Raw genomic sequence first — 72,089 nt, 5'->3', positions numbered from 1 at the left:
ACACCTTAAGGTACACCAAATCACTCTTCGAAAGTCAACTCTCTCCTCCTATTGTCGGCATAACTCTACTGTCTATTTTTTACTGTAGTCATTATTGCCCATATGAGTTTGACTTGTTCCATCATCTCCTAAATAATCGTCAGTCTGAGTACTGGGTCTCTCTTACTCAGACAAAAGTAGGTTTATATTGATAACATAACATTAATGTTCATGTTTATGATTAAAATTTTATGTAATATTAATTTTAATATTTTATGTTCTAAAATTAAAATTTATATGGTATCAAATGTTATAATGTTAAGATTTATAAAATTAGTTTTATGTTATATCAGATGTTATATTAATTTTATGTTATTAGATTATAAGACATAAATAATAAGATTTTAAAATTTGATGTTATATTAATTAGAAATTTAACATATAATATATATTATATAATATAAAAAATAGATATAATATAAAAAAATCATATAAAAATATTTTATATATAATAAAAAAAATTATATATATGAACTGGTTTGGTTCAGTGTTATAAAAAATAAATGGGAATCGGACCGATTTTGAACCCTTTTTACCAAATTGAAGCTGGTACCGGACTGGACCAATTTTACACCGGATTGAATACATCAGTTTGGTCCAGTTCATTGGTTTTGCAGTTTTTATTTTCAGCCCTAGCTAGATGGTCCAAGCATAAATAAATTAGCTAGTGTCTTAATATACGAAAGTTGCAGGTAATAATATTAAAACACATACAAGTATCTATAATTGATATAGACAAATTGACTACAGATGAATAATTACAGTCACAAAGATTTGAAATCTGCCGCAATGAAATCAAATGTCAAAGGCATATATATATATATATATGTATATATATATTTCCTTATACTTAAAAAGAGGCTATCGATGGATGAACAGGAATGAACAATGTCTTTGTTTGACACTTCTATCTTCCACTTATGTCCCTTTATATCCAGTCGTATTATAGTTTTGCCCATTTTTTTCCTCTTTCAATATTTTCTCTTTTGTCTCGTATTCTCTTTTCTCTTCTCTCCCTCCTTCACTCTCTATTTCGCCTTCGTCGACCCCTGTCGATTCCCCAAATCGACACCAATCTCGCTTACGATTCCCCAAATCTCACCACCAATCACTCCCAGATATCACAAAGATTCTTTAGATGATTAAAAATTAAAAACAAATTAAAGAAATCGCTAAGAAATTTGGGAGATAGATACTAAAAGAATTTGGACCTGTAGTGAAATCCGGCGAGTTGCAGAGAAATCATGTTTTTTCGTTTCAGATAAGATGGAAATATCAGAAGAGAAGGTACGAGGAAGATGCACACTATTTGATGGGGTTGTAATTCCCTCTGATCATCTAATTTCCTCTGTATGTACAATGGTAAAACTCAGAGATTCATGTACAAACATGAAAAATTAGGAAATATATAAAAGCAAATATATAGCATCATCTATCTTACTGATGAAAATGAGACAATTAAAATACTGAAAAGACTATCGTCGTGGGTGGTCTCGTGGTGGCTGTTAGAGGCGGCATACGGCGGCGTCGTGGTGGTCCTATGGCGGTGGATCTAGGATCCCGTGAAGAGAGAGGGCATGAGAGGAGCCGGAGCTTCAGTTGAAGGAAAGGAGGAAGGGGAGGGGTCATCGACGAGGGAGGAGGTTGCTAGTGGTGGTGTAGTGGCGTGGGGGTAGCTAATGGCGGCGCTACAGGGAGAAACCCGTGCGTGTAGAGGGGGGCTGCGTGCTTGGGGCTAGGGAGAAGCTACGAGTGGTGGGTTCAATAAAAGTGGTCCACGGCGTGACGGTAACTCGGTGGTGGTGCTTGGTGGAGCTGGGGCTGAGCCGGGGTGGCTCAAGGGTGGAGAACTTGTGCTTCAAGACCCATTTCAGGTTGCTCACGTGCGGCTGAGGGAGGAGCTGCCAAGGGGTTTCGACGGTGGGGTTTGGTCACCATCGTGAGGGGAAGCCGGTGAGGTGGTCGGTGACGCCGCAAGGTGGCGCATGGCGGCGCTGGGCTGCTTGAGGGAAGAGATCGGGTGAGAGAAAGGGAAGACATGCGGCTACTGAAGGGGAAGGAGAGAAAGGGAGAGGGAAAGTGAGGGAGAAAAGTCTAGGGTTTGGGGTTTTAAATTCCAACACTTCATTTTGAGTTTCCATATTTGATTCAACGGTGGAGGTTTAAACACTAATTTAAACTAACTTAAAATAGATAATTAAAATATAAATATCATATCATACATAAACCATCATTAAGTAAATGATGAAATTTTGCTAAATATTTTTAAGAAAGTAAAACCATATAAATAATTAGATTTTTTAACATAATTTAAATATCATAATATTCTTAATTAAACCTTCATCTTGAATCTCCAAATTTGATCTAATAATGGATGTTAAAACATTGAAAATAAACTAACTTAAAATAGATAATTAAAATATAAAATCAACTTTAATTTATAAAATACTAATATTTCATCATTAAATAAATGATATAGTTTTGCTAAATATTTTTAAGAGAGTAAAACCATATAAATAATTAAAGTTTTTAACATAATTTAAATCTCATAATATTCTTAATTAACTAATAGATAAAATGATTTTATACAATTATAATATTTTTAGGATTTCCAAAATAATAGAGACTTACTTTAATGATGAAAGAACGTGAGAACAACATAGAAATAAAAGACTCTGTATTTTTTTCAATGCTCCCTGGATTATCGAGTAATGTGGTTGAATTCTACAATTCATATATTTTGCTAAGAAAACTATTGCTAGAATATCCAAAGTCTTTTAATTTCCATATTACTCATATTACTGTAACGTTTGGTTATCATTATAATGTTTGTTAATTTTTTTTTTTTTTACTCCAATGCATTAAATTATTGACTAATTAATTTTATTTAAAAAATCATATTATTTTTATCTTTTGTCATTATTAGTCATCGCTAATTGTTTTTTCTCCTAATTAGAAAAATGTGCATTGCCATGACTCCACCACTAGTGTGTATATATATCTTATATTCCCAGCCATAAATATTCAATATTATATGATCCAAATCATTAGAAGGCTGCCACGTGGGAGGGTGTTTCAAAGCACTTACCATTTAAGTCGGTTTGATTACACAAAATTAAATCATCTCATTTTATATAATTATTATAATTTTTTCAAACTCTCACATAAAATATAATAAACAATTTAATTTTTTCAAATCTTAAAATAAAAATAATATTATAAATTTATATTATAAAAATATTTATTCAATTTTCAACTAAACATCTCATCTCATGATCTCATCTGCCAAACAGGTCCTAAAGTGCCGACCAAACCACACCTACCAACAGCCTCAAATAAACAAACAAAATACTTCATGTTCTTAAGAGGTCTCCGGTTAGTTGCCTGTGGTTGCAGATTTTTGCGTAGAGGTATGAAAGTAATCGTGAGTCCGTTATTGGCGGTACTTGAGATCATTGGCAGACTTTTATTGTTGGTGCTGCTACACCATGCAGGTGCAGCTATATAGCACCATTTCTTTACGACCTCAAACGTGCACAAGAATAATAATATTTATATATGCATAGACGTGGGGAGCTCAACCTCGTGTCGTGTCCTTGGTTTGCTTGATGTTTATCAAACACAACGTGAGGGCTACTAATACACAAGCGCACACACAAAAAAAGTTATCATTAGCCCACCATTTCTTTGATTGATGTTGTAATTTTTCTTCTCCTGATCATTTGTTATATATTTAAGATGTTGTATGCTGCAAACGCATTGACAAGGATATAGGCATTAGGCTATTGTTGAGTTTCTGAGTCAAGCAGAGGTCTAGGCCACCGCCAGATCAGTCATGATGAGCAAGTCGATCAAGTTTAAGCCATGCGTCTTCCTAGCGCTTCTGCTTGGCATGTTCCGGTACTTGACGGCAACCACTGCGACGGGCTTCGACTACGGCGAGGCCCTTGACAAGAGCTTGCTGTTTCTTGAGGCACAAAGATCAGGTAAACTTCCTACAAATGATAAGCTAGTCGCGTGGCGGGGCGACTCGGGACTCAAAGATGGGTATTCGCAGGGGGTAAGAATTAAGAGTCTCTGCATTTCACTGCAAAAACACGTACACCAATATCACTTCAATTTTAATGCATGCGTGCCTCTTCGCATTATGATGTTGACCGTACGTATGCGCTTTAATTTGTTTTGGGGTGTATTGGGGGAGCAGGTGGACATGGTTGGAGGATATTATGATGCAGGAGATCATGTGAAATTTGGGCTGCCAATGGCTTACAGTGTGACAATGCTTTCATGGGGAGCTATACAGTTCAGGAAAGAAATTACAGAGCTAAACCAAATGGGACGCATGTTATGGGCCATTAGATGGGGTACTGATTACTTCATGAAAGCACATCCACAGCCTAATGTTCTATGGGCACAGGTAAGACTAATGTTCACAAAAACAGGGTTTGGTCACCTATTCATATATATATGTATGACTAGAGACTAGGGACCTTTAATTCTTGAAGAAATTTCTTCCCCCCCACCCCACCCTTACAAAATACAAATTGTCACAGCTAGTCACTAGATTTTAAACTGAGAAGTCATCCCAAAAGCATTAATATATGGAAAATACTTTAACCATAAAAAGATTATACAAAAGTAGACCCTCAAATTGATGTTGCTTGATGTGGTATGTCAGATTGTAAAGTTAATTTTATTATAAAATAGATCTAACGGATTCTATGAAGCCACGTCAGTTTGTAGGTTTATTTTGTGTAATTTCTTTATATCTATAATAGTTCTATATAATAACTAGAACAGGGCATTGATTAATATATATGTATTTGTGCTCATTGATTAATAACTGGAACAGGGCAAAATAATGGTTCGAGTTTGGAATTGATCCCAGAAATAGCTTACACTGTTCATCTAATATGTACATGTTCATTCGCACATATGTACAGCAACAAATTAAAGAAAAAAGAGATCACACGAGGAGCAAGTTTTAATAATTTGGTGTGTAACATTCAGGTGGGCGATGGGAACTCTGATCACTATTGTTGGGAGCGTGCTGAAGACATGACAACTCCAAGAGATGCTTACAAGATTGATGCAAATCATCCTGGTTCAGATGTTGCAGGTGAAACTGCAGCTGCCTTGGCTTCAGCTGCCATAGCTTTCAAGTCTTATAACTCTTCTTACTCCAATCTCCTCTTAGTTCACGCCAAGCAGGTTAGTCATGTATATATTTTTGGTGCCACACAAGAACAGTACAATATATCCATTTAGTGATGAAGACTAAAATATGCAATAAATAGACAAAGAAATAAATACTAGAACATAAAGAAATAAGTACACGTGGCAGCAGTTGTCAGTTTTTTTTTTTTTTCTCGGCAAGTAAGTTTTTATAGATAAATTAACGAATGTAAGACATAAGTTTAGTGAGATGAGAGTCTCTTAAAGAAATTCATGAGCCTAACTCATCTCATAAAACCGGTTCTATAAGAGATAATTGTTTATTGTTTATAAACATGTCCAAGACCTTGTCCACAGCCAATGTGAGATTATTTCTCAACACCCTCCCACGTGCATACCAATATTTTTTCTAGTCCTTGTCACAAGGTAAATAGTGTGGCCCCATTCGTTCTGTAGTAGGCTCTGATACTATGAAAAAATTCATAGACCTAACTCATCTCATAAAACCGATTTTATAAGAGAGAATTACTCATTACTTATAAACATACTTAAACCTTATACACAACTAATATAAAATTATTTCTCAACATCCCCTACTATCTTTCTAAAGTCAACACACATTTGCAGCAGTTGTCAGCTATATATGTTGCTAGCACTCCATTTCAGATAGCCATAACCTTCAAAAATAATACTATTTATATCCATGAATTATGTGGCAGCTTTTCTCGTTTGCGGACAAGTTCAGAAGCTTGTACGATGACTCTATCCCGTCTGCTAAGCAATTCTACACATCATCTGGTTATTCGGTTAGTCAAATATATAATCCCTAATTAACAGAATTAATATTCTTTTTCATGATCACCATTGATCATCTTGTCAGCTGCTTCTTGGTTTAGTATTATTCTAAATGATCATGAGCTTCTCTATATTTTGATGAAGGATGAGTTATTGTGGGCAGCTGCCTGGCTGTTTCAAGCTACCAATGATGAGTACTACCTGAAATATGTAGTGGACAATGCTGTGTACTTTGGTGGAACTGGATGGGCAGTCAAGGAATTCTCTTGGGATAATAAATATGCTGGTGTGCAAATTCTTCTTTCAAAGGTACATACAATCCAAGAACTCCATTTAATTTAGAGCTAAACTTAGGATTCGTTTATTTTTATAAATGAGATGATTTGAAATTAAAATTAAAAATTAAATAAAATATTATTAAAATATATTTTTTTAATATTATTTTTATTTTAAAATTTAAAAAAGTTAAATTATTTATTTTATTTTGTATAAAAATTATAATAATTAGATAAAATAATATAAATTATAAAAAATTATAAAAACAAACGACACCTTAACGTTCTGTTCGAAAACCAAACAGAAGTGGACTGAGTTCAATAATTTATAAGATGTTATACAGCAAAATTCTCATGACGTCGGAATGCCTTTTGTGATCTATGCAACATCCCTTTTCAATTCGTTTAATTACAATATTTGTTGGAATACTAACCTTTGACCAGTAATTAACTGAAACTTTCATGTGAATTAGGGCAGTCTGCAGACAGCTTATTAATTAAAAGTAATTGGATTTCCAACATTTTGTGCAGGTACTGTTGGAGGGAAAAGGCGGTGCATACACTAACATATTAAAGCAATACCAGGCCAAGGCGAACTACTTTGCCTGTGCTTGTCTACAAAAAAATGATGGCTACAATGTCTACAAAACTCCTGGTTCGTAACCACAAGACTAGAATATATATATATATATATATGTCTCCCTCATGAACAGTGAACAGTACTAAATTTCTAGATTATAATGTCAATAATATTAAAATAATACTACATACAATTATGAAATACACAAGTATTATTCAATCGTTTTGAAAAAAAATAAAATCTATTATTAAAAAATTATTATTTTTTCATATAAATCCTGTATTTATTTATTTTTTTTAAAATAATTATACGACGCTTACATATTTACGATTACAACTATCTTTCCTTATAATATTAATGTTGCAGTTTGAATCTTAAATGCTAATTAATATAAGGATTATTCCTTCCACGTGTTGTTCGATCAACAGGGGGATTAGTATACGTACGTGAATGGAATAACATGCAGTATGTCTCATCCGCTGCATTTCTTCTTGCTGTCTACTCTGATTATCTCTCTGCAGCAAACGCCAAGCTCACCTGTCCTGGTGGCCAACTGGTTCAACCCCAGGAGCTCCTCAATTTTGCCAAGTCACAGGTACATGACAGAAATTAAGATCAGTTATATACTTATATAAATATACAGTACACTTAGCTAGCTAGCTATATATGCTACTTCTACCGACAACCTTAATTTACTCGAATTAGTTTAATTCGTTTCTTTCAATGATCAGTTTACATTACGTTAATGGTTGTGCATGCATATATGTAGGCTGACTACATTCTTGGCAAAAATCCCAAGTCGATGAGTTACTTAGTTGGTTATGGACCAAAATATCCGACTCATGTTCACCACAGAGGTGCTTCAATTGCCTCCATATATGTTCTCCATTCAGCGGTTCAATGCGTGCAAGGTTTTGAGACATGGTACCATCGCTCTGAGAGTGACCCCAATGTTATATACGGAGGCCTAGTGGGTGGTCCTGATAAGAATGATGACTTCTCCGATGACCGCTCCTGTTATGAAGAAACCGAGCCTACACTTTCGGGCACTGCTCCTCTCGTTGGCCTCTTCTCTAAGCTTCAGGGTGCAAATGGTATTTCGGGTACGTGAGAACCATTTTAATTTAGGATCACCAAATCAACGTCCAAATACTTTAGCCACAAAGTTAAAAAGTAATACGAGAAACTAACATGATTTTACATAATTTATCAAATTGTAAAATTATTTTTATTATATATATAATAGACCTAATGGATCATATGAAACTAAGTCAGCTTATGAGATTATTTTTATATAGTTATTTTGTGACTATAGCAATTCTCATTAATTGCTTACATAAATCTACACCATCTATTAATATTTTCATAAATTTATTATTTATTTATTTATTATTGGAAACTTTTCGGTTTCTCAAGTACTTTTTCCCTCAAAACTTATCCTCTGTCTTGACATAAACTACGGTTTCTCAACCTTTTTTCTACTGATCTTATTGAAAATAAACATTTTCTCTAATTTTAAATAATTTTAAAAAAAATCATTTAGTTTCCACCTCAGGTTATTTCGATTGCGGGTTTACAAATTAGTTTAGTTAAATATAATTACTGTTATTATTCTCACGTCTGATGAGATTGATCTTGTTTACATAATTACAGGCCGTTCATACCGCACAAAACCACCGGTGCCCGGCCATCAAACAACACCAAGTGAGTAAAAGATCACGTCAAAATTAAGTACTTTTTCTCCTTTTATCCTAATTAAATATATAAATAAAAACTAAAGATATGTTTGGACATTTAGAGTATCTAAGAATTTTGTAAATAATAGTAAAATTATTTGAGTGTAAATAACTTATTGGATTTTAAAAAATGAGAGAAATTAAAAAAGTTGAACAAAAATATTATACAGTCAAAAAAATTGTTTGAATATTATAAATTTTTAATATTATTTTTTGTTTTCATGAAATTTGTAAAAATTCATGTATTAATTGATTTTTGTGTTTGAATAATAATTATGTAATAATTATATGAAAAAATTAAAAATTAAAAATTAAAAAATATTTTATATTTGAACGACATTTGAGAATAAAATTATAATAAATTTAAAAAATGTTGAGAATTATAATTTATAGCGTCCAAACATGCCTGCCCAGTCTATTTAATTGCATGCCTGATGCATGCATGTAGTGTTGGAATGGGTTGTCAAAAAACATTAGAAAATGGTTTGGAAGCATTTTCTCCGCGCTTTACTGATTTACTTCCTTTTGAACATGCAATTGAGTGCAGGTACATATGATCCCCGCAAAACATCAACTCCCGAAACAAAATCATCTGGTGAGTACTATAAACATAAATGTCACCCGAATTTATTACATAAATTAAAGAACGAGCATGTTTCTTCCCTAACAAAACATCCTAGGTACCAAAAAAACATAAAAATAGCTAGTATTTTATTAAGAAAAATTATATACACTATATTATCATTCCACTTGTATCCTATTATAGGATTATTCAACGGTGTTAAATCTGTCGAGTAATGCTATACACTATATTTTCATTCTATTTTAATCATACTAAGTAGTATGTGGCAAATTCATCACTATTAGATGATAAAAAAGTAAGTAATAAATAATCATTTAATAATGATAAATGTGTCACATCATACTTAATAGAATGGTAGTATAGTGTATAGAACTTTTCATATCTACCACATCTTATATAGTGGGATGAGTCATGTGATATATATATATATATATATATATAGGATTATTCAATAGTGATAAATATATCACATCTTACATATATAATAGGATAAAAGTGGAATGAGAATGTGGTGTATATGTAGCATTATACTTTTATTAATTTCCCTCGCATGGCCCTAACATATGTTGTCATGCATGCGTTTCTTGCATGCAGCTGCTCCTATTGAATTCCTTCACTCCATAACCAGCACATGGAGTACTGCACAAGAAACGACTCATTACAGGCACAAGGTGATAATAAAAAATACATCTTGGAAGCCAATTACAGATCTGAAGCTAGCGATTGAAGAACTCTCTGGTCCTCTCTGGGGCCTCTCTCCAACTAATAAAAAGAACATCTACGAGCTTCCTCAGTGGCAAAAGGTCTTAAACCCTGGCTCACAGTGCGTTTTTGTTTACATTCAAGGAGGTCCTCAAGCTAAGGTCTCAGTTCTAAGCTGGAAGTAATATTAATATTTTACAACTCCAAGCTGGTCCTGTATATGCATGGAGGGCGCATGAAATTAAAACATGTGAATTTTCATGAATACATACATGACATGATGATCATGGAGATATTGGACGACCTACCTTTTTTTTTGTCATAGGAATTGTTGAACGTACGGCCTGAGTTTCACCGTAAACTACTGAGAGATAAATGAATATACCATATGAATGGAAGTTCATGAAATTAATCATATATATAAGCGATTAATTACCTTTTATTAGTGCTTTTGTACTTCTAATTGCATGTGACACTGTTTCTATAACTTATAAGAGCATTCACATTCGGTACCCACAAAGCATGTTTTCCCTTATATTTTGGGAGCAAGTTTAAGGTTTTCACTCCAAACCCGCCTCCAACCAAGTTCCTAAAACGGGGATTAACTATTTGGATGCTACAGTGGTTTCTTATATTTGGGGATCCACTGTATATCCCCAAATCTGATTTCGTGTTTTTTTTTTTTTTTTGTCGTTATTGATATGTTGAAAATGTTAAATGTACTAAAAAAAAAATTATAAAAAACTTACTTCTCAGTATGTCAGTTATTGATATGCTGAAAATCATGAAATTTGAAATTAAAAATTTCAATTTCAAAAGAAAACTAACAAAATGAGTCTTGCAAGTAAAAGTGTAAGTACATGTAGTACCATTATATATCCTGCGTCTCCTTCTCTTTGACCGTAGGGTGCCCTCGTCGTTTTTTCCCTCCCTCGCATTGCAATTAGGGGTGTAACCGGTCCGGTCCAGTCCGGTTTTGGATAAAATCTAGGACCGAACCGGTATGTACCAGTTTTATATTTTTCAAAACCGATTACGCACCGGTTACCCTCCTAAACCGGTACTTCCGGTCTTACCGGTTTCCAGTCCGGTCCGGTTTTCTGATTTTTTTTAAATATAAATTTCACAATTTGTCATTAAAATTTTGTTTATAAAAAAAAAAATTTGATTTAAAAAAAATTGTTTTATACTTTTATTAATATATTAGACTATATAATAGTATTAATATTAGACTATTAGTATAGTTATAAGTTATATATTAGTATTAGTTATAAACTTTTAGTGATTTAGTATTAACATTTTATATAATAATTTATAAATTATAATAAGAAATTATTTCATATATGAATATATATGTTATATATAAAATTTCACATAAAAATTTATAATTATACATTATATATAAAACTTATATATATTAATATTTAATATATATAAAATATTTTGTATAAAACTTATATATAAAAATATTATTTTTTATTTTTTTTAATCAACCGGTCCGGTCCGGTCCAAAAAATTTCGAAACCGGAACCGGACCAGAACCGGCCGGTTTTTACATTTTAAAAACCGGTTCCGGACCTGACCGGTTCAAAATCGGTAAAATCGGTCCGGTTCGGTCCAGTTTTCCGGTTTGAATTTACACCTCTAATTGCAATCATCAATGACAACAGCCTCTCCATCAGAAATCAATGTAAGTCCTCATCCGCTCTCGGTTTCCTCTATGGCTGGATTCCCTTCTCCTCTCTCGCACATACTAATATGTTCGACTTCCTCCATGTCTGGACTTTGTGAGAATTGGGATCCTCCATGGCTGGCCACCGAGCTTCTCTATTGCATTGATTTGTTCTTGCTTGTGATGTTTTCAGATTTTTCTTACAATTTACATACATTTGCTCAGAGATTGAGATTTACTATGCACTAATTTGGGGCTATTTGGTGCACTAATCTGTGAATTGCTTGCTCGAAAAAAAATCCTAGCTTTTTACAAGCCTATGTTGTTGGATTGAGATTTGATGTTACTAGGATTTTGTCTATTTGGTGCACTAATTTGTTCTTGCTTGTACTGTTTTCAAATGTTTAGAGAAATTTACTAGTGTTGTTGGATTGAGATTTGCTATTGCTGTGATTTTGTCTATTTGGTGCACTAATATGTTCTTGTTTGTGTTGTTTTCAGATTTTTCTTGCAATTTACAAGCTTGTGCTTAGAGATTGAGATTTGCTTTTGTTGTGATCTTATCTTTTTGGTGCACTAATATGTTCTTGTTTTCTCAAAAAAATACTAGTTTTTTACAAATACTCCCATTAGTGAATTAATCTATGGATTTGATTTTTAATTAAAAACTGATAAAAACATCAATTCATAGCTTTCTTTGTTATTTCTTATTTGTTATTGCTAACTCAAAACCCTAGCTTTTTTCAAGATTGGGATTTTTGTGCACTGATCTGGTTAAGTTTTTCAGTGCTCTGTTTGCACTGAAATTGGTTTTAAGGGTGCTGTTTTTGCACTGTTTATGCTATTGTTGTGTTGTTTTTGCATGTGTAGTGCTATTTTCAAAACTATTTTTGCATGTCTAGTGCTATTCTACAATGTTATTTTTGCACTGTTGGTGTGCTGTTTTTGCACTAAAATTGGTATTCAAGGGTGCTATTTTTGCACATAAATTGATATTGGTTTGTTGTTTTTACACTGTTTGTGCTATTACTGTGCTGTTTTTGCTTGTGTAGTGGTATTGCGAAAACTGTTTTTGCACTGAATTTGCTATTTCAGTGATAAAAAAGTTGGTAGCCAGTCTAGTGAGCATGTTTTATAATTTAATTCTCCAAAGAGCATGTTTTATGCTGATTTTTATGTCCTTTATCACCTTTATTTTTATTTTCATTCTTAATTTCACCTCTGTTGAGTCCTTTACAACGTTTGGTACTGATCAATAATTATTTATCGCACCAGGAGGGGGGTTGCATGTCTATTGTAAGACTGTGATGATGGTTGCAATTTGTATTTGAGAGGAGGTTAATCCACAAGTGTTAATGGAGCTCGATCGATATGGAAGGGTAATCCTAACCCGGATGACCATCTTGCATTTTGTGATAGTTTTCACAAAAGGTAACCGGGGTTTAAGGTTTTGCAGTCATTCGACGATGGGTTCTTGGTAGCGGTGTAACCGGTCCGATTCGATCCGAATTTTGACATATTTTAGAACCGAATCGGTATATATCAGTTTTGAGATCTAAATAACTGATACCGCACCAGTCACCTCTCAACCGGTATTTCCGATTTTACCGGTTCTGGTCTAGTTCGATCTAGTTTTTCGGTATATTATATAGTATATATAATAGAGTAATGTTACATACAGTCGTGGAATGCGTAAACGCCGTGTAATCACTTTGAAAAAGAGTGGGGTCTACTATTAAAAAATTAATTTCTTTTTATATTGGTTCCATATTTATTCATTTTTTTCAAAGCGACTACATGGCGCTTGCACACTCACAACTGCAAGTATCATTTATCTATATAATATAATATATATTATATTAAATAATATAGTGATAATATATTGTAGTATATTATTATAATTGTATTATACACTATAATGATATATTATATTATACACTATAATGATATATTATAATATATAATATAATGATATATTATAGTATATTATAATATATAGTGATAATATATGGGATTTTAAAATTCATTGTTATATTAATTAGTAATTTATGATATAATACAAAATTATTTTATATATAAAAAAATATAAAAAATATTTTATACAATATAAAAAATTAAAATATATATACAAACCAGTCCGGTGTTAGAAATAGGAAAATTAGAACCGAACTGATTTTGACTTGAGAAAAATTAAACCAGTACCGAACCGAACCCAGTACCAGACCAACCCACCGATTCGCTCCGGTTCAGTTCGATGAACCTGTTTTTTGAGCCCCATGGAACACACATTTGATATGCGACACCGGATGCGAATGATCTTATTTAGCAAGATGATTTTTGCTGATTTTGCATGCTGTTTGGATTTATTTTGGTTCTTTGTTGGATTTTGTAAATTAAATTTATTGGTGTTATGTTGTGATAGAGAAGTAATGTTGCTCAATTTTTTTGGTTAGATTAACCCCCCTTGGCTGTGATGATGACAAAATCTCATGGAGACACAGGAAATTTAGTACATACCTCCATAGCATGATAACCCGGACTATCAATAAGTAGTGGCAACCGTTAGACAATGCAAATCAAATATTACCGTTATATATACGGACAAAACACATATTCTAAAAGTCAAAAATATAATCGCATTAGAAATCTCACATATTAAAAGAAATATTTTTCGTAATAATGTAATAATTTAAAAATATTTTTTATTCGAGAAAAAATTTGTATAAAGTGTTTACAAAATTAGTAGAATATTTGAGTTGAGTTGAGTTGAGTTGTGATGATAAAATATTGTTAGAATATTATTTTTAAATATTATTATTATTTTGAAATTTAAAAAAATTAAATTATTTATTATATTTTGTGTTGAAATTTGAAAAATTTATAATGATGAGTTGAGATGAGTTGAGTTTGTTTCCAAACATACCCTTAAAAATTAATTTACAACTATTTTACAATTTTATTTGAGATAACGAAGGATAGTCATGGAAAATTATAATTATTTTTTTAAGAAAGTAATATAATTATATTGATTGATTTAAAATAAATTAAAAAATAATTATAAATTAAAAAATTGTAGGCATATCATCATCCGGATTTGCTAAAGCAAGTAAGCCAGTACTAAATTCGTACCCAATTTATACAATAAATCTTTATAACTTCTTCACATTCTATACTTCACATTTTTTTAATTTTTATTATTATTTTCTTTTATCAAATATTTATTATATGAATAATGAATAGAAAATTTGAAATAATTTAAAAAATTAATTAAAAAAAATTTAAAAATTTAAAAAAATGTGAAGTGTGAAGTGTGGTAGAGATTATATATACTAAACTCGTGAATATTGACCAAACTGCTTAATTTAAGGAAAAATTCACGTGGTTGGAGTAGGTCATCGCAGGGTCAAGCCACGCGGAAGATGGGAGTATTTGCCAGCTAACAATCAAGAGTGGGCTCTACGCTCTTGGCAGGCCTGCCGGTATATTCATGGCTGTTGTGGTTGAATTTATGCTATACAAGACAATTGCAGTAGATTCTGTACAATTTTCAAGCCATCACGTGCAGGAAATATATACTTTAGTGCTTGGATTCATCAAATTTAATTTTAAATTTTGATAAAAAGTAATATTTTTTATATATCTAAATTTTTTTTATTCATAATTCTATATTGAATTAACTATTAAATTTATTAAAATAATAATATAATATTTTTTTTAACAATAATATTTTTTTTTCATATTTTATAATTACACTAATCATATATTAATTAATAATTTAATTTGATTCTTACATTATTATTACAAGATGGTTGGAGATTAAACGTGAATAAAAAATATTATTGGAGATTAAAAATGAATAAAAAATAAATTTGATGAGTAAACAGTAGCCCTTCAAATTTGAAGGAACATATTCATTTATTGTAACTCAAAGTTTCACACTTATCTCTTTAATCTAATGCAGCTCTCTTTTGATGAAATTCATCATATTTTACATTTAACAAGCTTTTGATGAAGCCAATATCAATGCACTAAAAGCAGTAGCATTGTATTATGTAAATATAAATGTAAAATATACATAATTTGACATGATTTTACATTTGTTTATTTCACTTAAAACTTATTCTTATATTGGATGATCTATATATTAATCAAAATAATAATAAAATATTATAAATTTAATGATATAATTTTTTTCAATAATAAAATGCTAATGCTGGTGGGAGGAAATAGAGAGAATAACAAAATAATTTTTTTTTTCAAAAATAATTTTTTTTTCAATAATAAAATATCTCAAAATAATAAAAAAATAATATTATAAAGGCACATGCGTGAAATGGAGAGAATTTGTTGGCAGAAGGAACAAACCGAGAGAAGAAATAGGAGGGAAGAGAGTAGGGCTGTGCAGAAAAGGTTCAGACCCGGTCCGTCCGTGAGATCCGACTCGACCCGACCCGAGAAAAGGGTTGAAGTAACTTGCGGGTCGAACCCGCTGAAACCGTCTACACCGTTCTCACTCCGCTGAAATGAAAAGCTTCTCTATGTTTTATTCTTCTTTGAATATGGATGGGGTTGTGGGTGGTTCTAAATGCGTATGAGAGACCAAAATCTTTCGCCGTCGAATCATCAAATGCAGAAACAGAATGAGCACAAAGAGTACATGAAGAAACAGTGGTTATAGGTGTAAAGCAAATGCTGAATCGAAATCGGATTCGGATTCAGGGGTCAAGGTCGAGCCGTTGGTCCACCCGAATGTTCCCGTTTCCACTTTCACACTCGACGGGTCACTCGTTGATCCAACCGGGAGAGAAGTTAGAACACGGAACGATTCATGTTGAGGTTGCCGGTGGAGGTGAGGAAACAGATAATGAACCCGAAATTGAACCAGGCCACGAGTATGGTGCTCTTGCCGAGGGAAGGGAGTTCGAGGCGGGATACAGAGCAGGCGGGGAAGGGAGTAGCAGAGGAAAGAGTCACAAGAGGATGGAGAAACCGGACCAGATGAGTAAATCGGAGCAGTGGGCATTTTTTACAAGAGCATGGTCGATGAAGTCACCGAAGGTGGCAGCTAATAATGATGGAGAGGGCACCTCATCTCAACCGGCAGGTGAGGGAACAACAAGTGACTCGTCGTCATCGAGGTCAAGGGCAAGGGTGTTTCGTTCTGCAACTGATTTGTAATTTATTCTTCGCGTGCTTCCAATCTCGGGTCGGGTCGGTCCAGCCCGATTTGATTTGTCTTGGAGCCGGGTCGGGTCGGTTCGGGCCCAAACACACACCGGGTTGGTCGGGTTGCAACCCTAGAAGAGAGTGTGTTCGGATGAAAGAAATAGTTTTTTAATATATTTGGTTGAGCTACAATAAATGTCAAATATAACAACAAAAGTTGATTTACTGTAGCTGAAAGTCATTTTGGTTTACATTTGTATAATTCAATGCAGACAATTTTTATCTTTTATTAACTAAATTATCTATTTTATTTGCATTTGCATAACTCAATGCTAATGCTCTTAGACAGGCCTGTAAATATATATACAAAGAGATGAAAAAAATAGACATAAAAAAGATTTCACAAAAATAAATTAATAAACTGACGTGATTTCATATGATATATTAAATGTAATTTTACAATCTCCTAAAACTTGAAGGTTTTGAAAGGATAAATAATAAATGAGTGTATCTTAGATTTAAAATATTAACATCCTTTTTTAGAGGGGATGGAATTTAATAAAATCAATATCCCTAAAATTGGTTAATGGAATATGAGTTTTACTACATATAATTACTTTTGCATATTTTTTACGTACTTTACTGATGTAATTGGTCAAAATAGTTATTTTATATTAAAAAATAGTGATACAATCAATCATATTAGTGAAGTATATAAAAAATACGCAAAAAATGACTGTACATAGAATTTTTTATTCTATTTATAAATAATTGATTGCTCATAAAATTACTTAAAACTGTTATCATTCACTACAGTATATGGAAGGAAATGCTATCTATATATATAAGAATATTACCGCCAGGTAAAATGGGTAGAATTATGGTCATAATACACTTTATATTATCTATTAGGAAGAAACTTACTGAAATAAGGATAGCTAGGTGAGAGAATATAAGATCCATATTTTATAATAGATCAATACTATTCTTCCTTCCGCTGAGATTTATTTATTTATTTTTATTTTGTGATTAAAAAAGTATTTTTAATGATGTTGTGATTTTTTTATTTTTTAAAAATATTTAAAAGTGTTAAAAAAAATGTGTGTAAAAAAGAACAAAAAAAAAAAACACATAAAATACATTAGCGGAAGCTCCCAGCAGTGGCTAATGGCTATAGTGTTATTCTTTATAATATTATGTGATTAATGTGATTTATTTATGGTATACATATTTATTTAATATAATATGGGTAATGATACACTTACATTTCTTTTACTACTATTTTACTATTTAATTATTATTTTTTAATTTTTCTCTTTGAATTTGGATTGTAAATATCAGGAAATTATATTCTTACATAATCTAGAAGAAAATAAATTCAATCATTCAACATAAGCATGTAATTTAACTAAAAATAAATTCAATTTTATAAAAATTGACTCAAAAAGTACAAAAAAGTCAATTTTTATAAAATTAAATTTATTTTTAATTAAATTACATAATTACATTAAGCGATTGAATTTATTTTCTTTTAGATTATGCAAGAAGATCATATTCTAGAATTTTTAATCCAGATTCAAATAGAAAAAAATGCAAAAATAATATCTGAAAAGTAAAATAAGAATAAATAAGATGTAAAGATATCATTATCTATATAATATTATGAGATGGACAAATTCAATTACTCTTGAAACCTTAACGGTTGAAGGTAATTAATCACTATCTTTTATGTATATTGATTTTTTAGGTCTTTTCATGTTTCACTTTCTTTTGGTTGGATATTTTGTGGTTGCCTAAGTATGTATTTGCAATTGATAGCATAAGAAAAGTAAGAACTTATCTAATAAATCTCTATTCGTAATAGAAAAATTCAATTACAAATCAGTGTGGATGACACGCCTAATAAAATATTTACGTGATAGTATTTGATTTGAAAAATATATTTGAAGTAATTTAGATAATACGTTCTACCCACCGACTTACAGATAGAATAACTTTTTATAATATATGTTGGAATGAAGACAATGAATAGAAGAGAGAAATGTGAGTAGAGTACAAAGTCTGAGGGCAGGTTTGGGGGTGGGATGAGATACAAAATTCTCATCTCATCTCATCATTACATATTTTTCAAATCTCTATATAAAATATAATAAACAATTTAACTTTTTCAAATCTCAATTTAATTTTTTCAAATCCCAATACAATAATAATACTAAATTTTAATATTTTAAACACTAAAACAAAATATAAAATTCTCATTTCATCCCTCAAACCTGTCCTGAGTATCCTATACATGAGTCATAGTGGAAGAATAGAAATAAAATTATATTGATATTCATTGTTGATACCCAAGTTGGCTTTTAAATAATCACAACAAATAATATATCCAGTAGTCTTTTGTCTTTGTGCATTGTGGGGGGGTTTTTTCTAAGCCAATATATATATATATATGCAATTGCTTATTGAAGGAGAACTCTATGTTTGAATCATTGTTTTTTTGTTACATAATTAATACTTTCCAAGCCTTGAGTCCCCCTTTTTATTTATTTATTTATTTGAATCTTTATTTTTTCGCTTTTTGTATGTAAGTTTCCTTTTTTTGTCGGATTGCTATTTTTATACAACAATTTCCTTTAGGAATTCAATTGTGCATATCATATGTGAAGAGCAGTCGCCAGCCATCCATACACAGGTCCACAGAACAGAGCCTAATCAAATTTCAAAGTACTGTAGTGGTTTTTTGTTTTTTTCCTCAGAGAAATGGGGTAATTAGATCAGTTTGAATTGTGATTGGTCATTGAAATTTGGATCCGTTTGATATAAATATTTTCAATCTATTTCATTTTATTATTATAATTTTTTAAATTTTTTATATAAAATATAATAAATAATTCAACAAATTTTAAAATAATAATAATATTAAAAAATAATATTTTAATAATATTTTATTTAATTTTTTTAAAATAATATTTTATCATTATCAGGATTTGTTTATTTTAAGATATAAGATGAGATGAAATTAAAATTAAAAAGTTTAATAAAATATTATTTTTATTTTAAAATTTGAAAAAGTTAAATTATTTATTTTATTTTATATTAAAAATTAAAAAAATTATAATAATAAAATAAAATGAGATAAAATATTTTTTGAAAATAAATGAATTCTAAAAAGTGGTTTGGATTTAAAAATGAGTTGAGATGGGTTGTGAATAATAGAATAAAAATTAAATTATTTATTATGTTTTATGTAAAAATTAAAAAAAATTATTTTAAAATTAAAAAAAATAAATTATTTATAATATTTTATATCAAAATTTAAAAAAATTATAATAATAAAATAAAATAAATTAAAATAGATTGAATTGGATATAGAATACAAACTAAGCCTAAAATCAGCTCTTATTTTTCCTCGAAAGTTTCATTTTGTATAGGATCAAAGGTGGCAACTTGCAGGTAGACTTCTTCACCTCTATTTAAGGGACCCAACCAATAACTTCTTCACCCCCTCAAAAGTCTCTCTCCCCCCTTCAGCAAAGCGTCCTGTCCCCATCCTCCCTTGTTGTCAAAAGTCGGCAGCCATGTCTCTTCTCTCCGATCTCATCAACCTCGACCTCACGGAGACCACTTCCAAGATCATTGCTGAGTACATATGGTACCACTTTTTTCTTGTTTCTCTCTCTTTTTTCTCTTCTAGCACACTCCCATGATGATATTAATCTAATAAGCGCAAATTTTTAATGGTTTTTTTTTTTTTTTATATAGGATCGGTGGATCTGGCTTGGACTTGAGAAGCAAAGCTAGGGTGAGAGAGCTTTTCTTCTTCTTCTTCTTTCAGCTTCTTTTTCTACTACTACTACTACTGTTGTTTGTCTTTTTTTCCTTTGGTTGACTTGACTGTATATTCCAATATCTGGGTACTACGTGTCGTTTAGACTCTGCCTGGACCAGTGACAGACCCAGCTAAGCTCCCAAAGTGGAACTACGACGGTTCGAGCACAGGCCAAGCCCCCGGAGACGACAGCGAAGTCATCATCTAGTATGGATTCACCTCCCTTCCCCAAACCCAGCAACCTTAATTGATCTTGATCAGCCCCCATGTATTTGATCTTAATTAAAGTTAGAATCTTTGATGAATCGACGGTCGTGAGTCTCGTAATCTACTAGACTGTCTTGAATCTCTTTTCTCCTAAGAATCTTTTATTTATTTCTTTCCTTTAAGAGAATATCCCATGTATCTATACTTATTTTAAATTATTATTATTTTTTTTTTTGGTGGTGGGGGTTGGGTTGGAAATTTTTTTTGTTTGACTCTGGAATCTGCCATCTGGATCCATCCAGTCCTCAGGCTATATTCAAGGATCCCTTCAGACGAGGAAACAACATCCTGGTATTACTGCTATTTATTGTTTTTTTTTTTTTTTACATGTGAATGTGTCCCTCTTTTGAATTCCAGGCTGTTATTACTATTTATCAATATTTTCTTTTACTTTTTCTTATTTTGTCACGAAAATAAAAATAGGTGATGTGCGATGCATACACACCAGCTGGCGAACCAATCCCCACCAACAAAAGATTCAATGCTTCCAAGATTTTTAGCCACCCTGACGTTGTCACCGAGGAACCCTGGTACTCTCTATATATATATATATTTTATGCTATTAAATGTTATTTTCAGTGGAATCGGGATTTTATAATCCACAGCGACTCAGAGAGAGACAGAATTCTGCAACATTTTATTTTATAATGTCAATGCCAAGATTCATCCCTTTCAAATTATTTAAACTTATTCAGATAAAAAATTATTAAAATTTTGGATTTTTTTTATTGGCACTAGGTAACTGAGAACAAAGTCTCAACTAATCCGGGTGTCCGTAGACTCTTAGTAAGGAGTTTTTCGCAAGTACACATTGGGTAATTCAATGGGAAGTTCTCCCAATTTGATGACCCCTAAAAATTATTTGCGCCCAAGAGGGTTTGAATTTTAGATCTGGAGAGAACATGTCATATGGACTGATTTGTCACATTTTAAATAGAAAGTATTTAAGTGGTTGGCTTATGCAATCGCATAATGTGTGATATGCTAATTGATATATGACTGAGATGATAAAATTTAAGATGAATAATAACTTTATTAAAAAATTATGGAGATCTTAATCAATGTATTGGAATTATCGAAATATATAACAATACTGCTATGAAAATAATAAAGGACCATGACGTGTGTATTTTTAGAGAGTCCAAAATGAAAAATACAAAGTGGTCATCTTTTGTTTTAAGTAAATACTGAGTAGTCAGTCTGGTTAACTATAAAAACAGTTAATGGCTATGATGAAGGTTCAGCTACCAAGCGGAATGATCGGAGGGGATGGATATATGGTGTTTGGTTGTGTTAGAAAATTGGTGGGCTCACTTTAGGTAAAAGTCAAGCTTTTTTTGAGTAAAAAAATGGTATTTGAATCTTTCAAAATTCTTTGTAATGTGTTTTTTAGGCATAGATCCAAATCTCATGCCTTGCTGAATCTTTAAACTTTGGCCAATGGGATGATTCCTTTACATCAGCTTCAAGTGGAATGAGATATTTTGTACGGAATATAACTATAAAATTAAGATGATATATGGGGCTACTTGATTAAAGTAATTGAGTGAGTTAGGTGTGGGGGTGGGTTGGTGGGTCTCTGTGTGATTGTAAGATCTCATTTGTTTTGCATTGGGACATGACATTTTCTGGGGCCATTCTCTACCTACCTTATGATAAATAATTTGGCAAAAATGTTTAGAAATATTGGAGTCAGACCTACTCATTTAAGGTTTGCAGACAAACAAGAAGTGGAAATTACTAGTCTAGTGGAATTTAATGATGATGATGATGATATGTAAGAGCTTAACTGGGGAGTTGTCCTCTTCTTTAAAAATAAAAAAGAGAGAAAATTGTAGAAGCTTCTATTTCATGTTTGAATGTTAGGAGTTATATTGTTTAGTCAACTTATAAGGGAGTATATTTTAACTACTTATATAAAAAAAGGGAGTATATTTTAACTAGTGTTGTCTATTAATTTACTTCTGAATTATGTCTAAACCTATCATCTGTTCATGACTAAGGTCTAGCAAAGAAAAGAGGGTTTAAGATTAATTTAATCTTAAATATTTTTTGATTTTATTAATGATATTTTGAAAAGTTTTTAATGCTTTATACACTTGGCATTCACGTGGTCTGTCAAATAATACGTGTCAAGCTTTCATTGCTATTGATGTAGCGAAATTAATGATTTATTAATAAAATTTTAACAGAAGTACTAATTTGATATTTCTTAAAATTACAGAAAGTAAAAAGTTTAATTAAAAAACACAGGGAGTAATTCAACTTTGAAACAAACCACAGAAACTATTTTTATACTAGGCCCAAGAAAACAAAGGGATTGGTATTATTAACTAGTGATAGGTATATGTTGCACTCTCATGCTATTAAGAGTTTGCATTTTGCATCTCAAATTATAGGAAAAAAAGGATATATGATATATTCAAAGTACAAAAGGTGGTATTCTAATAACAATATCGTCTATTTTACATCCATTCAATGGTTGAGATTAGATGAAGGTGCTATTAGATGGGTCAATTTTAGCAGTATAGGTTGCAAAGTATAAAACCGACAATTTAAAGATACAAAGTGTATTTAGGTGCATATTGCTTTATGAGTGCATTTATTCCTTTCTATTTAATTACTACAACTTTTTTTTTTACTGATTTTGTACTTAAGAGCTCCTCAATAATTAGGTATGGCATTGAGCAAGAGTACACTCTTCTTCAGAAGGATGTTAAATGGCCTCTTGGATGGCCAGTTGGTGGCTACCCCGGCCCTCAGGTACCTGTTGTTACTACCATTTATCATTGCTATTAGTACTTTTTTTCAGGAAAAAAAAGAATCCTTATGTTCATTAGCATTTCATAAGATCCTATGAATCAAGCAGTTTATTTCAGTTTTTTTTTTTTTGTTATCTATGTAGGGTCCCTACTATTGTGGTGTAGGGGCAGACAAGGCATTAGGTCGTGATATAGTGGACTCGCACTATAAGGCATGCCTCTATGCTGGAATTAACATCAGTGGAATCAATGGTGAAGTTATGCCTGGCCAGGTGAGCTCAGTTTAAAAGGTTTTCTATTCTTTTCCTTTCTTTCTTTTCTTTTTTTTTCCAATTCCATTGTCAACAGATCACAATTTGTTATTTGTTTTGTTGTGATTGTGATGTTCACAACCTACTTTAAAAGATTCGATCTTCACAATCTCTTTTTGGTAAATGATTGTTATGTGCTGGTGTGAAACAGTGGGAGTTTCAAGTTGGCCCTTCTGTTGGCATTTCTGCTGGTGATCAGTTATGGGTTGCTCGATACATTCTTGAGGTTTGTCCAAAAGACTAGCTCATGTATAGTTGGCATATGTTTGAACGCTGCTGTATGTGTTTTCTCTCTTTCTAATCTTTCAGTCCTCTTGATGAAACAGAGGATCACAGAAATTGCAGGGGTTGTTCTTTCATTCGACCCAAAACCAATCCAGGTTTGTTTTGCCACTATTGTGGTGACTTCTTTTTGGTCAATGAACCTTTTTGTTTCTTTATATTGGTCACTTCAGCTTGAAATTTAATTATTGATGTTCTTATCGTAGATTGCTTTTGTGTGATTCAGAGTTCTTGGAACATTGCAATTTGAAACCCCATCAAACAATTTCATAGTGTCCAAATTTATTCTGTGCTGAACACTCTCAATTCTCCTTAGATTCATAATTCTAATGAGCCAACATTTGCACTGAAGTTAGCTTATGATTTCATGAAAACATCATCCTGTTTTGTGGTGCTTGCCTAATGCAAGTTCTTTTTGGCTTTTTTTTTGTTTTCCTGACAATATCAGGGTGACTGGAACGGTGCCGGTGCTCATACTAACTACAGGTGGATGCTTATACAAATTCCGTTTTGAATTCCTTACTTCTGCAATGTGGCCATTTAGTACAAGTCAATATTATTGTAGAGCAAGTTCTGATCTTTTGGTTTGCTTTCTACTCTTAGCACCAAGTCAATGAGAAACGAAGGTGGCTTTGAGGTGATAAAAAAAGCTATTGAAAAGTTGGGTGCGCGTCACAAGGACCACATTGCTGCCTATGGAGAAGGCAATGAGAGGAGATTGACAGGCCACCATGAGACTGCTGACATCAACACTTTCTCTTGGGTAAGTTCAACATTTATATATTTGTATCTTTGTGTGTTTGCATGTAGTTTTTTGTTCTTTGCTTGTTTAGATAATTCATATATACTATGTCATTGTTTGACTAAACCTTGTTTAATCCAAAACACAGGGTGTTGCAAACAGGGGTGCGTCTGTCCGTGTTGGTCGTGACACTGAAAAAGATGGAAAAGGTTTGCATTTGTTTGAGTTTCTTACAACTCCATTTCTCTAAGCATGTTTCTTTTCCATGATGAGAAACCCCAATAAAAAAGATTAAGAATTGACGAAATTGCAATAAGGAAGGTTCCACTTAGAGTTGGAACACACCACAGATTTCCTAATAGGACTGGAAACACTACAGTACAAACTATTTGTCTCTTCTTCCCCAATTTTCTTCACACCTCCAACCTATTGAAACCGTTTACCAGAAATGCTCCTATACTAGCACCAATTGCCAACTACCATTATCAATAAAAACAATCCATTCATCATAAACTATCCATTATCAAATAGTAACTATCGACTAACAAAGAACCCACAACATGCATGAACTACCTCATCCACCACATGTGTGGCCTGCTATAGAGATGAGCCTCATTTTCAAGGTTCTTGCTTGGATAATAATTATAGAGGTGTTTAATGATATGCTCTTTCAAGTTGTCTGGATTGACCCAAAGAACATTACTCAACTTGATTTGTTGTCTTGTGGCTTCAAATGGTCTCCAACAAGTTGTTTAGGCCCCTTACCTTTCCTAACACTCAAAAGTACCAGAGTTATATCTCCTTTCCCAACAGGGATGACCGTTCTTGAGTGAAAACTTTTGCAAAAGCTCTATTTTACACTCTACGTTGCAGATGTCATTGTAGTTCTTATTTAGGAATAGTTCAATTCTCTGCCAACTTTGTTAATAATATGAGAAGAATCCTTCCATATAGAGCTGAAGGATGGTAGCTCAAGATGGCTATTGGGTCCCCTAGCCCCTGAGGATTTCTTCTCTCTTAAAATGTCATTTACCCTCTGCATCCTCTGGGTGGTAATTGGGCTTCCATTTTCAGACTGGATGCCTTTGTGCTCTTCATGCATATTTGTTCTGAGTCTTTTCCTTGTTGTATCATAGATATGACTCTGCTACCAATCTGTGGCAACCTCAATAAACAGAAATGAATTATTTTTCTTGATAGGATTCATTTGGTATTATCATTTTGGCATATCTTTCTAGTGTGTGATTGAAGGAAGCTGAGGCCTTTCCAGAGATGGGTTCATAGAATTAAATTAAAAGAAAATCATTTCGTACTACCATTGACTTATGTTCATAATAATCTTTATCGAAATTGGCAGGTTACTTTGAGGACAGGAGGCCAGCATCTAACATGGATCCATATATTGTCACTTCCATGATTGCTGAAACCACAATTCTCAGGAAGCCTTAGAAAGGTTATTGAAGATTGGGAGATAAGAGGAAGGTGGGAGGAAGAAGGCTAGTATCAAATTCATGTGAATAATTGTCTCTCTCTGTCTTGGGGGGAAAAAAAACTCTCTTTATGCTTTGGATTGGTTCAATGCTGTTGAAACTTTGGTGTGTTTTCGGGGTTTTTAGTATTGGTAAATGTTGAATTGTCTACTCTCTAGTTGTCTTTATGGTAATTTAGTTATTTGAATCTCTCCTGTATGGTTGGTCAGCTTCAAGTTTTGACCAATCTTCCACACAGATGATTTATTATGTGGTGTCACGAATGAGTGTGCAAGACATGCAAACCCTCGATACCATCAGACACCGCTAACATGGTGGGACTAGGGTGTCACTTAGACCTTGTTCTTACAATGTTGGTTCATTTATGGTACCCTTTGGATATCTACCATGACTGCACTGAATATTTGTGTGTTTCTATCTATCTCCTTTATGAGAAGGGCTGGATGAATGGGATCGTATGCATATGCAACATACGTGGCTGTGTATTGGCTAATGGTTCTTCTTGCTTTAGTGGCTCTACTGCATGCCTAACAACATGAACTGTTCTTGTTCATTTCTCTGTCTTTAATACTAATTGTTATGTGTCGGTATTCTATTTTAGGATCCTTAGGGAAACCCTCCAAGACACACATGTCCATGATAACTATCAGGATCAATGTAATGTTTTATGATATTGGCATTTGTGTTTTACAACTAATGAAAATATGAAAAATTCTATTCGCAAATTCTCTACTTTATTCATATGTCAGACTGGGAAATTTCAAATTTAACATTAAAATATTTTCCAAAACTAAATATTTTATGTAAAAATAAATATTACAAATTAAAGTCTTGATTTTATAAGATGGTTCATGGTCATCGTATTGTTGTTTTTTCAACTAGAAAAGTTATTTTGTAACATACCTTTTGATGGGACACCCTTTATGCTAATAATGCTATGCATTATTTGGATTTAGGACCCTTTTGCTTTTTTCAATAGTTTCCTTGTGATTTGAATTTTTTAGTAATAACTCATTCTGTTGCAATTTGCCTCTTAATAAAAGAAAAATTTAATTGTAAGCAATTCTACGTATTAATACGCCCATTTATTTAATATGATTGATTAGAAAGTAGATTTTATTAAAAATAATATTAATTTGAATTTAAAATATGAAGACAACAGTATTAATATGTAGATTGATATGCAAACTTGTTTATACATAACAAAACTCCTTAATAAATAGAATGGTGCTAGAGCTACAGATAAAAGCCACCAATAGATCCATTGATAGTGTTATTTTTTTTTTAAATAATTTTGTGTATATTTTTAAATATAAAAAAATATAATCCTAAAAAATAAACAAACACAAATGCAAAAAAAAAAAAAAAAAAAAAAAAAAAGGTGATCGGTACAAATGATCAGTACAGGTGTTACTATCATTTTCCTAATAAATAAATAATACGTGGACCAACCAAAGACCACCTCGTGTCACTTCATTTTCTTAAAATCTTGAGTTAAATGTTTTTTTTTTTAATGTTTTCTTAAAACACAAAGAATATATCTTTCAAATAAAAAATTAATTTTATATTATTTAGGAAAAAAAACTAAGGTCATATTTGGATAGTAAGTTGAGATAAAATGAGTTGATATGGTTTGTGAATAGTAGTAAGATTATTGAGATGAGATGAGAAGATTTTTGAAAATTTCATGTGTTTGGATTTGGAAGTGAGATGAGATAGTTTTTGGATAGGTTTGGGAGGTGGGATGAGATACAAACATCTCATCTCATTATTACACTTTTTTAAATCCTCATATAAAATATAATAAACAATTTAACTTTTTCAAATTCCAATTCAATTTTTTCAAATCTCAATACAATAATAATACTAAAATATAATATTTTAAACACTAAAATAAAACACAAAATTTTCTTCTCACCCCCCAAACCTGACTTTTTGAAGATTTGATAGATGTGGGTCTCATCAATCATTGCATAGTATTTGTAATGATTTTGTTTTATTTATAAATATATTTATAAATAAAGTAATAGTAATTAATAAATTGCTTACCCAAAATTTCAATTTTATAATATATTTCATAATAATATTATATGATGATAATATTTTTATAAATTTAAATTATTTTTAGGAAATTTCTTATAAAAACATATTTTATTAAAAGTTTAACTAATTAAAATATTGCAAGAGACGCTGGGATGCCATGAAGTTTGCGAACGATGTGGAGTGAGGGGAAGGTGTTGAAAAGAAATACTAAAAAAGTCAAAGAAGAGGAGATGGTTTTCTACAATGCTTGAAAAAGCTAACCTCGTTTTTTCTAAGTTTCTGACAAAGTATAAATACGTTGACAGTACTTTGGTGAAACATAATTTAAAATCATCTCAATAATATTAAATGGCCGTTTGGATACAAAAGCAATTGTTCGTACGATTATAATAGAGATTGTTTCATCTCACCTCTATATCTAAATTAGGTCTAAACCGCTAACCGATCCAACCATTTAACACCCTCTAGTGGATAGAACATGGCCACCCGGGGTGTTTGCGCAACTATAACAGTTGGTTGATTTTTTTTTTCAAGTTTTCTCAATAATATAAAAAATAATTTTATTAAAAAATATTTTTTTATTATTTTTAAAATATGTTTAGCAGGGATGCCGTGAGGTTGTGAACGAGGTGGAGTGAGGGGAAGGTGTTGAAAAGAAAAACTGAAAAAGTCAAAGGCGAGGAGATGGTTTTCTACAACAGTTCTTCTATACACAGCCGTCTCATGTAGATGCTGTGCAGTCGGCTGACGTGGCGTCATGCCACGTCAGCTGATAAAAAAAAATGAAAACGAAGAATACGAAAAAAGCAGATTGAAACCCAAACGAAATACCATTCCCGCTTCTACTCTGTGTGCGAGACGAAACGAAAATCTAAGGGTGCGCGAGAGAGGCTCGTCGATCCAACCAACTCCCACGAGCTAGGCGTCTTCATCGTGTGGAATGCAGAAGATTGGCCTGGGCGTCTTTGTTGGGTGGATCAACACAAGGCATTGGTGTGGGTCAAGCTCGAGCGTTGATTTGGTCAAGCCCGAGCGTTGTTTAGGTCAGCTTCGTGGGCCTACATTTTGGGTTAGCTTCTTGGGCAAGCACTTTGGGTTAGCGACGTGGGTTAGTTTCGTGGGTAAGGTTTTCGTGGGTCAGCTTCGTAGTTCATCCGGTCGCCACCAATACGTACGCTTATTTGTGCTTGAATTTGCATGTTGTGATTTAGTTATTGTTAACAAGATTTAGTTTTTGCTCACAAATAAACAATCGTGATTTAGATTTTTTTTCTTCTACATCATGTTGTGATTTAGTTATTGTGAACAAGATTTAGGTTTTGCTCATTGATATTTAGTTTATTTTTCTTCCATAGCATATTGTGATTTAGTTATTGTTAACAAGATTTAGTTTTTGCTCAGTGATAAACAAATTTGATTTAGTTTTTCTCTTTTCCCACAACATGTTCTGATTTAGTTATTGTTTACAAGATTTTTTCATTGCATAGAGTTATTAGATATGTAGAAATTTATTGGCTGAAAATTTTAACTTTCTGGTTAAATATTGTGGTTTAATTATTGTGGTTTAGTTGTTGTTAAATATATGTTTCTAGTTGGACGAACACAGGATGGCATGTAGAAAGTTGGTTTAGTTATTGCTATTGATGGGTTTGGTACATGTCTGGCATATGTAAATCTTATTTGATGCTAATTAAATTTTGCCAAGTTTTTTATTCTTGGAAGAAGTATGTAGAATATTAGTCTTCACTCTTGGTGGATTGAATTAATTTTCCTGCAAACTTATCAAAGACTGACCTTGGATATTGAACAACTTGTACAGGGCATGGGAAAAGGGGAAGAACGCCCATTTCCGCTAGCACCATCTAGCTCAAATCCTTAAAACTCAGTATGTAATTTCATAATTAAAAAACTTATTGCAACTCAATGTTTAGCATCCTAATTATTATTATTATTTTTATGTTAGGACATCTCTCAAACTGGTCTACTAAACTATCCAAATTACATGCATGGTTACTTTAGACCGGTGCCTGCATGGTCATCAGCTTTCCTGCCATATCGAGATGGCAATACAAATCCAAGCAACATTCAGGTGGTTTTTCAACTTCGTTCTTGTCTTTTAGTTATAAGTTAATTATTTTTTAAGCAGTTTAAATGTTTTCATTGTTTTGTTTTAAGCAAAACATTAGTTACCCATTTCAATATAGGATGGGACCTCTGAGGCCAATTATTGCTACAAGCTCCGTAACGAGCGCAAGAGTTGGTTAAGAAAATAGACTTGATTGTTTGGAAACTGAAGCAACATGTACTTCTGCTAGAGTTGATGAAGAAATTCTATTAGATAGACCAGATGAACGGGAAACTAACGATGGCACTATTAGTACACCATAGGTAGTGCCATCGTCGGATGGTGATGATACCATTGAGGAGCCAAAGTCGAGAATGGAGTTCTATTCGTTTGAAGATTTATTGAGCTATTATAAGCATTATGCTAAAAAATACGGGTTTGGGGTAATGACACAAAGGAGTGAGAGGTCAGAAAATCAAAGTGTCATATATGTCACCCTTGGTTGTGTAAGGGGTGGGAAGGCCCAGAATAAGAGTTCCAATGTCGTCAACCCACGTCCGACAGGAAAGACGGATTGTAAGACACGAATTAATGCCTTAAGAGTCGTGGCAAAGATGCGGTTGACAACAGTCCACAATACACATAATCACGGCCTTAGCCCATAGAAATCCTGCTTTTTTCGATGTAACATAGAAGTGAGTGAGACCGTTAAAAGAGTCCTAGACACAAAAAATTTAGCTGACATCTGACTGAATAAGAGTTACGGATCTCTTGTCGTTAGTGTAGGTGGCTTCGAGAACCTCTCATTTTGGAAAATGATTGTCATAATTTCATCAACAAAGCACGACATCTACGACTTGGTGCAGGTGGTGCTGGAGCACTTCGAGATTATTTTATGAGAATGCAGTACAAGAATAACGGATTTTTTGCATTAATGGATTTAGACGATGACGAAAGGTTAAAGAATATTTTTTGGGTAGATCCATGTAGTCGGGCATCCTACCAGTATTTTGGTGATGTGCTCATATTCGACACCACATACCTAACAAATAGGTATGGGATGCCCTTTGCACCATTTGTTGGTGTAAACCACTACTGGCAGTTGATTCTTCTGGGAGCTAGGTTGATTTCTAGTAAAGACACGGAGACCTTTACATGGCTATTTCAAACCTGATTGTAGTGTATAGACGGTATAGCTCCAAAGGTTATTATTATTGATCAAAACAGAGTAATGAAAAATGCAATTGCTATTGTCTTTTCAGAAACTCGACACAGATTATGCCTCTGACATATATTGAAGAAAGTCCCTGAGAAGCTTGGGTCATATGCTGCCTACAGAAGTGGGCTGAAAACTCGACTAATAAAATGTGTGTACGACACAAACAATTGAGGAGTTTGAGAAATGTTGGGCCGAGTTCATTAACACATATGACTTACATGAGAATGCGTGGTTGAAAAGTTTATATGCGGAGCGTGAGCATTGGGTACCGGTATTCCTAAGAGAGCAATTTTGGGCTGGAATGAGTACAACCCAGCGCAGCGAGAGTATGAACGCTTCTTTTTACGGTTATGTTCATTCAAAGACAAACTTGAAGGAATTTTTTGACCAGTTTGACAATGCGCTGAGAAAGAAAATTGAGAATGAAAATCATGCAGAATTTCAGTCATTTAGCCAAACCATTTCCTGTATATCTAGATTTTCAATTGAAAAGAAATTCCAAGAGTTGTACACTGACGCTAAATTTAGGGAAATTCAGCAGCAAGTAATAGGTGTGCTCGATTTGGATCCATCTCTACTTACATTGCATGGTGTAATGGAGAGTTATTTGGTAGAAGATGACGTTCATATTGAGGAGTTCACTAAACTAGTTACATATTCAGTGGACTTTAATGAGGAAGACTGCAATGCTAAGTGTTCATGTGGGCTATTTCAGATGAGAAGGATATTGTGTAGGTATATTTTGGCCGTATTTAAATCTAATGATATAAAATCATTGCCAGACCGGTACATTCTAGACCGATGGAGGAAATACATCAAGAGGAGATATACGTTAATCTGCAGTAGCTATGACGTATGGGATCAGAGGCCAAATGGTGATAGATATTTAATTCTATTGAATATGTGTTATGGGATGATAACTTATACGGCGGATTCTAATGAGCAATTTGCAAATCCAAAGAAGTGAATACATGAGATGAATGAATGTTATCGCGATCAGACATAACTTATCTTTGACCCAAACAGGTTCATACTGGATGAATTTTAAAGTCTATTAAAATGGTTTACTTCTTTAATAACTACTTAATTTCTATAATTATATGATGCCCTATTTAACATTTCTTTGCCCATAACAGGTTCAAATGCTGGTTTTATGACACTGGACATAACTGCAGTTGGTAGTTCACAACAAGTCAAGAGTCCACTTGTTGTCAAAGCGAAAGGAAGACCTCCATCTCTGAGGAGAGCATCTCTGATGGGCATAAAAATGGACCTAATCTTAAAGATTCTTTACAAGTTTCAGATGGATCAATTACATGGTCAAGAGCCAAGAAGATCAAGGAGGCAATGCAAAGATTGATACAATCCGCTTGGGATGAAGCTAGCAAGACTCCAACACTCAAGATGGACTTGAAAGATGAAGATTCTGTTTTGATTCATTTGATAAGTTATGGAAGAGAGCAACAACATGACTTAAAGGCTTTGGGCCCTTGAAGATTTTCAACTTGTTTAATTCATTTAAATAACTTATTTTATTAGTTTAAAATTATTGGGTTTAATTATAAGAAAGACTTAAGGGGGGCATATTCAATGGCATGTTGAGAAATTTATTATTTTGTTGAACTAGGGTTTTAAGAAGTACTGTAGCGAACTAGGGTTTCAAAGGTACTGTAGCCGAGTTACTGTAGTGACGCACTGTAACTGCGCCACTGTTCATCCAGGGGTATATTTGGAAGATGAGGATTTATTTTGGCTAGGGTTTGATTATGTTTTGCTTTAAATACTCTTTGTTGCCTCATATTAAAAAGTTTATGAAATTTGATGAATTTATTCATTGTGAGTTGAGTTTATCTCCTCTTGTTCTTAATTGAACTTTTGAACTTATCAAAGGTAAATCACAATCTTTGTAGCGTTCCTCTTTTGTAATCTGGGTTCTTGAGACGGGTTCTTCAACGGGTCTAGATTTTAATATAATCTAGATTTTTTAAACGAGTTTTCATCGGGTCTAGGTTCTCCATCCATTGACTTGATTTTGGCTTTCTTTGAGAGTTTTCAAATTGACTGTGGGTTAAAGAGATTTCATTCTCGCGGGTTCATATCAGCATCTAGGATGGAGACAGAGTTGCGGAAGGCTAAAGCCAAAAAGAAGAAAGCACAAGTCAGAGGGAAACTAAAACATGTACATGTTTTAACATTGAGAGAATTAAAAATAAATTGTGAATGTGTGTTAGATTTATAATTTAAACTTAGAAGAAAGAGTATTTTTTCTTGTTACTTTATTATTAGTGAGATGAAGGAGGTACACCAAAAGGAGATACACCAGCCATGGGCACGCACATGAATTTATTTGGCCCATCAGAAGTAGATATCACCAATCCTGGACAAGTGCAGATATTAGAAATATATATATTTATATTTCGTCTCCATCATGATTGGTAAATTGTCCTGCCTTTAATATGTCCTAAGAATTTTGTTATTTATAAACAGCCTGTTGTAGACAATTCAGCTTTTGACAATAGTAGAACCCAGCACCGAGAAACAGTGATTGGTAGTAAAGAAAGTGTAACATTTTTAAACTTTGCATAATTTAATTGTAATATTTAGATGACATTAATATTTGCATATTAATCCTAGCAGATTTTTTTGGGTTGGATGGTGCACAACCCAAAAATGTTGAATTTTAATTTTTGCAAGCTTGGCAAGTGATAGGTTTTGTAATTAATTTTGTAAGAAGAAAGCTTGGTGGTTATAGTTTTTGTAATTATTTTTGTGGGAAGAAATCTTGCAAGTGATAGGTTTTGTAATTATTTTATATTTACAAAGCTGGGAAAGTGGGTATCTCCAATTATTTTTGGAAGAACAAAGATTTTGTGATTATTTTATATTCAGAAAGCTTGGATAGTGATAGTATTTTTTGGAAGAAAGATTTTATAAGTATTTTATATTCCTAGTGATGCAATTTGGCCAAATGGTATTAAGGAATGCGTGGTTTGAGTAGGATGATAATGCATTGCCAGGTTCATTTATGTGCAAATGGTCAATCGCACCAATACGGCCACGCATAAGCGACATTGCGTGGTTTGAGTAGGATGATTAATGCATTGCCAGATCCAAAAGTTTTGGACTTTTTCCTGGTTCCCATAAGTGACATTAATCTACATTGAGAGGATTTGGGTTGGACAATTCTTGTCATAGTCTGATCAAGTAATCTGGAAGTTGATTCTACCAAGGTTGAAGAACCAAATTATATATCCACAAATGTAATATATCTAATTACTTGAAAAAATGATATATTAAGAGCAATTGCCTAAGAATAAATACTTTTTTAGTTAAAATAATATATCCACAAATATATACGACCAAATTTTTCAGATATGTACCTCAATAACCACACCATAGTCACTTGTTGAATTCCCACTTAGAACAATAATTTTAAGCTAAGAATTGGAACTATTATCTAATGGAAAGTTCAGAACAACTAGTAATAAAGCTTGTCAAACAATCACATTCTCTAGCCACAAACTCCTATACAAAAATTGGCTTCCCACAATTGCCACAACAGTATCTTTAGGATCATAACCCATCTTGACACGCATATTATCATTTTGTAATATCATTGTTGTGTCTACATCCCATGCTTCGGTAGAAGAACCCGGGATAACAATAACAAAAAAGTTCCCAACATCAAATGTGGAGTAAATCATCTGTTAAAAGCATAGAAAGAAATCATACCACTATAAATAATTTATTGCTTTAGCAGCTATTTTAAAGCTTGATAAATTAGACAATGAGCAAGTTAATAAGCTCAAAATAACTATATAGGATATTTTCTCAATGTAATATTGAGCTTCACTGGATTATGGTTTAATACGCTCATTACCTATATCTCCTGAATCAGATCTATTCATCACCAGTTGCAAAATAAACTAACATATAGGGAATATAAATGCTAAGAATGGTGTGATGTTACACAGAGGAGCTTTCAGTTGTGGATGCAATGAATCACCCCTTTCCATGTGTACTAATTGCGATGACTTGTAAGTATAAGATACTAAAGAGTGTCTACAAGGGGAAGCAGGGTAGTTTCGATGCTAAATGAAATGAAAAAGGTTGAAGTAATTAATAAGTTCTATTCTTTGAAAACAATAGGCATAACCCAAAAATGTTGATAGGAAAATGTCGAGCAAGAATGCCACAAACCTAAAGTTGTTGGCTTGACGTTGTTGTAGGAATGAAAATATCCAATAGAACACTAAAACAACCAATTGACCTACAGGCTTTGTCCAATGGTGCTTCAGTTCAACAACTCAGGAAATTTTGGAACTCAAGCTCAAACTAATCTCATCATATCCCAAATAAGCCAAGACCATAGTATATCCCACATATATATATATATATATAATATACATGCACTCCCTTATTAATTATGGTGACACCCACATAAAGTTTTTAAAAAAATATCATCTTTGGGCACTGATATGTTCACTTAGAAATGAATGGTTTTTCTTTGCAATCATACTATTGGTCGCCAGACGTTTGAGAATTTTGATTAAGATAAAAACAAATATATCTAAAGAGTCTATCCATTATCTTTGTTGGATAAAGTAAAGAACATAAACACAAGGGTGGTTTTGAAAGTTTTATTTACCATTAACAAAAAATAAAATAAAAAAGTAAAAAAGAATCCAATACCACAAAACCCCCTTAAATGTTTGAGGCATCTTTCACACAAATTTTCAACAAGATTCATAAATGACTCATATACGTATGCGTCAAGAAAACACACGCAGAAATCAGGAAAAAAAATGAAGCAATTACCTCGTCGTTACCCTTTCATTGCTTTTTAAACCAGTTAATGTTCAACACCTATGAACCAAAAGAACTTGAATTAAAGTGAATCTTGGATCTAAAAAAATTTATTAAAGCTTGAAATTAAGAAAATGTAAGCTTTTCAGTGAGGGAGATGGACCTCGACATGGGTAGAGGGCAAGGGGTGGTTGAAATTGTCGGAGAAGGAGGCCATGGTGCACATGAGTGCGAGGATGGCCACCGCGAGGGTTGGAAAAGCGTTAGCTCTGTACTCAAAGGAATGCACAGTTTCTCAGTAAATCAAAACTTCAATTTTACTGACAATATTTTGAATAAAATCTCCACATACAAAATCTCCAAGAAAATTAGGAGATTTTCTTGGGAAACTTAATAGTTGAAGGGAATTGATACATGTTTGAAGCGTGTTTGAAGAGACGATCGGAACTCTACGATCACTGGGCGACTGATTGTCTGGTTCCACGTCGGTACCTTCTTCTAAGATAAGGGTTTTAGGATGAAGCGAAAGGGGCTGGGTTAGGGTTAGGGTTTTGGGATGAAAGGAAAGGGGCTGGGTTAGGGTTATTTCTCTTCCATTTCATCTTCGAGGGAGGGAAATGGAAAGGAAATGGGAGAGAGGTCTTTGTCTTCGGGGGAGAACACAGAGGTGGAGGGAAATGGAAGGGAAACAGAGAGAGGACTTGGCGAAATGGAAGGTCTTCATCTTCAAGGGAGAGAAACACAGAGAGGGAGGGAAATGAGAGAGAGGTATTAGTCTTCTAGGGAGAGAAACACGAAGAGTCTCGGTCTCAGGAAATGGAATTTGTCTTCGAGGGAGAGAAACACAGAGAGGGAGGAGAATGGAAGGAGGGAGGGATCTGGGAAAATGCAAAGATGTTATGAAACGGTGCGTTTTTATTTTGTCCACGTCAGAGCCGTTTGTCCTGCTACTGCACCAGGCGACTGTAGCAAGCATTTTAGTTTCTACAATGCTTGAAAAAGCTAATATCGTTTTCTCCAAAATTCTGACAAAGTATAAATATGTTGACAGTACTTTGGTGAAACATAATTTAAAATCATCTTAATAATATTAAAATTACCATTTGGATACAAAAGCAACTGTTTGTACGATTAGAGTAGAGATGGTTTCATCTCACATCTTTATCCAAATTAGGCCTAAACCGCCAACTAATCCAACCATTAAACACCCTCTAGTGGATAGAACATGGCCACCTGTGGTGTTTGCACAACTATAACAGTTGATTGATTTTTTTTTTTCAAGTTTTCTCAATAATAGAAAAAAAAATTTATTAATTTTTTTATTTATTTTTAAAATATGTTTAGTTAAATTTTAAGAAAAAAAATCATTTGATACATGACAATTGACAGGTCTTTGATTGGGCCATCTGGCCTTTTTAACGGGGATTGACCAATATTGTGCAATTGTTAAAAAATCTAAACCACAAAGGAGCTATTGCTTAAAAAAAATTGAGTTTTGTCACTCATCATTTTCACACACTGCACACCACATTTAATTTAATTTTTATTTTTTTAGGTTTTATTATTTCTAAACTAATTGAATTGTTTTACTCATCATTCATATACCACATATTTGGTAAGAGAAAAAAATTAAAAAATTATGTATGATGTGTGATGTGAGGATGATAAGTAAAGTTTTTCAAAAAGATTATAGGGTCTTAATTCCAAATAGCGCATAGAAAAGGGAGTGTCCCATCATAACTTTCTTTTGTAATTCATACCCAGCATTTAGGGCTTATTTGGGAAGTGATCTCATTTCAAATATTTTTATAATGTCATTTCTAAATATCACACAAATATATAAATATAAATAATTTTCAATTTCATTTTTTTAACTTTTTTATTTAATCATGACTTAATCATTACAGTTTTTCTAAACTTCTAAACTAAACACAAAAAATAATATTACTTTTTCAAATTTTAAAATAAAAATAATATTAAAAAGTTAAATTCTAATAATATTTTAAATTTATAATATTTTTATTTAACTTTTTCTTTCTTATTTTCTAAAATTCAATAAAACATCTTAACTCAAACTATTTCACTACTGTTTACAAACCACTTCACTACTATTTATAGAATTATCATCTCATCTCACTTTTCAAAAGAACCCTTAAGCATGGGCAGGGTTGGTAGAATAAACTTACCAACGAGTAAATATTTCTGAAGTGTAAAAAAAAGATTTAAATCTTTTTGTTTTTAAAATGTTTAGGGAATTATGAATGGCAACAAAGGCACACATTGAGGGCATCCTTGGTATTTTATGACTTTTGATTATTGTGTTTTAGCCGAGACTAGATATGAAATATAAAAGATTAGATATTCAATTAATTAATTTGCATGAGTTCACCAAGGCAACAATTCCAAATACTAATAACAATTAGAGAAATGATACTTGCAGTCGTGAGTGCGCAAACGCCGTGCAGTCGCTTTAAAAAAAGTGAATAAATATGAGACCCACATGAAAATAAATTATTTTTTTAATAGTAGACCACACTATTTTTCAAAGCTACTGCACGACGCTTGCACATTTCATGACTGTATGTAGCATTACTCTAACAATTATAAGTTTATAATTTCATTCTCACGTCCATTATTAAATTTATAATTTTTGTCATGATCTCTCTCATTGCTTTTATTAATATTTAGTGCTTAATTTCCAAGAAAATCTTTTAATTTCTTATGATTTTTACAAAATATTTAAGACTCATCATAAAAGACTTATACATGTTCTTCATTTGTGTTTCAATTATGTTGCAAATGGGATTTTATGAAGTAGGAATTTCTTATATTTATTTAATGATGCATTATTATATTTTTAGGTCGAGTAATAATGGTAAATCTTTTTTAAGTTGCTAGATGATAACAAAAATTTATTTCTATTTTATGAAGTAGAAATATGTTATATATACATATATATATATATATATTAGTAATTCCGAAACTGTATACTAGTTAGTAGTTTGTGCTAGAACTGAAATACTCAATTTCAATACCTAAGCCGAAACGGTCATCAAAATAGAATTCAAAACTTTGAAGCTATCCATTTTTATCTTCCCATGGTCCTCATACTCTCCCCAAATGAAACTAGGGAGAACTTGTTGGAGCTAGTAACCAAAAAAAAAAAAGATGTACTTTGATGCAAGAAAGCATGTGTATAGACATAAATGAAAGAATATGTTTTAGAATTAGCTTGCCTTCGGTTAAAAGTAGCTTTCATTTCCATCTCATTAACTTCTTATTAGTTTTCTATAAAGCAAGAGATGAGACAGGGAGGGATATTGGCACTTGATAGGGCTTGATAACACCTTCACTTAGCAAATTTGCAAGCCATCGACTCAGAAGTTTTTCCCCAAGGATATATAGGAGGGGAGAGAGTGGATCTCCCTTATATATTAAATTGAAACCATTTTAGATGCAAAGAAATTAACCTTTGTGTGTACCAATTAAACAAATGGAAAACTTGTGCCAAGAAGCATTGTTTAATGAATCAAATCTATTTAGGTGAAAATCTAAATGAGGATAGTACTTGAAAGGTACCCACGGTTAACTCAATCAAATACTTTTGCCATGTCTATTGAAGATGAGCCAGGAACACCCTTGTTGCTAAAATACACTCATTGATGAAGTTTCATTTGGTTACGTAGTTCAGATGAGATGAGATGATATGTTTTGTTGAAAGTTGAATAAAATATTGTTATAATATAATTTTTGTTTTAGAATTTGAAAAAGTTGATTTGTTTATTATATTTTGTGCGAAAGTTTGAAAAAATTATAATGATTATATGATATAAAATAGTTTAGTTTTGTGTAACCAAACCAGCTCGTGCTAGAGAGTGATATGAACAAGTTCTTTCTAGCACATTATGTTTGATGGAAACCGACAACCCCATCTCCTATAACCAAGGGCTCCATCTAACATTTCTCAAGTTCTTCAACCCTCTTTGTTGATATACCAAGTGAACTTAGAATCCAAATGAGGAATATAATTTAAATCACTATGATCGATAAGTAAAGCATATTTAGTCCTTGTTGCAAAATCTTATAGCCAAGTTTCTAACTCCTATTGTATAATGAGATTTGTGAAACATTACACGTAGTATATATGTGGACCATGATAAAAGTTTGAGGAGCTGGTCTCCTTATTGTTTCATATGGCGCTCTTGATGAGCAATGTGATGCCACGTTATTTATTAAAAATAATATATATTCAAAATAAAAGGGTTATGAAAATATAAAAAGAGTAAAATTGAAACCCCAAGTCTTCTCTACCTTTTTGTATTTGTGTTTTTGATACAAAAAAGCTTGAGGAACTGGCCTCCTTATCATTTCATGTGGCCCTCTTTGGTGATGCTACGTCAAGAAATTCATTTAAGCAGTAAGTTTCAGATGATCAAGTAATATTATTTTAAAAGTTCATAGTTATTATATTTTTAAATCGATGTGTAGAGCACACCATCCACATAATTTAAATAGAAAAATTTGATTTGACTTGAGAATGGAGTTTTCAAAAGTTTACAAGTAATATTTGAAGTTGAAATTACTGGAAAAAAACCAGGAAAGCATTTTTCATATGAAAAGGCTCAAAACTGCAAAAAAGAGATAAATCATAGGGCAAAGTAAGGCCGGGCCAACTACAATTTTCCTTTGGGCCTAGAAGCGGACCCATCCATCCTGAAGTGAAAAGTTAAAACCCACGACAAGTCAAAACTACACTACGCATGGTGTAAGCGGTAAGTGGTAACCTCCTATTCTGGCATTCACCCTTCCCGGCGCTACACTCGTAATCCCACATCTTCTCTCTCTTTCTTACTAAACGGTCCTCCCGCACCTTCTTTACCCCCCGCCTCCCGGTTTTAGCGCTCTATTTCTCTCTTATGGCCACGGACCCAATCTAGGATTTCACAGAGCCCTGCAAACGAGGTATGTCCGTCCTCCCTCCCCCCTCTCTCTCTCTCTCTCTCTCTCTCTCTCACTCCCATTGGGCGGTGATTTATCTGAAAACGGATTGAGTTGGTATGCTTTTGTTTCTTTTCACTTTCGTTATTACTCAAAAAGTGATGTAAGCAAAGAAAGAGGCGGAAGTTTTAAGCTTTTGTGTATTGAGGATGAGAAAGCCGAGGAACAAGGAAAAGTATTTAAAGATTCAAAATGTTTATGGTAATGCTTTTGTTTTCAAACTGATTAAGCAGAAAGTAGCTCTTGGGAACAATATTGGAAACTTTTAGAATTCTTTTAAAACTCGTTGATTAGTGTTTGTGTGTGCAACATTCGTCGTTGTGTCCATCATAGAACATCAAAAAGAGGAAGAAGTAAACGAGAAAACACATGGTCGGGGTTCTGTGATTAAGAAAGGTAAGTGATGTACAAATTTAGAAAACGGATTTTGCACGAGAAACAGAAAACAAAACGTCCATTAAATGCATGTTAGCAATTCAGCATTGGATAAAAAAGAGGGGTTGAAATACTCTTAATTTTTTCCAACAAATAAATTGAAAGATAGACCTGTTGATGTTGCTAATGTTTGTTATGATTTTCTCTTTTGGGTGGGCTAAAATGAACTCCGTTTGTGGGATCCATGCCATCGCTGAAAATAGCTGGCCATATAGCTCTTGTGGTCTTTCTTGTGGCATATTTCTTGCTTTATGTGAGGAAATTTCATTTTTTTTTTATACACGCACACTGTGAATAACGGAGTTGAGCCAATCAGATATGAACAACCCCTTTTTTACTTGAACCCACTAGGTTAATGGGGTGATTTTTGCATTTTAATCATAATTTCATGAATTAACATTAAACTAATTTACGGTGTGGTGCAGTTAGTTGGAAAGAAGAGGCCGCAATGTATGCAAGGATAATAAAGTGTAGGCACCAAAGATGGGGGTTTGTGTTTCGGCCACCCAAAGATTGGAATTGGGCCAACTGCAGGGAACATGCTTATACTCACTCTTTGAGTCATACATCTTTGACAAGAAGCCACTCTTCACATAATAGTTTGATCAAAAGACATTTGTTAGATTCTGTAACATCCAGAGGTTTTGCTGCTGGTGGTATTTACAGTGGTTTGCATGGGAGGCTTTGGATGTGTTTAAAGAGTTGTCAGTTACGTGTCTATAGTTCTGAAGGTGATGGAAGGAATGCGAGCGAGGAGAAACATATCCCCATAAAAGATGGAAATAACATTGATAAGGGAAAGATACGGCGAGAAAAATCTAGCGAAGTTTTTAGGCGTTCTGATGCACATGCTCAGCTTGGGGAACAAGATCAACAAGAATGGCTTGCCAATGAGAAGCTTGCTATTGAGATTAAGAAGAAGGAATCACCTTTTTTGACCAGACGTGAGAAGTTCAAAAATGAGTTTTTGCGGAGGATTGTTCCATGGGAGAAGATATCAGTATCTTGGGAGACGTTTCCTTATTACCTTCAGTATTTACTTTTTGCTCATATCTCTAATAATGATCACATAGAATCACTAGTTTATGATATGTTTCAGTAATTTGAAGTTTTGTTTAATATTTCCTCTTTTATAGTGAAGACAACAAAAATCTTTTGGTTGAATGTGCTGCCTCTCATTTAAAACATAAGAAGCTTGCTGCTTCTTATGGTGCTCAGTTAATGTCTTCAAGTGGGAGAATATTGCTTCAGAGCGTTCCAGGTTGGTCATTGACCCTGTCCAAAATTTCAAGACAACCATGTTAAGTTTTTCTTAATAGAAGGGAGGAACTTATATTTCCACAGGCACTGAACTTTACCGAGAGAGACTAGTGAGAGCACTTGCTCGGGATCTACAAATTCCCCTACTGGTCCTTGACAGCAATGTTCTTGCTCCTTATGTAAGATGGTGACAGTTTTGATAATTTTTTCTATTCAATTTTGAACTCTTTGTTTTATCATAGATTAAGGTAGGATTTAAATATCATTTCTGTTTGATACTGGCTCAGGATTTTGGTGATGATTCTGCGTCTGAGTGTGAATCAGATAATGATGCAGAATCTGGGGAAGAGTGTACTTCAGAATCGGAAGCTGAGGATGAAAACGATATGAGCAATGAAGAAGAGTGGTCTAGCAGTGGTGAGGCAAATGCCGATGGTAGTGATAATGAGGAAGTCGATGTACAAGCAACTGCTGAAGCAGCTTTAAAGAAGCTTATTCCATACAGCCTTGAAGAATTTGAAAAGGTATTGCCTTTTTGGGGTATTGGGATTTGATATTGACTAGTGGCTACAGTTTCAGCTGCACTGATTTTTTTACTTCTCAAAAAAATATTTGGTGTAGCTGAAACTGTAACATTACATGATGGTTTAAAATTAGAGTGAATCGCATCATTGCACAATGTGTCTTTATCTAGGTGTTTTCCGTAAAAATCTTTCCCTTCCTAAGGTTTTAAGAGCTGAAAAGAGAATTGAAGATTTTTTAAGTGGTGGATTTGGTGAGCTGATTTTGAGTGTCGGCAGCAGTTTGTTGTTTTTAGAAGAAAAAAGGATCATGAGTCAAGTTTGTAGTGAATGTTTGATTCATAACTATTTGTTTTGCCTTTTTTATCCGTTAAAAAAGTAGTGATAAAATGAAGAAATTCATACTTACAAAAAAAAAAAAAAAGGAATTCGTGATGCTGTGTAAACTAAGAAGAAAGATTAATGGCATGATATTGCTATGATATATCTTTAGTGAAAATAGACATTTCATGTGCGCTGTTAATGCCTCAGTCAGTTAGTTCAAGGCAATGATCTTATATATTCTTTTCTATGTTGTTTACTCAGGCTCTTGCATGTTCTTATAATCGATAAAGTTTTGTTGAGCGACAAAAAAATGTTGCTTTGTTACAAGTGGTAGCATTTTTGTGTTCTTTTTCATGGTCTTGAAATACTTGTACTAGTATGTATGGAGTCTTACTTTAATTTATATGGACCACATACCATGATCTACATGTCATTTTGGAATTACATTTGTGGCAGAGGGTCTCTGGAGAATCTGAGAGTTGCTCAGAGTCCACAAAGTCCGAGGCTGTTGAATGTTCTGATAAATCTAGTCGCCCACTAAAGAAAGGTAATATATTTCAACTACGTAAGATCTTCATGCTAGAAATTTTTCCTTTTCCTAGTTAGTGAATCTCTTAAGCGAAACTCTTGTATACTTTATGTGTAGTGGGGGAACACCTTTCTTGGGCTTAATATTTTTTATCCTATATAAAAAACTGCTGTTGCTTTGTGTTTGACCTCTTACAGGGGTATGGTTTTCTTTAATAGCTTGTTACATATGTGGTTGATAATTCTATGTCATTTAACACATAATAAATATATATATTTAACCATAAATATATATATATATATATATATATATATATTCAGAGATATGTTAAAGGTGAGTGTTGTGAGAGTGCAAATCATCATTTTGAGCATGGATGTGGGATTTGGTACTAAGACCCAAATGAAGCCAGGTTGTTATAATTGTCATCTAGCATGATAATTTAACTTTCTTTAAATTGGAACCTTTTGTTTCCTAGGCTTGACCTGCTGAAATCTAATATGCTGTTGTTGCTCTTATTCCGTCTGCTTGTAAATACTCACAAAGAAAAAAGAAAAGAGGGAAATTAATTATAAGGAAAGAGGGAGAGTACTAGGCTTAGTTTGGATAAGATTTTGTCTCTTCAATAGCCCCTAGGGTTGGCTCAAGTGGTAAGAGACTTGGTCTTGCGGGTATGCTTCTTCCAGGTTTAAGGTTCAAACCCTTGGGTGCAAACAATTTCTAGGGGCCATTAGACTGGGGGAATTACCCCTTGAATTACCCGAGGTGAACTTGCGAGAAACTCCTTGTCGGGGGCTTATGCACCCCCGGGGTTAGTAGGGACTTTGTTTTGGGCACCCAAAGCTAATAAAAAGATTTTATTTTTCAATGAGTGGAGAGCAGACCCAATTGGCGTATAACTTTTAAGTTTCTTTAAGGTCAAAATTAATTAATTTATTCGGGTAAATTGTATCTAATATGACACATTGTAGCTCTTTGTTGTGTCATATGGTATCTTCTTATACACATGCAAACATGGTGCTCCAACATGGGGTTGAGTAGATTTGGGTTGACATGCCCGACCTCCAAACACTACTTCAAGTCATGGATTGGTGTTGTATGTGCAAAAAGAGTGAGAGTCGGTTGACCATCTACTACTTCATTGTGAGATTGCTAGGACATTGTGGAATGAAATCTTTGCTCGGGTGGGATTAGCATGGGTGATCCTGAGATAGACCTCCTCGCTTCTTGGAAAGCCATTCAGGGTAACTCTTAGATCGCCTCAATTTGGAAGATGGTTTCAATATGTTTATGGTGGTGTATTTGGAGGGAGAGGAACGAAAGAAGTTTTGAAGATCAAGTGTGGTTAATGGATGAGTTAGAAATCTATTTTTCAATACTTTGCTCCATTGGTTGATTGTTGCCTTGTCGTTTCATGAATTCCCTGTATCTTTAAACTAAGCAAGCTTAGGCGTTGCTCTTGTATATGTCCCATATACTTGGGCTTTTGCCTATACTTTTGATCAATAAAATCTTGTTTAGCAATAAAAAAAAGACTAAAACCCACTAATGTACCATAAAACAAGCTGAACAGACTCTAGATAAATCTGCCATTACACATAAAATTAATGAGTAACAATGGGACCACATCTAGTTAGGTTTGACTCATGTGTATGTCCTGTGTACATGGCTATGCCTTTTATTATAAATAGAACTTCTTGATTACCTATTGAAAAATTGTTCCTCCATCTTTTTCCAGGTGATCGGGTAAAATACACTGGGCCTTCTGTACGCATTGAATCAAATAACAGGTCATAAATTGATTCTTGTCCGTGTTTTCTCCATTATGTGCATTTAAGGTTTAATATGCTAACTTAAAATTGTGAGCTTTCACTTCAGAATACACTAGGTGTGTCTTCTATATATTGTACAGATAAGTTGTTGTCACTGAAGTACACTTCATGTTTGCTTTCTGAAACCTATTGATCATGTAAAAATAGTTGAATATTGTATGTTATTGCAAAAGTTTATTGCCTCAAGTCTTGTGTGAGTCCACAAAGTTTTGAGCTTGTCTTCTGTATATTTCTTGATTTAAATGCCATTATGTGCATTATTAAAAGCTTTTGTAAGGGTTTTTCATGATTTAGTCTGGGCTGTTTATCTGCTGTTCTATTTGTTCTGAATTAATTTTTTCTATAATTAGTAAAGCTTTATTACCAAAAATGCACAATCCTAGTACTCAGGATGTATACAAGAGGGACACCTATTCAGAAAGAGAAATTTTTTTAGTAAAATGATAAGAGTTAGGCCCATCAAAGTTTATAGCTGTGCAAAGAAAGAGGATATGAGAAATTTTTAGCTCCTTCAATGTCCGTTCATGGTCCTCAAAATTCTTATCGTTTATTTCTCTCCAATTACACCATATGAGGAAAGTAAGTACCTTCTTCCACACTGCCGCAAATTAGGGGCTGCCCCCTAACTAGGGGTGCTACCCGCAACCCCCGGACGAGGGGTGCCCCTGTGACAGTTTGGGCCCCCGTACCCCTGCATTGCCCCATTCGGACGCTGGGGGGCAGATTGGCCCCCACGACTATCCTGCCCACCGCCCACCCACAACGAATAGACAATTGGAAAACACCAAAAAAATCCAAAACAACCAAAAAACAACAACAAATCCACAACAAATCGGAAAACAGCAAAAAAAATCCAAAACAACCAAAACACAACAGGTCTGAAAAATGAAAAATGGCTGTGGTTCCACGACCATTCGTGCTTCAAGAAGGAGGATATGTAAAAATGGAGGAGGAGAAGAAGAGGATGCAGTGGCGAGAGGGGGATAGGGGGAGGGGGGGTTAGGTTTAAGTTAAACCTAACACCAAAACGACGTCGTTTACATTGTTTAATTAAAAAATAAAATAAAATCTAAGATAAAACGAAGTCATTTTGTTGGAATATATATATATATATATATATATGGGCTGGGCTGGGCGGACGAGGTAAACCTTGGGCCCATTCCGGGCCCCCCGTTGGAGAACGAGGGCCCCCGCCCCGGCTAGGTGGATGCCGGATGGGGTGAGGCGGGTTGGCGGTGCCCCACCGCCCTGCCCTACTCCTAACTTTCTCCAAGAGTAGAAAAGTTCGCTATTCTTCTTGGCATTACCCACTCTAAACCAACATGACTAAAAAACTTCTCAGTTAGTATATTCTTGATGCTTAGAATTGTTTTCGGGGTACATATAATTGGCTGCACATTGATCTTAGGAAATTTTGCGAAACATGTGGAAATAAGAGAGTGCGATCTACTAATTGGTTGGACTTGAATATTGTGACAAATGATAAGCATGCTTGTAGGAGGATTGTATCCTCTTTTGATACCCTTTGGCATGATCTCTTCACCACTGAACTCTAACTTCACCCTCGCTTGACATCTATGTGTATAATGCATCACAGGATAATATTGGGGAAGATACCAACTTCTGATGGTCCAAAAAATGCTTATACAAGTATTCGTGGCAGGTGGGTTGGTAAGTTTTCTAAATATATAGAAGAAAAAATCTTGGATGCCCCTCTCTTCTTGGCATTTTCTTGAAACTGCTATGGTTGGTTTTTATCTTTGAGGATCTAAGCTGGTTCTTTGTCTCTTCCAAGGTCTTTAGCCCGTGATGTGGAAATTCTGTCAGTTACAAATGTATTAAAAGTTCAGTGGTTCCACTGAGGTTGAATTTTGCTATAATTGTATTAGAAGTTTTAACTTTCATCCTATGTGTGTGCAAAAGGTATTAAATGGTTATATGTTCTTGTGATTTGGTTATTTTCAGTGAAGTGCCTTCCTTGGAGCCCAAAATTCATCAACTACTAATAAAAAAAACGCACTAATTGTCAAAAAACTTTACTGACAAAAAGTTATAGTAATTCCTTTTTTTTTTTTTTTTCCCTTCCCTCTATTGCTGATTTTAATCTCAGATTGGTCTTATAGTTTCTCTAACTTATTTTCAAGTTATCAAAGAGAAAAAGAGGGGTTCTTAATTTATCCAGTCTCTTCAATCAGGTTGTATTGTATAATCATGTCAATGGTTTTGGCAATAGCTGTTTTGCTAGCTGAATTTCAGGGCAACAACACCAATACAATAGAAGTGAGCAAACTAAGCATTCTTGAAGTTGCAGCTAGAAACTTTCTTAAGATTTCTTTAGTCCGTTATAGTCAAATGGTGGCATTATAATCCAACTTAGAGCTAAACTGCATATTTCTGTTTTAAGAATCTAATTAATATTATGAGAAGCAGAAGCAGATATTGATTGCTTTGTAGAAATTCTACTTATTTACGGGTTTGTGGATACATAAAACCTTGAAAAAGAAGCGGATGTTAGGTCCCGCATTTATTACATTGGCTGCCGCTTCAATATTATGGCACCATGTTAAGGGAAGGTATATCCTCGGCATTTAGCATTGCTGTTGTTGGGGATGATTCTCATGGAGTTGTTGATGGGCAACAATAGACTTTTCATGCATGTTGCTGGATGATAATGAGGCAATCCTACATATGTCATAATACATAGGAGATTTGAGTGATTTGTGAATTGAGAGCTTTCTTTACCATTTTTATTTTCCCACTGAATCATCTTTATGGTGCTTCTCGAATCATGTAGTTGATTATTCGTTAGCATGTAACTAGTTGGGTACAACCAAGATTTCAATGATGTATGGTGGGATTTAACGGCGAGATTAAGGCTCGAGTGTTGAGTTTTAGGTGAGATTAGAGTGATTATGGGATTCCCAAAACATTGAGGCTATGTTTGGTTGCCAAAGTGAGCTCAATCCATCTCAAACTAATCATTGATGGGACCCATTGCTTTTTCAACCTCCCATAGAAAAGTTGCATCCATTTCAACTTACTTCATATATTCAAACACATATTTCAACTTATTTACATTCAAACACATCTTAATGGGACCCACAAATCACTACGATTTACAAATCAACTCAGATTATCTGAGATCACCTCAACATCCAACTGCAACCTTAGTGATAGAATCAAAAGTGTTTGCATTGTCGAAGGATGGAAGCTATATGTTTATCACTGAGAGGAGCTGGAAGGTAGTGAAAGAGATGAGGCTGGGGATGTCCACGGTGCAACGGTATGCCAAAATGCTGGAGAATTGCTTGAAGGGCGAAAAAAAAAGATTTTTACACCATGGCAAGGGAGGGGAACGAAAGCTTCATTGCACAGAGGTGTTCAAATGCTCGCGGTCGCTACATGGCTTTAGTGGAGTACATTGGTGGTGGTAGACGCAACTTTATATTTATACCAGAAGAGAGGGAGGGCTAGGGATGGAGGAGGATGGCGGAGGCGTTGTGGGAGTTTGCTGAAGAGGGAGGAAATAGGAGTCGTCACAAAGGTGGGGTGTTTTTTAGGTTGTTGGCGGCGGTGAATCAACAGCAAACTTGATCATACAGGGAGGCCTTGGTGCAGAAAATGGTGCTGGTGCAGTCTCGTGAGCGGAACAAGGGTGGATAAATGGGTGTTATGGCAGCTAAGAGAGGAGACACCGTAAGACACTGACTATGGGACTAGAAAATTTCCTCATAGCTGGTACAACAAGTACTCAGTGGAAAGGAGGTGGTGGCATGTTCAATGTCGTTCTGGCAGAGGATGGCGTGCACATAACACTCCTGGTTATGAAATCACATTTGATGGCACTGCAGGAGAAAGTGGACTCATTAATACGGTGCGTTGAGGGAAATTATGGCATGGGCTTGGGCTTGGGCTTGGAGGCAAATGGTCCTAATCAGTCAAGTGTTAATCGAATGGGCTTGGAGGCAAGTGGCTCATTTGGGCCTTTGAAAGTTGATGGGCAATTGAAGGCTGGGCAAAGAATGGGCCGCTCCCTTGGCCTCAGCCCATGGGGCAAAATAGAGGGAAGGAATAGATCGGGACCCATCCCTTGTGGAGAAGCAAAGGGGGTGGTGATGTAGGGCCTTCCACCAGTGGGAACTAGGCAACCTTGCCGGAGAAGGCTCCGATAGACTCGCGACCGGCCGAGGAACCCTTGACAAAGGCTCCGATGGTGAAGTCGATGGTGGAGGAGGCGACGACAACTGAACTAGAAATGGTTGCCGACGTTCCCTCACAACGAAGCGTCGGATCTTTGGCACAACATGGATAGACAATGCCGATGAAGGGTTTTCAGGTGGCATCCTCGCCGATGAAGGGTTTTTAGCAGGAGGATGGGGCCCGAGTGCTGTGTACAGAGGTTGGGAGTGATGGGGGTGTTGATGTAGGGGCCCTACAGATGCTAGTGCCTACGCAAGGCTTCTTTTAGGAGGATTGCAAGTCTCTCTTTGCTAAGGAGGAGATGAGGGTTCCAATGGAGTCGCAGTGGGCAAGTCGGGGCGAGATTGACATGGTCGGGGTGCCCACACCCCCTAAACTATCTGTTACCGGGTTAGCCTAGTGCTTCTGATTGGGTATTACATAAGGTGTCAGAAATCCAACACTGTGTGGGGCTTGAATATGAGGGTTTTGAGGAGCAATTCATGGCTTCGCTTACTACCATTGAAGTTGGACGCGACTAGATTAAGAAATCAGGATAAAAAAATAGAGGGAACTAAAGAGATTAACATGGTTTATTAACTACGAGGGCAGCTCAAGCAGAGAAAGATCCAAAGGGAGGGGGCCGTTACTTTCTTTATGAAGCCTAAGATTGTATCTTGGAACGTCCGAGGGATTAATGAGGCTAATAAGTAATAAGAGACTTCGGATAAAAAACTTGCTTTGTGTGCTTGCAGGAAACTAAGTTGAAAGTCATTTCAAGAAGTATTGTTTGAAGCTTATGGAGCTGTCTATACATGGATTGGGCTTTCCTTGCATCAGTTGGGGCTTCAAGAGGAGTATTAGTTATGTGGGACAAAATGGTGGTAGAGAAAATGGAGGAGTACCTCGGGGAGTACATAGTGGCATGCTCCTTTAAGAGTGTAGAAGATAATTTCATGTAGGTCGTTGCTGGTATCTATGGGCCGAACTTGGACAACGATAGAAGACTGTTATGGGATGTTTTAGCTGAAGTTCATAGCTGGTGGGACCTACCATGGTACAGTGGTGGCGAATTTAATGTTATAAGATTCCCAAGTGAACGTTTGGGAGAAAGTAGGTTACGGCCAACAATGATGGAATTCTCGGAGTGTATTTTCTATATGGGATTGGTGGATATTCCTCTTATGGGTGGAACATACACATGGTCTAACAACCAAACGTGGTCTCGATTGGACAGATTCTTAGGCTACGTTTGGGTAGTGAGAATACCTGAGAAGTGTTGAGAATGTTTGTGAATAGTTATGAGTAGAGATTGGAATGAGTTTGTGGGTCCCATTGAGAGTATTTTGAGTTGTTTGGATGTGTGAAATATGTTGAGTTGTTGATTTTTGGATAGATAGTTGAAAAAGGTGAGAATCCCATAAATATTATAGTGATTTTCTTTTTAGTAATAAATATTATAGTGATTTTATTATAGTGATTTTATAATAGTGATAAATATTATAGTGATTTTATTTTATTTTTATATATAATAGTGATAAATATTTTAATGATTTTGTTTTTAATTTATATATAATAGTGATATATATTATAATGATTTTATTTATATATATATAATAGTGATAAATATTATAGTAAATTTTTTTTTCTTTCCTCACTTTCTCTCTCTCCTCTGGCCCGATTCACCCCACGCCCGAAATGGGTTTTGAGCCCAGCCCGACGCCGCTGTGCGCCGCCCCTTCTCACTGCCACCACTAGCAACTCCCCCTCACGCCGACGACTCCCCCAACCACCACCGATCTCCCCCATGCACAACGTTAAGTCTCCTGTGGTAACCCAACCAAAATGGGTGAAACCCATTTCTCTCCACTTGCGCCGCCGTACGTGGCCACCCAGGCCACCGCACCTCCACCACCTCACACCGGTGGCCACCTCTCGCAGACCTAGCCACCGCAAACCTCTATCTTCCTCTCCGTCGCACACACGCAAACTACCCTCTCCGTTGCATACATGCAAGCCACCACAGACTTTTTTTTTTCCGTTGAGTCCTTCGTTCGAAACAGTAGAGTCACATGGGTTGGAAGTGTTTTACAAATATTCAAATACTCATTTGGATGAAAGAGAGTTTCTTTTCGTACAAGAACTATCAAGAGTACCTCAGAGTAGTTGGACACCCAAACGTAGTCTCCTCAGAGTGGGAAATGCACCATTCGGAGCTATGTCAAAAGAGACTTTCTTTCTTCTGTTCTGATCATTTCCTTATCTTGCTGGATTGTGGTGGTATTCAAGGAGGGGCTTAGTATTTTAAATTTGAAAATTTGTGGCTAAAAACATTAGGTTTTGTCAAGAGGGTCAAGAAATGGTGGTCCTCATACCAGATTCATGGCACCCCTAGTTTCACTGAAAGTTTTGAAAAAAGATTTAAAACTTTGGAATGCCCAATCCTTTAGTGATATAGGTGAACCTATTGGGTCGGGTGCTTTCTATGGAAGAATTCTCTCAGAAGATTGAGTTAATTTCAAAATTAGAGTGGGTTACCTTATTGGAGGAGATCTCTTGGCGCCAAAAATCACGAGTATTGTGGTTGAAGGAAGGAGATTGGAGCACAAAGTTTTTCCATAGAGTGGCCAATTCTCATAGGAGAACTAATACCGTTGAGATGTAATACCGTTGAGATGCTAAACATAAATGGTGTTGTTTGCATGAAGGCCCCTGTGATTCTAGACCATATTGCTGGTTTCTTTGAACATTTGCTTACCGAACAGGTGGGGTGGAGGCCCAAGCTTTATGGACTAGCATTTGAGTCCATGAGCAGCAACATGTTTCTTGGCTGGAGAGGCCCTTCGAGGAGACGGGGGTTCATGGTGTGGTGAGGAGGATGGTCAAAGACAAAGCACCTGTCTAGATGGATTTTCTTTGGGATTCTTTCAATCATGTTGGGATGTGGTGAAGGAGGACCTAATGAAGGTGTTCCAGAAATTTTTTTCGGTTGGAAAATTTGCGAAAAGTCTCAACTCCACTTTTATTGCGCTTATTCCCAAGAAGATTGGGGCATTGGAGGTGAAGGACTATATGCCCATTAGTCTTGTGAATGAGGTGTACAAGATTATTTCCAAGGTAATCGCCTTGGGGAGGCTTTGCGGCGGGATCATTAGGAAACCCCAAAATGTTTTTGTAAGGGGTAGACAAATTTTGGACTCAATTCTCATCATCAATGAATGCCTAGATAGTAGATTAAAATCTGGCTACTTGGGTATCTTATGTAAGTTGGATATGGAGAAGGCCTACGATCATGCCAATTGGGATTTCCTACTTTACTTGCTTGGGAGGTGTGACTTTGGAGAGAGATGGTGCTCATGGATCAGGTGGTGCATATCAATGGCGAAGTTCTCAGTTTTGGTGAATGATAGTCCGGTGGGTTTTTTTCAACAGTTCTCGTGGTTAAAGACAAGGGGATCCTTTGTCCTCACTCCTATTTATCATTGTCATGGAGGCACTTAGTAGAATGATCTCAGACTTGGTTAACAGTGGTTTTGTGGCTGGTTTTTTCGGTCGGTGATACTCTTAACATTTCTCACTTGTTGTTCACAGTGATACTCTAATATTTTGTGAGGCAGAACAAAGCCAGATTCGAGAACTGAGGGGACTTCTACTCTGTTTTGAGGCTGTATCCGGCTTGAAAGTGAATTTAGCCTAGTCAGAATTGGTTCCAGTTGGTAATGTTCACAACATCTAGCTGCTGGCTAGCACTATTGAATGTAAGGTTTCATTTCTTCCTATGAATTACCTTGGTCTTCCTCTGGGGGCTGCCTCAAGGGCCATACCTATCTGGGATACAATAAGTGAGAAGATTGAACATAGATTGACAAGTTGGAAGAGATTGTACATGTCGAAAGGTGGCAGGACGACCTTAATCAAGAGCACCCTGTCAAATTTACCAACTTACTTTTTATCTTTATTCCCAATTCCAGCGAGTGTGGCGACCTGTATTGAGAAACTTCATCGTAATTTCCTTTGGAGTGGTCTAGGGGATGAATTCAAATTCCACCTGGTTAAGGGGGATCAGGTATGCTCCCCAATCTCTTCTGGTGGGTTGGATATTAGAAACTTGAGGGTTTTCAATTGGTCCTTTCTTGGGAAATAGTTGTAGTGATACAAAAAGGAACCAAAAGCTTTATGGAAGTCGGTGATTGACTGCAAGTATTGAGGTATGTGGGGGAGGTGCGTCACTAGGGAGGTACAAGGGGCGTATGGAGTGGGAGTTTGGAGGCATATTAGACGAGGGTGATGGGTTTTTGCTCGTCACACTAGACTTGTGCTGGAAGATGGCTCAAAAATAAAATTTTGGTACGACTTATGATGTGGACATAATGCCCTCAAGGACTCATTTTCTTTAGTCTTTAGGATTGTAGGTGAGAAAGAAGCTTCAGTGGGTGAACTCATGGAGTTATCTAGTGACCTAGTCCAATGGAACGTGAGCTTTACTAGGGCGGCCCAAGATTGGGAAGTTGATAGTTTTGATGATTTCTTTAGACTCTTGTACTCCATAAAATTGAGCCCTCAAAGATCTAACACATTGTGGTGGGTACCTGCATGTAAAGGTATATTCTCGGTTTGCTCTTTCTATAAGTCTCTCACACAATTGCCGAACAATCACTTTCCATGGAGAAGGATTTGGAGAAAAAAGTGCCTCCCAAAGCGGCGTTCTTTGCTTGGACAACTTCTTTGGGTAAGATTTTGACGATGAATAACTTACGGAAATGCATGGTGATTACAATGGCGAGACTGTGGATCGTCTTCTACTGCATTGTGAGGTTGCTAGAGCATTATAGGAAGATGTATTCAGACGGTTAGAGCTAGCCTGAGTTATGCCTACCACAGTGGTTGAGCTTTTGGCTAGTTGGACAAATCTAGGCAGAATTTCACAAATTACAGCTATGTGGAAGATGGTACCTATTTGTATTCTGTGGTGTGTATGGCAAAAGCGTAATGAACGGACATTTGAGGACAATGACCACTCATTAGAGGAGCTTGATTATTTTTCGTTAGAACTTTGTTTTTGTGGGCCAAAGCTGTTGATTTCGATGGCCTTAATTTTCTTGTTTCCATTTCTTCCTCCTAGATAGGTGTTAACTCTTATATACCATCTTGTACTTGGGCTATGCCTATTCTTATTAATAGAATTGTTTACTTATCAAAACGAAAAAATGTTACTAGTTGGAACCTGAAGATTTGAAATCAGCATAACAGATAAATACTTGAAGTTAGATTGTGGTTACGTTATTTTTGTACATTCATAATAGTACTATCTTACAGTCACTAATCAAAGTCTGGCATGTTTGCAGGCCTTTATCAAATGGTCAACGTGGGGAGGTATATGAGGTGAATGGTGATCGTGTTGCTGTCATTTTGGATATTTGTGAAAGGAACTCTAATGAAGAGGAGGAGAAACTCAAAGAAGAGTCTTCAAAACCTTCGATTTATTGGATAGATGGTACCTTTCCTGATTACTTATAAAAAAAAATTATTTTTCTCTGGCTGGAATTTATCTGAGTTCAATGTGGATGGAGTTTATCCCTTCTTTGGAACAAACAGTCGACGACAATCCCATCTTTTAATGACAGGAATTATTACTATTATTATTTTTATTATTTATTTATGTGGATATGGGGGCCCTGGGCTAAACAAAGAATTTAATGGGCTTGGAGGGAGCTTATATAATCACACATACCTAGGATGAGCTTATATTTCATGCACATGAGGGTTGCACTATATACCTAGGATGGGTTGATACTTTCTAGACGTGGGGCTGGACTTTTGCCTTAGGATCAATTCCGTTTGGTCTCAGCGCACTGAGGACTGAACTGGTCTAGTCGGTTTTGAAAAAAAAAGGATAAAGAACCAAATTGAGCCGATTAAGAACTGGCCTGTATGGTTGGGACCATATCATTGGAAATCCCCCCTCTTAAATTCCTGACGCCCTTGTCAAGGCCATATATATGGTGCCCTAGTATCCAATGGCTGCCCTTACTAGGTGGTTTTGATACCGTATCCCAAAAAGACTAATCAATTTGGACCTTCCAAGACCTCACTTATAAAGCCGCGTTTCACCTAGTAAGTTGTGAATGTGAGCTGTACCTCCCATGACTACCTTTATAACTTACCCACTCTATGTGAGTCATTCCTTTTCACAATGTGGGATTAGGTGTTATGGGATTGGATTATGGAACAACATCAAAAGGGGTTGGGGGAGTTCTCACAATATACCAGATATGAGGTGGGCAATTGGTCCAACATAAAGTTTTGGCATGATGTGTGGTGTATAGAGTAGCCTCTTAAAGGGAATTTTCGAATGTATTCTGCATTGCTCGGGCCAAGGATGCATCCACACTTGATCATTTACAGCTTCAAAATTTTGAAGTCGGTCCTCTTGATCGGAAGTTTACTTTATCAGAGTGGCACATAATTGGAAGATGAATCTCTTTAACTAATTTTATTCTCGATTTATAGTTTTTTTTTTTTTTTTTATAGGTAATCAAAAACCTTTATTCATAGGTAAATGAGGCATAGCCCAAGTACACAAGACGTATATGATTTATAGTAACAAGTAATCCATAGTCTTCCCATCCCTCATACACAACTCCACTTCATTAGCATGACATATATCCTCCGTAGGTTTTTCAATGTAAGGGTCTTCCCTAGTGCAATCATCCAAACACAGAAAGTCACTCTCGAGGGGTGTCAATTGGCCAGATGGGCTTCCATGGAAAGCCAGTACTATCACAAGGGATCAATGCACAATAGAACAACTTGACTTCTAACACCCCTCTTGGACATGGCCCTGCACATGTTGTCTTCCCCATCCGCTGTGATAGCTAGAACTATGTGGCATTCAGTTCTTGGTCTCTTTGGGCTAGACTGGGTGGTGCCTAGGCAGGTGACAGGTTAATTAGCATGCGGGAATGGAAGATATGATATTGTTTGCAGCTGGATCTTGAGGAGAATTGTCCCGATCTATTTGATGTAGATATGGAAGGGGAAACAATTGGAGCTTTGTAGACAACACCAGTCCAATGGAGCAACTGAAAGCTTTCTTTTTCATTAAGTTGTACTATTGGATGACTGCTTATTTATGTTCCTTCAGCTTTAGCTCCACGCTTTTTTTTACCCTTTTTTTCCTGCTAGTTGGAGCTTTTCGAACCAGCAGGGGCGAAAAAGATATATTTGGTTGAAGTTTTGAGGTTAACCACTCCATTGCTTGACAGAATGGTAGACCTAGCTACTTTGTATTGATAAGTGTGAATTCGTGGGCAATCTAGATATCCTCGATAGGTTACATTAATCATAAAACATAAAACAACATTAACAACAACAATAATAATCATGTAACAGTAATGGGGATTGACATCTATACTGCAACGGTACTCTAATTATGATATTAGGTTACAGAATTAGCTATAATTTTATTTCATATATGATCTCAATTGATTTATTAACTATTGCAGATAAGACCAATCCTTGATTGATGTATACTCAATGTGTACTTGGATAGAGGACCTTTTTTTATTCTTTTTCTTTTTTTTTTTCAGTTTTATCTTCATAGAACTTATCTTCATATAAAAAATGTTGAACTAATTGGCCCAAAAATGAGGTTTCTAATACTGGATTAAATTTTTGTTAAAAGTTTTAGCAGCAGCAATGCCTTGTTGATGATAACCTTCTGATATGTGTGTCAATTTTAGCCTGTGTATATGCTCATTTCATCCTAAAGAAGTGACAATTTTTTTCACTTACAGTTAAGGAGATAGAGCGTGATCTTGACACACAGATAGAAGATTGCTTTGTCGCAATAGAGGCTTTGTGCGAGGTATACTGTCAATATATGCTGGACATCTCTAATGTGTTGTGAACAACAACAAAACAACAAAAAACTCTATCAAATGTGATGATGCTTCAGGCAATGCCTCCTAAACAACAGATGTTCACTTTTGATTTGTTTTTAGGTTTTGAGATCCATGCAACCCCTCATTGTCTATATTCCAGACTCTTCTGAATGGTTGTCTAGAGCAGTTCCCAAGTCAAATCGTAAGGAGTTTGTCCTTAAGGTGCAGGGAATGTTTGACTCATTATCAGGTCCAGTTGTTCTAATCTGTGGGCAGAACATAGTTGAATCGGGGTCGAAGGAGAAGGATAAATTTGTAAGCTTTATGAGTTTAATGTTAATTGTCAACTTATATATATATATATATATCTACAAATGCGCATATTGAGGGCATTATTTGTCTTTTCAAACCTGTTCATAAGTTGTTGGCGATACTTTCTTATTTTTTTCTCTACATGATTCTTGACAGACGATGATACTCCCAAATCTTGGGCGCCTTGCTAAGTTGGTAATGCTTTCTATCCTTAAGAACACTCTGCAATGGAGACATACTCTTTAAAGAGATAGATTGTCGATTTTTCATGTTCAACTATCACAGATCTCTGACCCTTTTATAGTGTTCATTAAATGGTTCAATTGTTGTAATAATTTGTGCACATCCTGGCTTCTCAAATTTCCATATAGAATACATTTGAAGAATGTGTCTTTAACCTTACAGTGGTATTTGCTTTACACTTCTATTAAAAAGTTCAATGGTTTTGATAGTACTAGGAAGTGCACTCCTGAGCATCTGTCAAGATATGTTTTGTGGGCATATTGCATGGCGCACATATTCTTGTGACAACTATTCCCTTTCAGCAGTCTCTTTGAAAGTAATAATAAAACTAATCTTACTTTATACAGAACAGATTTTTTTTTTATATTATCCATGCACCTTTTCTTTGCCCATTTCTGGCAAGCTTTATAGGAGAAAGGAGGAAAAGGTCAGGATAGTGGCTAAGGGTTTACTCAAACACATGGAACAGATTACGAGGGAGCCTTTGCAATGTAGGTGGTTGCCAAGATAAAGCCTGTCTCCAAATGTGACCAAATATGTTACTATTTGTTAGGCATAGGCAAGTAGTTTGAAAAAGGTGAAATTACACACTGTACTCCTAACCTATAAATATATATATTTTTTTGGTAAGGGTCGTCCCACACTACCAGTAGTGGCACCCTCCTGATAAGATCCGTCCTTCAAGATTGTTTCCATTTCACCTATTTTTCCACTATCTAGATGATCAAATTTCAACGAGGGCATACATTGCAAATTTTTGGTATGTTGTGATTTTTTGGCAGTTTGAGAATCTTAAAATTGGTAGTTCGTGGCACACATAGCAAATGGGATGTTAGTTCAAGAGGGGAAAAAGATAATGTTTGGAAAACAAGGAGTACACTACTACATATAGACATTTATTCTGAGAGACAGGTTTAGGATCTCGTATTCTATTGGCCTGTATGTTCTGAATTAAGTGGAGTACTTGGTTGGCTGCAGATTATGTTGACGTAACAAAAACTAATAACTGTTTGACTCGTAACTTTCCAGTGTACAGACCCATGTTTCTTTTATATAGATGGTTTATTTACACCACTTTCTTCTTAAAATACATGTTAGAAATTCTGATTATGTTCTGTGAACCACTTATATCATTGGTACTATTGATTGCTCTTGTTGTTGTTATGGGTACCTGTCATATTATTGTTGTAATATTGAATTTGACTTACCTTTACTTTCCAGCCTTTCCCTTTAAAGCATCTTACTGAGGGTCTTAAGGCAACGAAGAGATCTGATAAGAACGAAATGTATAAGCTCTTCAATAATGTTTTCTGCATATATCCGCCCAAGGTAAATGTTTGACTTATTCTTGAACATACCAGAGAATGAAATAGCCTGTGTAATATGCTTGTGAAGTATTGTAATGATGTTTTGTTACTCGTAGCTTGCTTTTTTTGTTCTTTCTTTGCATTATGTTACTGTTGATGTGTAAGGAGTAGGGGGACACTTGGAGTTGAGCTTCCTCTTAGTAGAGTCAAACTTTTGGTTTTGGGATTGCTAGTCCATTGAGTGTCTACTGGGAAGGAGAGCATGGGTTTGTTTAGCACACCATTTAGGTTCTTTTGTGCTTTGATATATATTCATTTATTGCTGTAACTTATTATTCTAACTGGTTCTTGCAAGCCACAAATTAGTTTTGGCGATTTTCATAATTATTATTATCCTTGATTTTTGTAGGAGGAAGATAATCTTAGAACATTCAATAAACAGATTGAAGAAGACAGGAGGATTGTGATAACACGGAGCAGTTTGAATGAGTTGCATGGGGTATGGGGCTAGCTAAAGTTGTTTTGAGCAAAAGTTGGTATTTTGGATAAATATGTACTTGCTATGACAATGACATCTTCTATTCTGAATGGTTTAAATTTTTAGTGCCTACAGTTTTTTATGCTACTGAACCTATTTGACCAATGGGACTTACTGCTGAAGTTCTGAATGTAGGTTCTTGAGGACCATGAGCTGTCATGCATGGATCTATTGAATGTAAATATAGATGGCGTGATGTTGACAAAAAGAAGTAAGAAACTAGAATGACAACGATTTGTAATTTTTGTTTGTTAAAAACGTGCATTGTTATATTCCCTGTGCAAATATCATATTGTTGATACCAAATAGTAAAGTTTTCTCAACAATCATGAGAATCTTCAAGTAAAACTATTAGATATATTTGTGCTAATACAGTAAAATATAATTTAAGAGATGAATGTAAGTATGAAAATTAGATGCAGCACCACGTTAATTGCAGCGAGGAAAAATTGTCAAAAAATGGCTTGCTCATGTGTAATGAAGGTAGGTGGTCCTCATCATCAGTAGAGTTAATTGGGGAGAAAGATCTATTAGCTGATTCCAAGTTGTTAGGATATGCTAAGAGAAGAAATAGTAGTTGGGATGTGCAAGATCTTATGAAATTAGTACTTGAGATGGCCTTCAATTCTCTCCCTCTTTTCCCTCAAAAGCATAAAACAAGGAATTTAAAAAATAGATGTTTATGTCGTGTATTTCTATCTAGCAAAAATTAGAGAATGTTGGCTTGCTTATTTTACATACTTGGATGGTCATTGCTGTCTCGCTGTGAAGGAGTAGTTTTATCTGAATATCATCATTATCGATTTCGCTTGCAGAAGCAGAGAAAGTTGTTGGCTGGGCTAAAAATCATTACTTGTCTCACTGTCAGCTTCCATCAGTAAAAGGTGGAAGGTTGCATCTTCCACGTGAAAGGTGTACTTTCTTTTCATTGCCAAAGATAATATAACTTCTTACAAAACCTTGAAGTTGATTGCTGTTTTTGTGTGTGAAGCCTTGAAATGGCAATTTTGAGGTTGAAGGAGCAAGAAGAATTATCTCGAAAGCCCTTGCAAAGTTTTAAGGCATGTTTTATCATTTACATTGAATATGCAAGTTGAAATATTAAAGGCTTTGTATATCGTGTACACCTCTAACACTCAAATTATTACAGAACATTGTGAAGGATGAATACGAAAGCAACTTTATTTCTGCAGTGGTTCCACCTGGTGAAATTGGTGTCAAATTTGATGATATAGGTGCTCTAGAAGATGTAAAGAAGGCACTGAAGGAACTTGTCATTCTTCCAATGAGGAGACCAGAGCTTTTCTCTCAAGGAAACCTGTTGAGGGTAATTTTTATGACTTTGTCACTTGTAATGCATTTTGGTCAAGGTTAGTTTGGGTTTGTGGTTTGCATTCCCATTGTCTGATTTGTGGATGCTTTTGTCAGCCTTGCAAAGGAATATTGCTTTTTGGGCCTCCTGGAACTGGGAAAACCCTTCTCGCCAAGGCTCTTGCCACAGAAGCGGGGGCCAACTTTATCAGTATAACTGGTTCAACACTTACTTCGAAGGTACACAGAAAAGGAGTTGCTGATTCTATTATACTCGCTCTTTTAGGATCAAACCACTAGCCGTGTTTATTATGATCTTACGGTATTGTAGTTTCCACTTCATCACTCTTCCATCCTTGGATGCACTATTCCTTTTTTATTTTTTAAGTAATAATTCTTTATTGATAAGCGCAAGAGGCGCAACTCTAGGACACAGGAGATATACAGAGACACCTATCTTGAGTGCCTCTATCGTCCGATCATATTCCTCAAAGGTCCTATTATTTCTCCCATTCCAAACACGGCAAATGAAGCAAATAGGGACCATCTTTCATATTGCTACTATTTGTGGGCGGCCACCTAGTCTTCTCCAAGAATAGAAAAACTCCTCAATACTTCTAGGCATGACTTAAACCAATCTGACCTGCCTGAAGAAGCCATTTCATCGTGCTCTTGCAACATTGCAATGAAGCAAGAGATGATCAACGGACTCTCCTCTACCCTTACACATGCAACACCAGTCATTTACAACTGCATAACTTTCTTTATGTTGTTTGTTGTGAGAATATTCCCATGTGTTTCTGTCCTAGTAAAAACAGCTGCTCTTAATGGAACCTTAGTCCGCTAAATGCTCTTCCATGGTAGTTGATTGTTGACATTAGGACTGATTATACATTATATAAAGAACAGACTGAAAAGCCCTCTCTTGGACAGCCCAAAAAGTCTTGTCATCTTCTTCTCCTCTTCGAAGCCTACTGGAGTATAGCATATTAAAGAACTCACTTAAGGCATCAACGTCCCAGTTTTGTGCCACTTTGATGAAGCTATTATTCCACTGAATGACATTACTCAGCATCTCCAAGTTGTCCGTCATCAAAGCATTCTTAACACTAGCAACACCATACACCACCAGGAAGACTTCTTTTAGAATCCTATCTCCACACTGTAGATCAAGCTAGAATCTAATTCTGGATCCATCTCCCACCTCAAATTTGATATGGTTAGAAAACTTCCCACAACCTCTCCTAATATTCTTCCATGAAAAATTTTACTCATCGTCCCTACACCAGACACCTGCTTTTATTTTTTTATCTTTTTATATTTTTTTCCCTTAGTAGGTGTGTGGTGTATGGTGATGAGTAGAAAAACTCTTCTTCCATAGGCCTACCCCAATCCAGCAATCCAGTCAATGCACTTCATTTGTACTCCGCCTTAGTGGTGTGCATGCAGACCGGAAACCCGGAAATTCGGATATCCGGGCCAGGTATCCGGCCCGCTTTCTAGAAATGGAAAACCGGATCCGGTATCCATCCGGGTGTATCTGGATTTCTGCCCTACACCCGGGCTGATAGCAGATCCGTCAACAGATAGGGGTAATACCCTCTATCCATTTCTTTAAAAATATTACCTGCCGTCTTTTTAAGAAAATAAAAACTTAAAAATAATTTTTTTAAAAAAATAAATAATTAATAAATCTGTATTAATTGAAGACGACCCATGAGGTTTTAACATTTACAAGAGTGAAAGGGGAATTATATGAAAATTCATGCTGGTAGTGGTATTATCAGTAGTTCTCTATCCTTTCGCCCTAAGCAATACTGTCATAGCCATAATTAAGCAGCCAATGGATCCTCTTGCGAGTACCTGGGCTGCACTACCAATTTAAAAGAGAATCATTGTGAATGCTCAGGTTTGTGTGTGATTATACTGAAGAAATCAAGATTCTTGATTGTTGTTTGGGAAGCGAGAAAAACAGAGAGAAACATAAATGAGAATTCTGTAGTGAAGTGTAAACTGAATGGATGAATGAATTCATCTGTGCAAGTTGATTATTAAGAAAATTAGGAAAGATTCATAAGCTGTAATATAAACAAGCAGCATATTTGTGAACATTTTAACAAAGGTTGAAGATCTGGGAGAGTAAAGCTAAGTGATGATGATCGAGCTAGAGACAATTCTGTTCACATTTAATTTTTTTCTGATATTATAGTTTTTGTTTGCATTTCTATTTTTATTTTTCAATTTTTTAAAAAACTGGTCTTTTTTAGGAATAAAAACCCGGGTATCTGGGCGGATATCCACAAATCCGCCCGGATCTAAATACATTTCTGAATCTGGATTTATACCCCGAGCTGGATATCCGCATCTGGATATATTCCTGGATCCGGGCTTCTCCGGATATCCATATCTTGATCCAGATGAACATCCTTTGGAGTCCACCTACCCTGCGTGCATCCATAATTGGAATCTACTACTACTCTCCACAGAGTCTCCTATTTTATTTTGATAATGTCAAAGCCACTTCCCAAAAGTTTCCTCGTTGAATAATTGCAGATTACAGATCCCCAACCTGGCAACCTTCCCTCAGAAACTGGAGAACAAATCTTGTCCCAACTTACGAAATTCATCTGCTAAATTACCCCAGAGGAAATCTCTTTGTATCTTCTCAATGCGCAAAGCAAGGATAGAATGAAGCGGAAATAGTGACATGAAATATGTGGGTAGGTTAGAAAGAGTGCTCTTATTCAAAGTGATCGTACCCCCTTGGGAATTGGGAAAAATGCATCCTTTTCATTTGGCCAACCACCTCTTAATCTTTTCAATAATCTCATCCCAAACTGCTTTTGTTGTAAATGTGTCTCCTAATGGAAGACCAAATACTTCATTGGTAAGGATGGCACCTTTTTTTTTGATCGGTAATCAAGAAGTTTTATTCTTAAAAATAGGCAAAGTCCAAATACATAGGGAGTATACATGAGAAATATCTAACTAGAGTTTACAATTGATAGTAAAAAGTCATGAACATTTAGTTTGTTACAAACAATGGCCCCCACCCATAAGAACAATGTTTTAAAGAAAAAAATTTCAGCTCCTCCATTGTTCTCTTGTGGTTTTCGAAGATTCTATCATTTCACTCCCTCCAAATACACCAATAGATACATATAGGAACCATTTTCCAAATTGCTGCAACTTGTGAATTACCTCGGAGGCCTCTCCAGCAAATGATTTACTGATTCACCATTCTTCTTACACATGCAACACTAGTACCTGATGTTTCCTTAAATTATCTATGGTGAGAATTTTGTCCAGTGATGCTGTCAAAACAAAAAAAGCTGCTATTGTAGGAGCTTTTGTTTGCCAAACACTCTTCCATGGGGATGTGGGCATTCCTGGGCTCGTTAAAACTGTGAAATGATCTGACAGTGAATTTACCCTTTTTGGAAGGGCTCCATATCATCTTATCTATGGTACCCTTGGTCATGCTTACGGAATACAATATTGCATAGAACTCTGTGATAGCCTCCAACTCCCAGTCTTGGGCTGCCCTAGTGAAATCAACATTCCATTGAGGGGAGGGAGCCACTAGAAAATTCCAAGAGGTCTGCTGTCTCTGCATCCTTTGCTCGTGCAAGCTCAAAATATGGCAGGGAAAGTGTCTTGGAGGCTTCGTTCACCACACCATTTGTTTTACCAAAATCTGACACAAGAGTCGTTACCCACTACAATATGTGCATGTCTCTGGAAGGTCTCCCAGCCCTTTCTAATGTATTTCCACAAACGTACCCCATATGGACCGCGTACCTCATTCGAGCACCATCCACCCCAAGCCTCCCTAACTTGAGCATATATAACGGACTTCCACAGAAGGATGACACCTTGCAAAGCAAATTTTCCCTCCAAGCTGTCTACATTGGCAACCTGACCCACTAGAACCAGTTCCAACTTAACTGAATTAATCTTCAATCTGGGGACTACTTCAAAGCATAAAATTAGAGCTTCACAAATACTGAAGATGGTTCAGGTCATTCTCACTGAACAATAGAGTATCATCTACATAAAATGAAGGGATACATTGGTTACATTAGTGTTTCTAGCCCCCACTAAGAAACATGAAATAAAACTCCCTTAAACCAACGCCTTTAACATTTTGCTGAGAGTTTCCATGAAAATGATAAATCACAATGATGACAAGGGATCTTCCTGCTGCAGGCCTCGAGAAGTGCTAAAGAAACCAAAAGGGGTACCATTTATTAATACAAAGAAACGCACAGTAGAAATACATTGTGCTATATTCCTTTTGTCAAGAACTTAATCCTCTATTCCTTTTGTCTTAGCTGTTTTGGCTATTTTGGGGTCAGTGGAATGTCTAAATGCACACAGTCCTTGACCTCATGCTAGCTATAAATTCAGATTAGAGATCCATACAAAAATCGTAGACAATGATTTATTTCTTTAACTCCTGTGTAATTTGAAATGCAGTTTTGCATGCATATTTCGGTATGATTTGGAGAACATAACTAGGAGAACCTTGCAAATTATGAGACCTCTGCAACAATTTCAAGTTGTCCACAAATCACTTGTTTTCAGCCACATATTCTCAAACTTGAATACTCTCTATTCTGCATCTTATCATCATAAACAAGCATCAAAGGAAAATGGTCTGATAAGTCTTGGGAGCCGTCTGTGAGAAACTGTTGGGGATTTCAGCTTCTCATTTTGGAGAAAGAAGAAACTTGTCAATTCTAGAACATGGTTGCAGATTGCAGTTACTAAGCAAGTAAACTTCCTTTCCACGAGAGAGATGTCTATTGGGCCTTGTTCAATAATGAATTATGTAGAGCTCGACCATCGCCTGGGAATAGTGATCTTGCCTTATCTCTCACTTGGATAGCAAATGATGTTAGTCTCCCCCGATACACCATGGAATATTCAACCGACTACTTAAACCCGCCAATTCATCCCAAAGAAGACTCTTAGTATCATCATCATTAGATCCACAAACTTCTGCAAAGGTACACTCAAAATTGTCATCGATACTTTTGAACATGCATGACGGAGAATCTGCCACACATTTATTAGTTTTTTCTACCACCCTCCTACTCCACATGAGCAAAATCCAATCGGAAACCCCATTTAAGCCAAGATAGAACCAATCCACATGTTGGCTGCCCCACCAACTGCACACGAGAGCCCTATACAGAACAACCAACTAGTCTCTTGCAATCAAAACATAACTGCCTTCCATTCCTGATTAAATTCTTGACCTGCAATCATTTACTCTTGTTTAACCTTCTCACATTCCAAGACAAATTTTTGGCTTCATCGACAAAGTATTGCTGCCCTCCCCCTCTCCCTGCCTTTGCCTCTGATAGAATTACCTCCCTTGTGATCATGATTGATGGTGATAGCAAGCATTGATGGAAGTAAGTGCCATTACCTTCTCTGAGATCCACACCATGGTGTTTTTTAAAATAATATTTGTGGTTATATATATGGTGTTTTTTAAAATAATGTTTGGGACTTGTATCATAGTTGGGGTAAAAAAAATTTCATTTGGGTTAGAAAAACCAACTAGCCCAACAAAACAGCCCAAAACTGAATCACACTTGTAAAATCGAATTGGAATGGACCGAAACCAAAAAAAACCAAAAGTTCCGGTTTCTTGGATGAATCAGTCTGTATCGGTTCTCAGAATTCCAATACAACTTAGACCGGTTTGGTTTCAAAATATGTCTGAAACGGATCGAATCAAACCAATTACACCCCTACTTGTCATTACCAAATGTTTGTCCCACTTAAGTGGGGCCATGAGAACAGTGATTGGAAATGGTACCTGTCAGCTATTTTTGAAGAAAGTGGCTGCTCTCAAAACTCAAACCTGTGCACTGGCTCTTCGAAGCCGACTTTATTCTTGAACCGATTAGTTTGTAGTATTATGCATTTTCTTGATAGGTAGTTTGTAGTATTATTCATATTTCAGAAGTATTTTAGTTTTATGAATGAGTCAAATGGGTTTTGCCAATGGGCTGTAGCCCCATATGGCACCTGCACTCTAGCAAGTATGGGGTGGTGGGTGAGAGGCTGCAGATTCTAACCCCACAGGTGTTTGATACGAATCCAGCAACAAAATGCGGTTTCTTTCAGGGGTTTGATCTTTCTATTAGGCGCAAAAAATATTCTAACATTATTTTCTTTACCAAAACAGTGGTTTGGAGATGCTGAAAAGCTTACCAAGGCTCTCTTCTCCTTTGCCAGCAAGCTCGCTCCTGTCATTATATTTGTTGATGAGGTGAGTTTCCATTATGAAAAACATGCAGTAAATGGTGAGGTTGGTTTCTGTGGTGAAAAGATGAAGAAAAACAAACTGTTTATTTTGTTACATATCTAAGAATAATTTTAGAGAGATTTTATGTGAATGCACCTGTGGCCAATTATACGCTAGCTCTCAATTAAAACTTTGTTTATATGGGCTGGTAAACTTCCATATGGCTTTGGATTTTCAAGTGTATTATTCCCTAACAAAAACTATGGTGGCAGGGCCTCACTAGCTTCCAAGCAACTTAACTTTTTGACTATATTTTTCTGTAGAAACACTTTTTGCTGTCTTTAATATGTGTCATTTTATATTCTGCGTTATCTTCATGTCATACTGCACACATTTCAAATTACTGAAGTTTTGATTAAGCAGCTAATTAGCAATACATACACTTGTTTAAAAGAGGTATTGGTAATTTTGCTAAAAGGAAATTAGCTAAAATGCCGGGAAAAGTTTAAGAAGATATGGAAGTTTCAAAATTTGTTAATTCTACATTTCTGTAAGTAAAATTACTTATTATATGTTTGAGAAAGTTAGGATATTAGTTATTATCATTAATAAACAACATGGTGCTGAACGAGCAATGTTCGATGAAACAAGTGAAGAAAAGAATGTCGAACCACCCTCTCTAACTACTTGTGGTGGACGTACCCTATAAAATGCTTTCTGGAAGTTTTTCCAATTTATTTTAAGTTTTGATTTCGCTAAACTGTGACGACAAGTGGTGAAAGAATTACATGAGAAATGCTTGAATCTGTTTTAGTATTTTTTTTAGGTTCTGTGATATGAGTTTTAGGGATAATGACTCGTCAATAATCCATTAATATTTTTATTTATGATTTGGGGTCTGTTTTGGGCTAAAAGGGTGCGGTCACAAAATATAAATGGACTTTTTTTGTTTTGTTGTGATGCATCGCTGTCTTAGTCTCACAAATTGACTCCTTGCGTAATATTTTATAGTTTGTCTCTGGTTGTTTAGACATTGGGTTTTCTTTTATAGGTTGACAGTCTGCTTGGTGCTCGTGGTGGTGGCTCTGAGCACGAGGCAACTAGAAGAATGAGAAATGAGTTCATGGCGGCTTGGGATGGATTGAGGTCCAAAGACAGCCAAAGAATCCTCATTCTGGGCGCCACAAATCGACCTTTTGACCTTGATGATGCTGTTATACGTCGCTTACCAAGAAGGTAAAATTGATTTGTAAGAAATCCTCTTGGGATTGAAGGCTATATTTTGCTGGTTGTTTTGTCATTTATTGGTCAAAATCTTCCCACATTCTGCATTTGAGCCATACATGCTTTATTTGCTTGGTTATAGTTTGCAGTAATAAGCAGCAAAACAGAATTAACACTGTAGCTAATGGAGTTATGTTTGGTGCAATTTAGGATATATGTAGACCTACCAGATGCTGAAAATCGTAAGAAGATTTTGAAAATATTTCTTTCACAAGAGCATCTAGAATCTGCATTTCAGTTTGACAAACTTGCTTATGCAACTGATGGATACTCTGGTAGTGATTTGAAGGTATGAGTGACGTTAAAATTTCTTCAAGGAATTTGGAAATATGGAATCTCTCATACTTGCTTTTTATTTTGTTTGTTTGTCTGTTTTTTGGTGCAGAATCTTTGTATTGCTGCTGCATATAGACCTGTCCAAGAACTTTTAGAGGAAGAAAAAGAGGTAAGGTGCCTTTAGACATTATCTTGAGTAAGTTTTTTAGATTCAATCTAAGATCCCATTTCCACCAGTGTGTGGCACAAGGCACACCTCAACAGCGTATGCAGGTATGAACCTTGCAATTAGAAATGCATCAGTCATGAATGTATACTTTATTTATTGTTACTCAAATTTATGTTGTTTTCTGTCTTCACAAGCAATTAAGACACTTCGATTTTCACCATAATGCGCTTATCATTTAATTATCTGTTTCTGATAAGCCTCACTTGTGGTCACTATTTGTGCCTCCATTGAATTGGAGTGAGATGGTTCTTTGTTGTTCCTTATCACATGTGTTTTGGTCTTGTTCTGACAAAAGGTTCTTTTAACTCCTGAATGTAAAGTGTAAACTACCATTTAGGCAATTGTGAAGCCACAAGCAAACAATTCACACGTAGAAACAATGTTGGTTACCTTATGCTACTTACTTTCTGCATTACTTCCAACATGTTTCAAATCTTTGCTCATTATATCATTATTTTGTTTTACAGGAGTGCAGAAATGATGTAGATCCGGTCTTAAGACCACTTAGCTTGGATGATTTTATTCAGTCAAAAGCCAAGGTGGGGGAGCTTTACTAACAAGTATTTGCTGTTGTTTGGATCAAATGTTTTCTTAATTACTTTTTGTCCATGAATATTCTGAAAATGACCAACTAAGCCATTCTTACGAAATATTCGAACAATCAATTTCCTCATTCTTTATATGTATTTGTACAATTCATTTCATCCCTAGCTTGTTTGCTGTAAAGGGCAGTTACATTGCATAAACAATGAAGTGATTGTCTCATTCTGCTGTATAGGTCGGGCCTTCGGTTGCCTATGATGCTGCAAGCATGAATGAGCTGAGGAAATGGAATGAACAGTATGGAGAAGGTGGAAGTAGGAGAAAATCACCATTTGGTTTCGGAGACTAATTTTACAGGCATATCATTAATTTATTCTTGGGAAAAAGGGCCCCATTTCTTGGTGGTATTGTACTCCCTAGAGGAAATCTCTCCTTTTCATCCTTTTTGAGCGGATGAAGGAGAAGAAGGCCTTGTCTTGTATCCCATGCAATAAAGTTGCTATATAGAATAGTTTTCTTTTCCCTCATCCAAAATTTTTAGGCCCTTAGTTGTACCTTTCATAAAATTGCTAATCTTAGATAAGTTTTTCCCCAACTGTACGATAGTATATTTAACAATTTTGAACACAGCCTCAATCCCATATCAAAAGATTATATTTGGTAGTATAGAAAGCTTTACTTGTTCTTAATGCAAGATTCAAGATTATACTTAGTTTTAATTCTAGATTTGTAAAAAGCACAAATCTCTAAAATATCATGAATTATTTCTCTTATGAAAAGTTTCAAAATTAATTTTGAGTAGATCCAATCAGATTGCATATGCATACACATCTTGCTAAATATGAATCATTTCAATTAACTTTGGTTGTCTTGAGTTCGGGCATAGAATGCAATATTATATAGCATGCACACATGAATATGATTTGAAAATGTTCAAATGACTTGTAATTTAAAAAAAGAGTAATGTTACATGCAGTAGTGGAGTGCGCAAGTGTTGTGCAGTGGCTTTGAAAAAGAGTGAGGTTCACTATTAAAAAGTTAATATTTTTCATGTGGATCTCGTATTTATTAACTTTTTTCAATGTGATTGCACGACGCTTACATACTCATGACTGCAATTATTATTTCTCTTAAAAAAATAATAATATTCCTTCTAGAGGTTTTTACATGCAAATTTTATAAAGAGTAAAATTCATTTTTCCAGTTAAAATGGTTGGTTTTGTGAATGTAACTAAGGCCTAGCTTGGGTATTTGGATATTTTCAGAATATTTCACTATTATTTA

General features: G+C 35.1%; 4 protein-coding genes across 7 annotated transcripts; all 4 read left to right on the top strand.

Moving 5' to 3' along the window:
• The first annotated feature begins 3,874 nt into the window (after positions 1–3,874).
• On the top strand, positions 3,875–10,070 carry LOC108988472 (endoglucanase 5). The gene is made up of 11 exons (XM_035684355.1): positions 3,875–4,099; positions 4,244–4,456; positions 5,050–5,250; positions 5,934–6,020; positions 6,154–6,318; positions 6,816–6,939; positions 7,293–7,459; positions 7,634–7,967; positions 8,518–8,568; positions 9,148–9,195; positions 9,778–10,070. The coding sequence occupies exons 1-11, from the start codon at positions 3,875–3,877 to the stop codon at positions 10,068–10,070; spliced, it is 1,908 nt and encodes a 635-aa protein (XP_035540248.1).
• A 6,176-nt stretch (positions 10,071–16,246) lies between these two features.
• Positions 16,247–16,735, top strand: LOC108988471 (E3 ubiquitin-protein ligase ATL9-like). The gene has a single exon (XM_018961741.1). The coding sequence runs from the start codon at positions 16,247–16,249 to the stop codon at positions 16,733–16,735; it is 489 nt and encodes a 162-aa protein (XP_018817286.1).
• Positions 16,736–20,124: 3,389 nt separating this feature from the next.
• Positions 20,125–26,807, top strand: LOC108988513 (glutamine synthetase nodule isozyme-like). The gene is made up of 13 exons (XM_035684041.1): positions 20,125–20,375; positions 20,486–20,525; positions 20,656–20,759; positions 21,062–21,110; positions 21,243–21,349; positions 23,495–23,582; positions 23,725–23,853; positions 24,044–24,118; positions 24,219–24,272; positions 24,623–24,660; positions 24,778–24,937; positions 25,065–25,125; positions 26,274–26,807. The coding sequence occupies exons 1-13, from the start codon at positions 20,302–20,304 to the stop codon at positions 26,363–26,365; spliced, it is 1,071 nt and encodes a 356-aa protein (XP_035539934.1). The 5' UTR covers positions 20,125–20,301; the 3' UTR covers positions 26,366–26,807.
• A 14,510-nt stretch (positions 26,808–41,317) lies between these two features.
• LOC108991439 lies at positions 41,318–71,434 on the top strand. 4 transcript variants are annotated; one of them, XM_035684617.1, is made up of 26 exons: positions 41,318–41,501; positions 42,398–43,004; positions 43,109–43,233; positions 43,317–43,411; positions 43,520–43,756; positions 44,534–44,624; positions 46,342–46,393; positions 48,033–48,098; positions 55,960–56,108; positions 58,411–58,481; positions 58,618–58,812; positions 58,966–59,004; positions 60,274–60,381; positions 60,769–60,858; positions 61,033–61,108; positions 61,713–61,809; positions 61,889–61,958; positions 62,048–62,224; positions 62,326–62,448; positions 68,414–68,497; positions 69,525–69,709; positions 69,908–70,046; positions 70,143–70,202; positions 70,271–70,306; positions 70,730–70,801; positions 71,041–71,434. In XM_035684617.1, the coding sequence occupies exons 2-26, from the start codon at positions 42,421–42,423 to the stop codon at positions 71,152–71,154; spliced, it is 3,135 nt and encodes a 1,044-aa protein (XP_035540510.1). In that variant the 5' UTR covers positions 41,318–41,501; positions 42,398–42,420; the 3' UTR covers positions 71,155–71,434. The 4 variants fall into 4 exon arrangements, with proteins under 4 accessions (XP_035540510.1, XP_035540512.1, XP_035540511.1 ...); XM_035684619.1 differs by lacking the exon at positions 48,033–48,098; XM_035684618.1 differs by lacking the exon at positions 70,271–70,306.
• Positions 71,435–72,089: the final 655 nt, after the last annotated feature.

This window comes from Juglans regia, chromosome 13 (assembly GCF_001411555.2).
Source record: "Juglans regia cultivar Chandler chromosome 13, Walnut 2.0, whole genome shotgun sequence".
NCBI classification, from domain to species: domain Eukaryota; kingdom Viridiplantae; phylum Streptophyta; class Magnoliopsida; order Fagales; family Juglandaceae; genus Juglans; species Juglans regia.
The sequence above is the reverse complement of the archived record's forward strand: the minus strand, read 5'-3'. Positions and strand labels throughout refer to the sequence as shown.

Excerpts from the sequence above, each read along its gene's own strand:
- LOC108988472 (XM_035684355.1), top strand. The coding sequence starts at position 3,875 with ATGATGAGCAAGTCGATCAAGTTTAAGCCATGCGTCTTCCTAGCGCTT. Across the intron at positions 4,100-4,243 it reads AAGATGGGTATTCGCAGGGG|GTGGACATGGTTGGAGGATA; the intron begins GTAAGAATTAAG and ends TTGGGGGAGCAG. Across the intron at positions 6,021-6,153 it reads ACACATCATCTGGTTATTCG|GATGAGTTATTGTGGGCAGC; the intron begins GTTAGTCAAATA and ends ATTTTGATGAAG.
- LOC108988471 (XM_018961741.1), top strand. The coding sequence starts at position 16,247 with ATGCTGAATCGAAATCGGATTCGGATTCAGGGGTCAAGGTCGAGCCGT.
- LOC108991439 (XM_035684617.1), top strand. The coding sequence starts at position 42,421 with ATGTATGCAAGGATAATAAAGTGTAGGCACCAAAGATGGGGGTTTGTG. Across the intron at positions 48,099-55,959 it reads TATACAAGTATTCGTGGCAG|GCCTTTATCAAATGGTCAAC; the intron begins GTGGGTTGGTAA and ends GCATGTTTGCAG. Across the intron at positions 62,449-68,413 it reads GTTCAACACTTACTTCGAAG|TGGTTTGGAGATGCTGAAAA; the intron begins GTACACAGAAAA and ends TTACCAAAACAG.
- LOC108988513 (XM_035684041.1), top strand. The coding sequence starts at position 20,302 with ATGTCTCTTCTCTCCGATCTCATCAACCTCGACCTCACGGAGACCACT. Across the intron at positions 23,583-23,724 it reads GTGGCTACCCCGGCCCTCAG|GGTCCCTACTATTGTGGTGT; the intron begins GTACCTGTTGTT and ends TTATCTATGTAG. Across the intron at positions 23,854-24,043 it reads GTGAAGTTATGCCTGGCCAG|TGGGAGTTTCAAGTTGGCCC; the intron begins GTGAGCTCAGTT and ends GGTGTGAAACAG.